Genomic DNA, 70,162 nt, shown 5'->3' on the forward strand with positions numbered 1-70,162 from the left:
ATATTTCTCTGGTGTGTTTTTGTTTTATGTCAAATTCTTGCCTCACCAGGAATTGGTGAGCCTCTTCCTGGGAGGATGTAATAGTGTGTGGTAGCGGTATCAGCTGAAACTCTCCTCTTCAGCTCAAACGGTAGAGACAGAGGGGGAGCTGCCATCACTTTCCATGAGGTGGTTTCTCCCTGTAAATTCTTCTAAATCTCTAGTGTGTACAGGAGCCAGTAGCCTTGCTGCATGTGCTGGAGGGGAAGGCTATGGAGGAGAGGCAGACTCCAAGCCAGTCTTTTGGTCATTTCAGCATCACCGACCAGCCAAGATGTGTTTCCATAGAAAGAAAGAACTCTGCAATTAAGTAGCTTAGCTTCTCATGTTTTTCTTGAAACAAATTTGTAGAACCACCGCTCCAGGAACCATTTTAATCGGGTTTTAGTTCTCAGACTCTAATCACAGCAGAAGAGGCAGCTAGACATCTTTTATTTACTATTCATAAATATGAATTGGTGTTCTTTTGCTGTAATACCCCGTTTTCACCTATATGTAGGGTAACTAGTTTATTACAGGCTGATTGTAAACTGCTTTTTAATTAGGTATGCAGTTTTGGAAATCGTTACAGTGTTTGGTTTTGACTTGTAAAAATACATTTTGCATATAACTCCAAAACGTTTCTCTTTACAGATACCTGCCACTACAATCATGGTAGTTTTCTATTGCTAGAAAGGTTTATTTTAAATAAAATAAGAGTGAATCAAGGTAAAGGAAGTAGTGCATAATAACACAAGTGGTTTGCAGATGCACCCAAACTAGAGACAGTGGTACCCAAACCACCAGAGTTTGGGAAACTGGTCTCCCCGGAACGGAGGGGTGGGTGCGAGGAGACTATGGAAGCCGGGAAGGCCACGGAGAAGGTGTAAACGGAGACCTGGTGGGAACGACGGCCCCGCCTCCCTGCCAGCGCGCCCAGTGCGCAGGCGCAGCGGGCTCGGCCTCAGGGCGCAGGCGCAGCGGGCTGGGCCGCAGTGCGCAGGCGCAGCGGGCTCGGCCTCAGTGCGCAGGCGCGGGGCGAGCGCCGGCCGGGACCCGGCGTCCGCGGGAGCCGAGCTCACGCCGCGGGGATGAGCGCCGTGGAGGCCGACCACTGGGCGTGGCTGCTGGTCCTGTGCTTCGTGTTTGGGTGCAACGTCCTCAGGATCCTCCTCCCGTCCTTCTCCTCCTTCGTAAGTGGCCGCCGCCTTCCGGGGCCGGGGGGCCGGCCTCAGTCCCGCCGAACCGGGCGCAGACACGGGGCTCTCCCACCGGCCGCGCGATGGCCGCATTCGGCCCCCGGAAGCGTCTCCGGTGGACCCTTCCGTGTTTTAAGAAATACTCACACACACACACACACACACTCACACACACACACACACACACACACACACACATACGTAAGAGGAACCCCTGGCGACACTGGGCCAGTTTTCAGTTTTCAGGTGGCAGCAATGTTCGGGTTGGCGTTCCTAGTGCTCCCCCCTCCCCCATTTCCGTTATTTCCTCGCTCGGGAGGCTCCGGCGGCCCCGGCTGCCAGGGGCACAGTGCCCGGAGCAGCGCGGCGCCCAGGGGTTGCCCGAGCCTCGGTCTTCCTCGCAGGCCCCGGAGAGATGGGTCTAAGGGTGCAGGAGCCCCATTCTGGGGGTGGGGTGGTTGGCAGTGTGGACCGAGAACCGCACGATGGTGCGATGCCACCTTTCTTCAGGGCAGCGCCGGGCGCCGTCTCAGCGGGCACCTTGCCAAGGGGAGTGCCTTACCGCGTGTCCAGCTGTCATGGCTGCGGTGAGAGGTGCCTGTCCTCCCCAACTCCTTGACCTCCCAGAGGGGTCTGACTCACATAGGCGTCCAGTTAGGGACCGTTGGGTCGGAAGTTTGATTCTTTTTTAAAAATATAGTTCTTTATTGACTTCAGAGAGGAAGGAGAGGAGGAGAGAGAGAAACATCAATGATGGGAGAGAATCATTGATCGGCTGCCTCCTGCACACCCCCTACTGGGGATCGAGCTGCAAACCAGGCCTGTGCCCTTGATCGGAATTGAACCTGGGACCCTTCAGTCCGCAGGTCGACACTCTGTCCTTTGAGCCAAACCAGCTAGGGCCGAAGTTTGATTGTTTTGTGGTCTCTTACTCCTGCTCCTACCGGGGCAGCTTTGGGGATGTGTGGGAGAAACCTGAGCTGTTCCCTGGGGAAGGGCGCCCTCTATTGGCCCACCGTGGTAGTGAGGGGCTGTCTGACCCGGACTGAGACCTTGGACAGTGGGTGCAGGGCCTGCAGCATTATTCTGGAAACTCAGTTCTCCCTGCTTTGCTCTCCTGATACAAACTGCTGCTGGCGATGGGTATTTAAGACTGGGCAGGATTTCTACTGTTTTTGTGTTTTGTCCTATCAGTATTCACTGAGAGCTTGTTTTGTGTAACGCCCGAGGCCCTATGTTCTGAGGCACAGAGACCTCTCTTAGCGTCCATGCAGAATCTCTCCTGATGCTGCCTGGTCTTTAAGATCATGTCCCAAGTTCTTATAATTGCATGAACGACTCTTGAAGAGCTGTGCCCTGGCCGTTTTTCTTCTTTTAAGAAAATTATGCCTTAACTGTTTTTGGCTCAGTGGATAGAGCATCAGCCTGCGGATGTTCGTTCTATCAGCACTACTCACAATAACCTGCCCTTGGCCGGAATCGAAGCTGGGACCCCTGAGTCCGCAGGCCGACGGGCTATCCACTGAGCCAAACCGGTTTCGGCTAGCGGCTGTTAATCATTTAGATGAAAGAGGATTCGGTTTGACCTTGGACCTGGTCACATCAGTGCTGCTGCTTACAGGCTCTAGAACCTTTCTATTCAATAAACGCCAACCAGTTAGCTTTCTTAAATCTCGCTCCCCTTGGTTATGGCACTATTTGTTGGGATTGTTAGCTAGGTTCAGGTTTTCTTGGTGTCCCACCCTGTTCCACCTGGTTCCTGGGTTGGTGCTGAGGGTCAGTGAACAGCTGGAAGGAACGTACTGGCCCCTGTACGTAAAGTGCTGCACCGTCATAGGCCCTGGGTTTTTTTTTTTTTTTTTTCACTTTTAAAATATATATATATTTTATTGATTTTGTACAGAGAGGAAGGAAGAGAGATACAGAGTTAGAAACATCGATGAGAGAGAGTCATCGACCAGCTAGCTGCCTCTTGCACACCCCCTACTGGGGATGTGCCCGCAACCAAGGTACATGCCCTTGACTAGAATCGAACCCGGGACCCTTCAGTCCCCAAGGCGATGCTCTTTCCATTGAGCCAAACCGGTTTCGGCCCACTTTTTTTTTTTAAATTAAATTATTATCTGTGTACATATTTTAGCCTTCCCCCTCCCATACATGGCCCTGGTTTTAGGACCACGTGGGAAAGGCTCCCGGGAGGAAGAGTTTGATGGGGAATGGGCCACACCCCTGGACCTCAGATCATAACCTTGCAGTGTTTCTGATCGTGTCCGTCCAGCCAGAAGCAAGGGAGGGGTGCGCCATCCCGCTGGCTGGCCCCGGGCCCGAGCCCCTGAGGAAGACTAACGTCGGGAATCCTCTGCCCAGCACAGCCTTGCCAGGTCCTGAGGGGGATCTCAGCGAATATTGGGATGGGATGCGGGCCTGGGTAAGGACACCCTAGACCCTGGTGTTGACTTGGACTTTCCTGAGCGCTCTTGCTTTTTCCCCTTCCAGCTGGTCACAGGACACATGGGTGAGGGACCAGGTTCATTTGCAGGGCTTGCTTTTAGTCACAGGCGGCCGGAGGGGACTCTTGAGCACCCAGTCTGCATGGGGCACAGGAGGTGCACTGCGCAGGCGCCCTGGACTCACAGTGGAGGGCGGTGTGAGGGACCCAGCGAGTCACATGTTCTGCGCAGGCGCCCTGGACTGACGGTGCAAAACCCGGCTCCCCTTGTCCTAATATGTTCGTTGGAGGAATCCTTTGTCACTGCTCTCCCTCCGCCGCCCCCTGTGGAGAACGGATGCTGCTGGGCTCTGCTAGTGTTTGGCTGGGGGTCTTGTCCTCCTCTGACTCCCACCTCGGGTAGCTTTCCGGAGACGCCCATGTCACTGTGCTTGGCTCGGCCCGGCCCCTTCTCGCCAGGGTCCCCTCGGCAGGAAGGCCCTCACTGTGCCGGGGCGGAGCCCTCCTCTGGCGCCCTGCACCCGCATCCCGCTGCCTCCCTGACTTAGGACCGGGTTCTTCAGGGGGGAAGGAGATGCTGGTCCGTGCACCTGAATGCAGCTCCGGGAACGGAAACAGGTTTTATTGTGTAACTCCGATTTTATAGTTATAGTGAAAGATACACATATCTACCATAGCAATCCATTGGCATGTCTTCCAAAGGAAAAATATAATGTATAGCGATTCAAATCAGAGGGAGGCTTTTTATTTTTTTTAAATATATTTTTATTGATTTCAGAGAGGAAGGGAGAGGGAGATAGAAACATCAATGATGAGCTGACACCGTTTTGGCTCAGTGGATAGAGCGTCGGCCTGCGGACTGAAGGGTCCTGGGTTCGATTCCGGTCAAGGGCAGGTACCTTGGTTGCGGGCACATCCCCGGTGGGGGGCGTGCAGGAGGCAGCTGATCGATGATTCTCTCATCGATGTTTCTAACTCTCTCTCCCTTCCTCTCTGTAAAAAATCAATAAAAACATATTAAAAAAAAGAAACATCAGTGATGAGAGAATCATTGATTGGCTGCCTCCTGCCTGCCCCACAACCCAGACATGTGCCCTGACCAGAATAGAACCCTGACTCTCAAACACTGAGCCATGCAGGTTGGGCAGACGGGAGGTCTTTTGTTTGTGGTTGTAGAGAGCAGGACCAGGGCCAGGCAGCAGGGGCTGGCTATGTAGGCAAAGGGCAGCCTGCCCAGGCGAGAGAGCCGCAGGGAGGATGGTGGAGGTGAGGAAGGATTGTACCCCACGTGGAAAAGCACTGACCCCTGCTGTCCCTCCGCCAGATGTCCAGGGTGCTGCAGAAGGATGCAGAGCAGGAGTCTCAGATGAGAGCGGAGATCCAGGACATGAAGCAGGAACTTGCCACTGTCAACATGATGGACGAGTTCGCCAGATATGCCAGGCTGGAAAGAAAGATCAACAAGATGACAGATAAGCTCAAAACTCATGGTGCAGTTTTTTTGTTTTGTTTTGAATTTTTATAAGAGTTTATTTGAGCCAAACTGATGACATTGCCGGGAAGCAAGACCTCAAATGCTCCCCTCATGGTACTGTTCTCATTTGTAGTTTTTGGAAAGTTTCATAAGAGCTGATTCATAGAGAAATCTTTTCTGTAAGGATTCGTAGAATACATTGCACTGACTCTTGGATGTTCTAAATGTTGGTATAAACTTTGAAGTTGTCTAGAAGAAACCCAATCATAGTAATTACTTTACTTTCTCTTTATTTTGCTGGTGAACCTTCGCTTTTTAACAGAAACATTCAGGATACTCTTAGGGTTTCTTCAGAGCCAACTTCATAGGTTGTCATTTTCAAATTCAACACTTTTCTGAGAGAAGCCTAGAAAAGAATCTTACAGTGGATACTCAGGAGCTTTCTTTAAAAAAATTTTTTTTTAAATTAATTTCAGAGAGGAAGGGAGAAGGAGACAGAGGTAGAAACATCAGTGATGAGAGGGAATCATCGATTGGCTGCCTCCTGCACGCCCCCTAGTGGGAATCGAGCTTGCAACCTGGGCATGTGCTCTTAACTGGAATTGAACCCGGGACCCTTTAGTCTGCAGGCCAATGCTCTGTCCACTGAGTCAAACCGGCTAGGGTGCCAGGGGCTTTCTTATTCTGTTCTCTAAAAAGTGCTATCCGAGCCGAAACCGGTTTGGCTCAGTGGATAGAGCGTCGGCCTGCGGACTGAAAGGTCCCGGGTTCAATTCCGGTCAAGGGCATGTACCTTGGTTGCGGGCACATCCCCAGTAGGGGGTGTGCAAGAGGCAGCTGGTCGATGATTCTCTCTCATCGATGTTTCTAACTCTCTGTCCCTCTCTCTTCCTCTCTGTAAGAAATCAATAAAATATATATATTAAAAAAAGTAAAAAATAAATAAATAAAAAGTGATATCCGAGTGTAGACTCAGGCTGGGGCTCAGGTCTTCCTCATTTTGATGTGTGCCACTGTCCCTAACAGTCTGCTGTTCCCAGGGCAGCCTGTGTGCTGAGAGCATGCACTGTGAGAGCCGTCTGCATGCCTAGTGAACAGACAGAGGTGCCTGCCCAGCACCCAGGCAGTTCGCCTCCTTTCTGGACTAGTGTACAGTGTAAACCGGGGAATCGGGAGAACCCTTAGTCCTATTGATTGGTAGGTGCATTGTGAAAAGAATCCTGATTTAGATGAATAGCTGTTTCTAAAAAATATATTGATTTCAGAGAGCAAGGGAGAGGAAGAGAGAGAGAAATATCAGAGATGAGAGAGCATCATTGATTGGCTGCCTCCTGCTTGCCTCAGACTGGGGATTAAGCCAGCACCCTGGGCATGTGCTCTGACCTGGCACTGAACTGTGACCTCCTGGTTCATAGGTTGATGCTCAACTATTGAGCCACACCAGTGAGGCTAGATGAATAGCTTTAAGGTTTTTTGTTTTTTAAAAAAATACATATTTTATTGATTTTTTACAGAGAAGAAGGGAGAGGGATAGAGAGTTAGAAACATTGGTCAGCTGCCTCCTGCATACCCCCTACTGTGGATGTGCCCGAAATCAAGGTACATTGACTGGAATCGAACCCGGGACCCTTCAGTCTGCAGGCCGATGCTCTATCCAGTGAGCCAAACTGGTTAGGGTGCTTTAAGGTTTTTTTAAATTAAGGCTGCACATTTCCAAATCTGTGTGTGATTCTATTTTATTTTTAATGTTTGAAAAATAATTTTACTGATTTCAGAGGGAAAAGAGAGGGAGAGGGAGAGGAACATCAATGATGAGAGGTAATCATTGGTCAGCTGCCTCCTGCACATCCCACACCGGGTCAAGCTTGCAGTTCGGGCCTGTGTCCTAACTGGGAATTGAACTGTGACCTCCTGGTTCATAGGTTGATGCTCAACCCCTGAGGCACTTTGGCTGAGCTCTATTTTAAATAATAGCATAGTGGGTGATGTAAGACATTCTATTTTATATTTACATGCATAATTAGACCATATTTTGTGAGACAAAATAGCACTTCTGTGCAGTTGAATATTTTCTTCCCTTTTCAGGGCTGATATAATCATTTCATCCTGTTTTTCCTTCAGTGAAAGCCCGGACAGCTCAGTTGGCCAAGATAAAGTGGGTCATGAGTGTTGCTTTCTACATATTGCAGGTGAGTGTCCTGTGTGTCACTGCTCGTTACAGCGGGAATGGCCTCTGTCCCACGCCAGCCCCTGGAATCCAGGTTTTTCCACCTTCCGCTGCTGAGCTGAGTGCCCTGCAGGCGTGTCACTCCGAAACTCTGAATTTATAGTCGGACGGAAAGGCTTTTTCTGGGTTAGTGTTAACTCTTGGGATTTTTAAGCAAACGAACGCCTAAGCCGCTCCCCTGGAGTTTATGTGGCCTTGGCTCCAGCGCAGGCTTGGAGGCTGGGGGTGAAGTGAGAGAAGGTATTTGGAAATTGTGTTTTCTGAGATGGTCAGTGATTTTGGCTGTTGCTCCCTACACCGTGTACAGATGGGAAGGTGACTGTGGACTCTCCGGGTAGGGACCGTTATCGTCACTAAAGCCCAGGGCCTCTGCCTCACAGCTTTCTGATGGGGGACTTTTACTCGCTTCACCTGAGGCGGAGCTGCTGTGGCTGCTCTGAATGACCTCTGAGGGTCAGTGTAGCATGACGTGGACGGGGGTAAAGGACGCAGGCTATTTGGTTACAGAAAGCACATCGATCCTGAGGCGCTGTCACTGATGGGAGATAGGTTTCTCCAGGGACTGAAGTTAAGCCAGAGGCTCTCTTTTAATTTAAAAAGAAAATAATAATTTAAATTTATTGATTTTAGAGAGAGACAGAGAGAGAGACAGACAGAGTCAGAGACATCAACTTGTTGTTCCACTTATTTAGGCATTCATTGGTTGCTTCTTGTATGTGCCCTGGCTGGGGATCGAACCCATAATCTTGGCATATTGCAGGTGTGGGGACCTTTTCCTGCCAAGGGCCATTGGGATATTTGTAACATCTTTAGAGGGCCATACAAAATTATCGACTTAGCCAAACCAGTTTGGCTCAGTGGATAGAGCGTCGGCCTGTGGACTGAAAGGTCCCAGGTTCAGTTCTGGTCAAGGGCATGTACCTTGGTTGCGGGCACATCCCCAGTAGGGGGTGTGCAAGAGGCAGCTGATCGATGATTCTCTCTCATTGATGTTTCTGGCTCTCTGTCCCTCTCTCTTCCTCTCTGTAAAAATTCAATAAAATATATTTTAAAAAATTATTGACTTAAAAATGAGCCTGCTGTGTGTGGTCAGACATTTAATTAACTCACTCCTGATGCCTTAATAGGGCCAGCCCCAATGGTTTTGCTCGTCTTATATGGCCCGAGGGCTGGACGGTCCCGCCCTTGGATGCTGGGACAATGTCTAACAGACTGAGCTACCGCCCGGTGCCTGGTGCCAGAGGCCCTCTTTCAGGGCAGTTGGAGTGAATATTCAGGCCAGAGGGGACCACGAGGGAAAGCTGCTGGGGAGAGGAGGGAGAGAGCTGCTCTTCCCCCCGCCATCTAAGTGGCAGCGGAAGGCCACTTCTGCACGAGGCGGCCAGCGCTGGAGTGGGGCTGGAGCAGTAACTACTTTTTCAAGGATCTAGAGGCGTAAGGTTGCTTTTGTCCCTCGTACTGTGCATTTACAGAGTCTATTTAAAAGAGGTATTCACTGGGAAAAGAACACTTGTGTTATGGGGAATCTTCGTTATTATCGGCTAATTTAATAGTGTATTTAGTTGGTGTTCAAACAACATGGGTTTGAACTTATATGTGGATTTTTTTTTTTCTCAATATGTTGGAAATTTGTTTTTTAGATTTGTTGAAAAAAAATTTTTTTTATTGATTTTTTTACAGAGAGGAAGGGAGAGAGATAGCCAGAAACGTCGAAGAGAGAGAAACATCGACCAGCCGCCTCCTGCACATCCCCCACCGGGGATGTGCCCGCAGCCAACGTACATGCCCTTGACCGGAATCGAACCTGGGACCTTTCAGTCCGCAGACCGACGCTCTACCACTGAGCCAAACCGGTTTCGGCAGATTTGTTGAAAATTTGACAAAACGCACATATGAACCACTGAATAGCCTAGGAATATTGAAGATATTAATAAAAATGTATCATGAATATATAAAAGATATATTTGTATTTTCTCTTCCTTATAATTTCCTTAACATTTCTTTTCTCTAGCTTAATAGTAAGAACACAGTATATGAAATATATAACATAAAATATATGCTAGTCAGCTGTTTCTCAGCACTAGGCTATTAGTTATGTTTTTGGGGAGTCAGAGGTTACACTGGGAGTTTTGAGTGTGTGAGGTCAGTGCCGCTCACCAGATTGTGCAAGGTCAGCGGTGTATGGCACCGGCGGCTGGGGGCTGCAGGGGCTGGGCTGCTAGGGCTAAGGCCGTCACTGCGGAGCGTCCTCACTGCCTCCGGCTGGCACTCAGCACCGTGTCTCCGCAGGCCGCCCTGATGGTCTCCCTCATCTGGAAGTATTACTCCGTGCCCGTGGCTGTGGTGCCCACTAAGTGGATCACTCCGCTCGACCGGCTGGTGGCCTTTCCCACCAGAGTGGCAGGTAAGGGCTTCCTGGGACACAGCGGGAGAGAGACGCTCAGGAGGGGGTGTGTGGAGGTTAAGTCACCTCCACCTCTTCGTCCATTTCACCGAGGGCGAGGGGGTGGGGGGAGGGCCGTGTGCCTCAGCCTTGAGGGCTGGCCATGAGGAAATGCAGGTCCAGAGAGACGTTCTTGACCTTGTCCGCGGCCACCGAAATGTTAACTAGCAGAGCTAGAGCTCAGGCCAGTCTGCTTCTGGACTCGACCAGTGAGCCATCCCTGCAGCTGGTAGCCTGCTATCCAAACACGACTTCTAGTTCCCAGGTTCTGCGGCCTCTTTTCAGTTCTAGGCACAGCGAGGGCATTTGTGGCTCTCGGCCACTTTTTTATACGTGGAAGGTAATTTCTTGTGCATGTTAAAAGTAGTACACGTCACTGCAGGATGAATAAAGATAAAAGAAAAATGAAAGAAAACTCATTAGCTATGGATTACCCCTCTTAGATTGTGCTATATTTTTCTATTTTTATACAGGGGTGGGCAAAAGTAGGTTTACAATTATGACTACATGAAATAGTTTATTCTTGTATTATTATTTATTCTTGTATTATATATTCCATTGGAACAACTGCAGACCTACTTTTGCCCACCCTTGTATAGTTAAGGTTGTCTAGTTTTTTGTCCCTTTTTACTTTTTTTATAAGCCTTCCATATCAATAAACGTTTCTTTATTAAGGAATTTTGAATAGCTGTTCTTCATTTGGATGTGCCATAATTTACTAATTTTCCTGTTAAAAATTAGGTCCTAAATTTTTCTACCAAGAATAATGCACACGTCCTTTTCAGTGAGTTTTTGGTTGTGATTTGTGGCAATACTGGAGGTGAATTACTAAATAAAAGGAACAGCTTTTAATTTAACCGCTTCCCCCCCCCTCCCCCTCGGTGGGACTCAGCCTTGAGAGCAGTACGGCTGCGAGAGGCCACTCCTCCCGCCACCAGCAGGCCACTGGCCACTCTGACAGCCTGTCTGCCCGTCTCACTGACCAGCGGGACAAGACCCGTGTGGGTACACATTGCTTCATTCATGACGCTCTTTGAGAAGGGAAAACCAAATAATGTCACAGAGTGGTCTGGTAATATCGTAAATAATAAAGCGTATTTCTTGGCAGAGAAGAGGAATTCAGACCAGAGCTCATTGTTCTGTATAAGTTCTGTTTAGTAAGGAAGGCAGCCTGTGAATTAATCAAAGTCTGATGCATTGGAACCCACGAAATACAAACTCTGTCTTAGCCCAGCACTGCTCCGAAAGAACAGAACTACTCTGACTTCCTCTAAGACAGTGGTTCCCAAGCTTTTTTTGCCCATGTCCCACCTGAGCATCTCTGAAGTCCTGATCCCCCGCCCCGTGACATGGAGTTCTTATCATTCAAACGGTGAGCTCCTGCTCGCGCGGAGGAAGCCTGAAGGCCATGAGCTTGTCTAAACACGCTTCCAGTGAACATGGCGGCCATAGACAGAAAAATAAAAGAACAGAAGAACAGCTGAAATATTGAGGAAGAAATCAGTAAGAAATTTAAAAAAAAAAAAAAAAAAAAGAAAGAAAAGAAAAGAAAAGAAAAAAAAAGTGATATGAAAAAATAGCAAAGGTTCAAAACATAAAATAGAGAACTGGCATAAATATGTCACAATACATATTTATATACTGTATAGGAGGCCCCTAGAACCATAAGAAATGCAAAAAATGCACTGTTGGTGACTCCTTCTCCAATGCCCCTGTGGGCGTGGGCGCACGCCGGGAACCAGGCTCAGGAAGGTGGCAGAGGCAGGGGATGTGGGCTAGCTCTGATGCTGAATTTCTTTGTTTTTAGGTGGCGTTGGAATTACCTGCTGGATTTTAGTCTGTAACAAAGTTGTGGCTATTATGCTTCATCCTTTTAGCTGAAAAAGAAGATGAATACAGCTCTGATACTTTTAAAAATGAATTTTCACTTAGGTTAAAAACCTGACTTACACTGTTTTATTGCCTTTTGTTTATTTGTTTAAGGAACAAAAGAGCACGGGCTAGTTCTTTGGATGAATTCGCCTGTTCTTGGACTTGATGTGAGATTCTTATAGGAATTAGATATGTGCACTTGTCATTGAGGCAGCAGGTTTGTGATGAGAAATGTGACATTACAGGCATCTACGCATTGTTACTGGTGATTTGCACACGTGACGTATTTAATTTTTTTTTTTTTTTTACTGATTTCAGAGAGAGGAAGGGAGAGGGAGAGAGAGATAGAAACATCAATGATGAGAGGAAAGGTTCTCATGCATGAACCTTATTGGAGATCAAGCCTGAAACCTGGGCATGTGCCCTGACCTGAAATCAACTGTGACCTGGTTCATGGGTCGCCGCTCAGCCACTGAGCCAGACTGGCTGGGCATTCTCTTGGCATATGTTAAAGGTCACACTGCCAATTGTACTTTAAAGACTTCACACTACTTGTAATCCAGATTAAAAGCAATTTAATATCACTACTAGAATTTGAAGATTGGTGTTTTAATCTCATGCAGTATCACCAAAAGAAAAACACTAACTGACATTGCCTGTGCTTACCTTTGGTTTAAAATGTCACCTGTTGAGCAAGCCTTTGTGGAGTATTTTCACCTTATTTGGAGCCGTTATTTTTTCATTCCCGCGTTTTATAAATGTATTCGTGAGATCATTATATATTGTTTTGTGTTTGAATTATGTGTTTTGTACTTAAAGCATTTCCAATAAAGTGTATTTATAAGCATTTAATATTTGTCCTCCACAGAACAAAGTTAAAAAACAAATAGAAAGCCTGATTAAATGAATTTAAATGGATACATGTTTGGCCCATAAAGTATAATTCTGCTAAATATTTTTAAACACTTCTTTATTCATTAAAAGCTTTGCAAGTGCTTGTATGACTTCCTTCCTTCCAGCCACTCATTTGCTATGATCAGTTTGTATTTCAATAGAAGGCAGAGGGCTTTAACCAGTAACTAAGTCTGTGCAGCACCGTAAAGCTAGATTCCATCACTAGTTTTGAAAAGACCATCTTCTTGTGTTCCTTAATGACCCAGTAGGGAGCTCACTGTGATTTCTGCCAGTTGTGTCATGAAATGACAAAGTGCAGTGTTACTTTATCTATCGTGACCGGAGTGGTCTCGGTCATTCAGACATTCCTGCAGCGGGTGGACGTGGCTTTGAGGAAGGATGCGGAGCCAGGAGCACAGCTGTGCTTCTACAGACACCATCGTGAGGACCCGACTCCAGCTCCCACTGCCAGTCACCACAGGGCACCCGGGGCCACCAGGGTGAGATGCCAACCTGAGGGGGAGATGGCAGCCGCACAGGGAAGTTGGCAGGGTCCAGGGTCCGCAGAGGCCACAGTCTGATGCCCACTTGTAGTGAGCGGCAGGCAGCTGGACGGGTTGTGTAGTCACGATCAAGCGGCCAGATGCATGTCCAGGACGTCCTTGGGACACTAATCCTCTTAAAGCCCCCCTGACAAGACCCTTATTTATCTCCTAAGGATAGATCCTCTCAGTACTGCATTTTGACAGACTTCGCTGAGGCTAGAGGGAAAGATTTACATTTCACAGCTGTGAACGCTTTCCACACATTTTAATAGTTATTAATGAAGATTCAATAGGACAAGTTTAAATGTTCGTCATGTTTCACATAATTGTTTTTAAATAGATAATAAACTTGGCATTGCCCTGGCCAGTGCTCAATGGTTCAATTCCTGGTCAAGGGCATGTATCTGGGTTGTAGGTTCGTTCTCTGGGCCCAGTTGGGGTGGGTGCTGGGGGCAACCATTTGATGTGTCCCTCTCACCTTGATGTTTCTACCTCTACCTCTACCTCTCTCCCTCCCCTCTCCCTTCCACCCTCTCTCTCAAAAAAAAGGGAAAATATCCTCAGATGAGGAAAACACACCTGGTGCTGAATTTAGAACACAGAAAGGGATAAATGTAAAAGTTCACTGGAGGCTGGTGTGGTGTGGAGAGGGTCAGTGGGGAGAGAGGGGGACATCTCTAATAATTTCAACAATAAAAAACCACAAAACAAAAAATCTGATCCTTTTACTGTTGTGTCACCCAATTTTCCACTGTTACCAGTTTATCATGATTCTTCCGATGATCCCATACATTTATGGATATTGATATGTGTGGTTTTATTTTAAAAATATATTTATTGGATTTCAGAGAGGAAGGAAGAGGGGGAGAGATATAGAAACATCAATGATGATAGGGAATCACTGATCAACTGCTTCCTGCATGCTCCTACTGTGCTCTATCCACTGAGCCAAACTGGTTTCGGCCTTGTTAGCTTTTTTATAGCAGGAGCACAGCGTGCCGGAAATGAATTTCTTCTTAATGTTTTTAAAATATGTCTTCATTCTCAGTGAACAGACTAAAAGGAATCTGAAATCTTAACAACTTCTATTAGTGAAATTTTTCCCATTTAAAATATACTGGAATTAAAATGTTTTGTGGACCAATTCAGTCAGTCTCTTTTCTTCGGTCAGTGGTGCTAAGTGTTGAAAACGGAAGATTTAATCAGATTCTTGCTCTCAGTAGCAGTAAAGTAAAATGGTACTTTATTCTTCAGCACTTTCTACATCCAAGTGTTTAAAATATTTCATTTAAAGTGGTTATTATTTCCATAAGCCAAATGCTGGATATATGTTAACACATGAGGGGTGGGGGGGTATGCTGTTTTCTAACAATCAAATATTAACATTTATGCTTTGGTGCTTGACTTAATTAAAATATTTATTATACAAATATGTTTTTATTGATTCAGAGAAAGAGAGGAAAGGAGAGGGAGAGTGAGAAACATCATCAATTAGTTGCCTCCCGCACACCCCCTGCTGGGGAGAGAGTCTGCGACCCAGGCCTGTGTCCTGACTGGGAATCGAACCAGCGACCTCCTGGTGCATGGGTCAATACTCAGCCGCTGAGCCACACTGGCCAGGCTGGGTCTCTTTTTATTTAAAACTTGTTCCTTCCTATTATACAGCTATATTCAGTATAGAAAGCATAGAAAATACACTGGAAATAAATACACTGAAAATAAATTAAAAATGGACCACAGTCTCCTTCTTTATTATCTTATGCATATATCTTTAAAATAATCTCAATTAGATGACTAGAAAATAAGTTTAGATTATATTTTATTAGTGCCTTACAGAAGCACTTCTAGGTAGTTCTGATTTAATGTTGTGATTGTGCTTTTGTGGGTAGGTTTAACAAAAGGTCCCCTGAAAACTCCATCTGCTATCGGGAGTAGACATTGTAATATTGTACTATTACACCATTTCTAAGTATTTTAGTAAATTTCTCCAGAATTTAGGGCTAGGCAATTATTTCATGTGCATTTTCGTAGTCCCCTGTGTAAGCCAATGAGAATTATAAGTGTTCTCTCTTTCCCCTCCTCTGTCTCTCCTTCCCTCTTTTTTCCCCACTGTAGTTTTCATAAAGGTCAAAGCTTATGCCATTTGTATTCTTTAAAAAATATATATATATCTTATTGATTTTTTTTTTTTTTTTTACAGTGTAAAATTTTTATATTTAGAATTAGGCAGCTGGACTCAGTTTAGAGATTCCAATTTTGTTGGCAACATCCAAAGCATCATAGTCAGGAGCCAGTGGAACGTATGCCTTCTTCTCGCCATCAGGCCTGATCAGGGTGTTGACCTTGGCCACATCAATGTCATAGAGCTTCTTCACAGCCTGTTTGATTGGTGCTTGTTGGCCTTGACATCCACAGTGAACACAGTGTATTATTGTCTTCTATCTTCTTCGTGGCTGACTCGGTGGCCAGGGGAACGTGATGATGGCATAGTGGTCAAGCTTGTTTCTCCCGGGTGCGCTCTTCCGAGGATACTTGGGCTGCCCCGGAGCCTTAGTGTCTTTGGCCGTCGGAAGGGGGGGACGTGCGGTTCTCCTCCTCCTCCTCCTCCTCCTCCTCCTCCTCCTCCTCCTCCTCCTTCTTCTCCTTCTCCTCCTCCTCCTCCTCCTCCCCCTCCTCCTCCTCCTCTTCCTCCTCCTCCTCCTCCTCCTCCTCCTCCTCCTCCTCCTCCTTGTGGCTGTGGACGCCTTTCAACAATGCTTCCTTTGCCTTCAAAGCCTTTGCTTTGGCTTCGGCTTTGGGAGGGGCAGGGGCTTCCTTCTTCGCTTTCGGCGCCATCTTCGTGAAAAGGATTTATGAGCCGATTTTTTTTTTTTTTTATAGAGAGGAAAAGAATGGGTGTTTCAGTTATAGGAAAAAAAAGATGTCATTTTGTATTTGAAATGTTGTCATTGTCTAATATAAAATGGAATTTTAAGCCGAGACCGGTTTGGCTCAATGGATAGAGCGTCGGCTTGGGGACTGAAAGGTCCCGGGTTCGATTCCGGTCAAGGGCATGTACCTTGGTTGCGGGCGCGTCCCCGGTGGGGGGTGTGCAGGAGGCAGCTGGTCGATGACTCTCTCTCATCGATGTTTCTGGCTCTCTATCTCTCTCCCTTCCTCTCTGTACAAAATCAATAAAAAATATATATTAAAAAAAAAAATAAAAAAAAAAATAAAATGGAATTTTAAAATTAGATTAGCATCCTAACCGGTTTGGCTCAGTGGATAGAGCATCAGCCTGCGGACTGAAAGGTCCCAGGTTCGATTCCAGTCATGTATCTTGGTTGCAGGCACATCCCCAGAGGGAGGTGTGCAGGAGGCAGCTGGTCAATGTTCCTCTCTCATCAATGTTTCTAGCTCTCTATCCCTCTCCGTTTCTCTCTGTAAAAAAGAAAATCAATAAAATATATTAAAAAAAATAAAATTAGATTAGCAATAAAACAAAACCTTAATTATACAAATTCAATTTATGTACTGAAAACACACACACACACACACACAGTACAAAATTCAAGGCACAAAACCAGAATAGACCAGAATGTATTAGAATATCGATTTTATTTAAATAATTATCTTTACTTTTCCTTCTGTCGGTGACGATGGCTGAACAGAATTCACCACAGTTACTTTAGAATCGCCAAAAGCATTGCGGGCAGAGGCCTGACTCGGGGGTGGCTGCTGCTGCTTACTTTCCCAGGTCTCCTCGGACCCTTCGTTAGCAGTGCTCTCCTGGTCGTTTTTAAAGACACAGCCTGATCCAAAGAGCTCCTCCATCAGATGGCTCTTCTTTTCTCTGAAGGTTGCGTCTCTCGCCTTTGCTCTGGGGGGATTCCCGAAGGAGGGCTCGTACCCGCACCCAGCGGGCCTGGGCTTCAGCTCTTTGGCGCCGCGCCGTCTGCCTGTGCTGTGGCTGCACCTCCAGACGCCTGGCCTGGCCGGCCCACCCGAGGCAGGAAGCCCGTGATGCAGATTTTCCGTGGCTTCCGTGAACAGATAATGCTTTCTCTGCCGGAGGTGTGCCTTGGCGTTCTGGGCGTTCTTACTCGGTGCCTCGTCCCGGGCGCCTTTCGGGGCGCCTTTTTTCAGCTCCTCTTTTGCATCGTTTTCCTGCTGGCTTCCCCGCTCAGGGTGAGAGACCTGGATTCTTTTGGACGGCAGTTCTTGTTCTTTTTCTAACGTGGTTCTCTTCTCCTGATCGGCTTGTCTCTCCCTCTGTCTTCCAGGGTTCTCCAGAGCTGCTGGTACGCTCGGGTGTTCCTCTTCCTTTGATAAATCTGTAGCAGAAAAAGAGTCAATTTGGCGATCTTTAAACTAATGGCTTTTATTTCAAGATGGCATGCGTGTTAGCCACACTTACACCTCCTGACAGGACATTAAAAACGACAAAAAAGGCAAGGCGATGAGAGCATTAAGGGCTGGTGTCACCAAGACCCCTGCTCCTCTGTCCCTCTGGCAGCCATGCCAGGTCCTGTCCCTGTGCTGCCCCGGGGCGGCCGAGGCCTCCCACCTCCCCCACAGCCTGCTCTGCTCTGGCCTCCAGGTGCAGGGAGCTCTGGCTCTCAGACCGGGAGACTAATGGAGCGGCCTGTCCCACCCGGGCCTCTCCAGCCCGCGGAGCAGCCCTCGGAGGCCGTGTGCCGGGCGCTCTGTGCCCAGGCGGGGCAGCACCTCGGCCTGACGGGCCCTTGTACATCCGGGGCCAGGAGCCAGAGTCTGCCCCGCTGACCCTCCCTGGAAGTCTTCGGGTGGTCTCATTTCTCAGCTGGTTTGTCTGCCACTCGGCTTGTCAGGAGTGAACACAATGCTTAAGGACACACAGACAGGACAGGGGATAGGGAGGCAAAGCAAGGAATGAGTGCGGTGTCAGAGGGCAGGCTGTGTTTCTGGCGGGCGGGAAGGGCCCCAGTGTGTTCTGGGACCAACGTTCCATCTGTTAGGGCCAGTGGCTACACAGGGTTAAATTCTATAATCATTCCTTGAACAGTATATCTGTCTTATGTATATTTTATACCCGGACATACAGAATTCACAGCTTACACATACAAAAAGAATAAATATGACTTAAAAGTTGCTAAATCACCTTCATATTTTCTCTTGGACTCCTCTTGGCTTGCTAGTTTACTGCCACTGTGAGGGATCACATGGACTAGGCCAGTGGCTTTTTCTTTATGACCCGTGTTTCCTGTTGTCTTTTTACCCTAGAATTCAGAAAAGCGGCAAAGGCTCATCTTTTGGGTCCAGATAATTCAAGGAATACAAACACTTTTTTGTATAGGCCAAAGGACTGTAGCCTATTTCGCAAAGAAATGTTTAACTAGATGTTGCAAGATTTCAGATCGGCTGTACCTTAGTCGTCAAAGACGGCACATCTTCCGATTTCTGGGTGCCCTGTTGTCTTGTCCTGGTAAATGGAACACTTTTCCTGTCTGTCTGCACGGATTTTGTTGAAGAAACTGCAGAACAAGTACATGGCATAGGAGAAACATGTCTCATATTTGGAAGCAAGACTGACTGCAAGTACAAAGTGACACTGCAGCATAATGAAGCAAAGGACCCCAGATGCTTTCCAAAACCTCTCCATCTGTGTGTGACATTTGCCACCGTCATCTTCCTCCCACCATTTCACTTTTGTCTTATTATGGGTGTCCCAGCGGCCGCGTCCAAAGCAAGCTGGCATGAGGATGGGTTTGCCTGGCTGTTTGAGGACAAGCCTGTCCCTGCCTGCAGCCCAGACTCAGACTTGGACATGCAGCCGTGAGAGCAAGCACTGCCCCCGAGCCCCCATGCCGGAGCCCCTGCCTCTGACCGAGGGTTAGGCCGCCCGGCGAAGGGGCTGACCACTCTCTCTCCCATTTAAAGGCCCCGTGGGTGGTTTTGTCATTTTCTCTGCTGGCTGTTATTCTGGATTGAAAACCAGAGGCAAACAAAGGAACGCAAGGAAACGTGAGGTGGTGGCCTTTAAAAGAGCTGGCTGTTGTGGCTCAGTGGTTGAGCGTCAATCTATGAGCCAGGAGGTCACAGTTCGATTCCCAGGTAGGACACAGGCCTAGGTTGTGGGCTTGATCCCCAGTGTGTGGTGTGCAGGAGGCAGCCGATCAATGATTCTCTCTCATCATTGATGTTTCTCTCTCTTCCTTCCTCTCTCTGAAGTCAATAAAAACACATTAAAAACAGGTGAGTGCGAAGTTACTTCTACTGAAACAGGCTGAGGGACCCTAGTGTTAGGCTGGGGGCTCTTTGGGGTGGGAAGCAGCGCATCTTGTCTTGAGGAGAAAGTGCTGCTCAGGAGTAGAAGGGACAATGACAGCAGCAGCAACACGGATGGATCTCAGAAACATGATGCTGGACAGAGCAGCCGGACAAGAGAGCAGCCGCTGAGGATCCCAGTCACTGGAGCTCTGGAACAGGCACACCCCCTGCTGGGACAGAAGGGATCCAGCGGACGCCTCGGGACAGGGATGGAGGACTACTGGGCGCAAAGTGGGCACCGGGGAACTTCCCCAGGAGAGGGAAAAGCTCCATGCTTTGACGGTGGTGGTAGTTACACGGGGTTAAACATGCATTTGTCAAAACCTATTGAACTGCACTCCTAAAATGGGGGCATTTTAGTGAGGTAAGCTGTAATTCAATAAAGTTGATTTTTATTTATTTTTAAAAATTTATTCTTTAACTGATTTTCAATTGATTTTTAGAGAGAGAAAGGAAGAGGGAAAGAAGAGAGAAACGTCAATGTGATAGCAGAACTTCTATCAGCTGCCTCCTGCACACCTGTACCAGGGATTGAGCCTGGGACCCCGGCCTGTGTCCTGATCGGGAATCGAACCAGTTCTGGACGATGCCCAACCAACTGAGCCGCACTGGCCAGGGCTAAAGTTGATTCTTATTTATTTTATTTTTTTATTTTATTATTATTTTTTTTAATAAGTTTTTATTGTTCATATTATTACAAATGTTCCTTTTTCCCCCCACCCCCACCATTGCTCTCCTCCACCAGGTTCCCACCCCACCCTCTGCCCTTTCCCCTCTCCCCATTGTCCTCATCCATAGGTGCACAGTTTATGTTCAGTCTCTTCCCACGCCCCCCTCTCCCCTTTTCCCCAAGAATCGTCAGTTCACTCCCCTTCCATACCTCTGATTCTATTATATTCAACAGTTAATATTGTTCATCAGATTTTTTTTTAATTTCCTTGGTTTTTAGATTCACTTGTTGATAGTTACGTATTTGTTGTTCATAATTTTTATCTTTGTTTACCTTCTCTTCTGAAAGAACCCCCTTCAGCAATTCATATAATTCTGGTTTGGCAGTGATGAACTCCATTAGCTTTTTTTTATTAGTGAAGCTCTTTATCTGACCTTCGATTCTGAGTGATAGCTTTGCTGGGTAGATTATTTTTGGCTGTAGGTTCTCGCTATTCATCACCTTGAATATTTCTTGCCATTCCCTTCTGGCCTGCATGGTTTCTGTTGAGAAGTCAGCTGACAATCGTATAGGTGCTCCTTTATAGGTTACTACCTTCTTTGCTCTTGCTTCTTTTAATATTCTCTCTTTGTCTTTTGCTCTTGGAATTTTAATAATGATGTGTCTCGGTGTGGTCCTCTTTGGATTCCTTTTGTTTGGAGTTCTGTGTGCTTCCTGGACTTGTAAGTCTAATTCTTTCACCAGATGGGGGAAGTTTTCTATCACTATTTCTTTCAGTATGTTTTCGATATCTTGCTCTCTCTCATCTTCTGGGACCCCCATAATTCTGATGTTGGTTCGCTTGAAGTTGTCCCAGAGGTTTCTTACATTATCTTCAATTTTCTGGATTCTCTTGCCTTCTAGCTTCTGTGGAGGAGTGTCTTCTGGCTCTTTATGTTCCAAATCTTTGACTTGATTCTTGCGATCTTCCCTTCTGTTTTTAGGACTCTGTAAAATATTTTTTATTTCAGACAATGTATTCTTTATTTCTTGTTGATCCCTTATCATTTCTTGTTGACTCCTTATTAATTCTAGTTGATCTCTTTTCATATCCTCATAGGCCTTATCCATCTTTTCTAGGAAATTCTTGAAAAACCTTGTAAGCGTAGATTTGAACTCTATATCCAGACGCTTTTTGTCTTCCATTTCTTTCGTTTGTGATCTATTTTGTTGTCGCATTTCGCAGTTACAGATGGGGCGGGATTTCAGGGTGGAGCCTACAGCCTTGGCTTCTGTCAGCCCCGCCCTATGCGGGTCCTTCAGTGCTCGCTGCCGGCGCCTCTGAGAGAAAGGTGCCCTCGATTTTCGCCTGCTGCCAAACAGTCTATGCTCTCCCACAATGAGCCCGGTATTGGGGTTCAGTTCAGTTGGAAGTGGAGTTGGAGGTGGCGTTCAGAGCAGTCTGGAGCCCCAGTCTCCTTCCCGTCAGGGCAATCCCGCGGCACAGCCGACCGACCGTCCCTTCTCTGCGCGCAGTGTGCGCGCCGCCGCCGGGACCTCCTTTCACTGCTCCCCGGGGTTCTGCCTTACAGCCCGGCTCCCTATGGCTGAGCCTGAGTCCCCGGGGTCTGGCTTAAAACTGGGGATCAGAGCAGTCGGGGGCCCAGCACAGTCGGAGTTTTATCTCCTTTCCGCTAGGGAACGCCTGCCAGGCACTCGGCCTCCCTCCTCTCCGGCTCTGTCCTCTCTGCGCGCCGCGTCTCCGCGTCTTCGTACCTTGGCTTTTCCAGCTCCTCCGCGCCTCCTTCTGGTTTTCTCCTTGCTTCTCGCTGTAGAATTTCCAGTCAGTCAACCTTCCTGTAGTTCTGGGCAATATCCGTTTTATATTTTAGTTGTATTTTATTGAAATTGTTGTGTGCGGCTGCGGCTAGGTGTTCACCTGGGCGCAGCCATCTTGGATCCCCGATTCTTATTTATTTTAAAAAATATTTTTATTGATTTCAGAGAGGAAGGAAGAAGGAGAGAGAGAGAGAGGGAGAGAAACATCAATGATGAGAGAGAATCATTGATTGGCTGCCTCCTGCATGACCCACACTGGGGATTGAGCCTGCAACCCTGGCAAGTGCCCTGACTGGGAATCGAACTGTGGTTCATAGGCTGATGCTCAGCCACTGAGCATACCCGCCAGGCTAACGCCGAGTTTTACATCCACACTCTGGCTAGTAGATATTCTTAGCAAGTTTAACATCTGGCAGCCACTTTGCTTCAAGATGAGAAGTCCTCCTTTCACTGGACCTGAAGTAACAAGCAGGACTGAGCAGAGGGCTGGGAGACGGGAACGGATTTCTGTTCTTCTCTAGTTGTTGCAGCCATAGCACAGTTTTATTGTTCTCCTAGTCACAAGATGTGCTTCAATGCCTAATAAAATGATTTTTTAAACATCCATTATTTTGGTGGTATAAGGTAGGAAAATCTGACTAGATACTTAAGAATAGATTTTGAGCCAAAACCGCTTTGGCTCAGTGGATGGAGCGTCGGTCTGCAGACTGAAGGGTCCCAGGTTCGACTGCGGTCAAGGGCATGTACATTGGTTGCGGGCACATCCCTGGTAGGGGGTGTGCAGGAGGCAGCTGATCGATGTTTCTCTTTCATCGATGTTTCTAGCTCTCTATCCCTCTCCCTTCCTCTCTGTAAAAAATCAATAAAATATATATATATTTTTAAAAAAGAATAGATTTAGAGGAAAAATAGATAAAACATACCTATTGGATACTCTTCTTTGTCATGTAAATTTTTCATTATCCGATTAGTATAGATGTTTTTTATGTCAAGCTCTCGATCTTTCTCCTAAAAAGAACCACAAAACCAATTTTTCTATAAGTATTTTTATCAACTTTGATTTCTTCTAAAAAACCATTTGAGTTCAATATTTTATTTCTTTTAGAGCATATCTTTTTTTACTTTTTATTATATTTATTTTTATTGATTTTAGAGAGGAAAGGAGAGAGAGAAACATCAATGTAAGAGAGAGACATCAATCTGTTGCCTCCATAGGTGCCCCAAAAGGGATCAAACCTCAACTGAGGTATGTGCCCTGACTGGGAATTGAACCAGTGACCTACTGGTGCGTGGGACAGTGCTCCAACCAACTGAGCCACACTGGCCAGGGCAAGTTCAGAATTCTTTGAATGAAGTCTGTATTTCTAGCAGAAAGAGAAATAAGCCATAACATTACATATCATTCCTGACATAAAAAAAAAAAAAAAACACCTCTTTGTAACAGTGACATATTATTGTGATGGACAATGTTTTTGAAAAATTTCTGAGCTAGCTTCTTTCACTTTTTTCCATTTTCCATGTTTCTTATTCTTTTGCATGGGGCAATATAGTGGCCCCCAGCCATGTCCTGACTTAAACTAATTAAAAAACATAAAAAAGAATGAAATCTTACCATTTGTGTCACATGGATGGACCTAGAGGGTATTATGCTAAGTGAATAAGTCAGTCAGAGGCAAATACCATATGATTTCACTTATATGTGAAATTGAAAGAAAATAAACAAACAAAATAGAAACAGACTCAAATAACACAGAGGGGAGGGGGATAGGAGGACGGGGTGAAAGGACTGAGAAATACAGTTCAGTAGTTACAAAACAGTCATGGGGGCTTACGGTACAACAGAAAATATAGTCAGTAACTATGTATTGTGGGTATTAGAAATATTGGGGACGGGGAGACGACACTTTGTAACGTATGCAGGGGGCTAACCACTATGTTGCACACCTGAATCCAATACAAAATAATATTGAAAGTAAACTGTAAGTGAAAAATAAAAATAAGGCAATTAAACGAAACTAAAATAAAAAATTCAGTCCTCAGGCACACTAGCCACATTGAGCACACGGGGCTGCTGACCACGGTCCTGGGCAATGCAGACAGAACATTCCGTCATCTGAGAGCGTGCTGCTACCCAGAACGTGCAGCAGGGGGAAGGCTGGAACAGGGACATCACTGATTAGCTTTATCCCAATATTCTTTTAAAAGTCTCAACAAAATAAAAGGTTTGAAATACTGGCTTGTAGAGGGGAAAAAATATTCACTTGAATACTGAACTCTGCTTCGTACACCAAGAGGCACGCCCGTCAGCATCAGGACCACTGCGGTGGGCTGTGAATTAAGGATGTCTCCCACGTCTGAGCAGGGAGGAAAGCCCAGAAGGAAAGGGCCCAGGGATGGGGAGTGAAGAGGGACAAAAAAGGTCTTGATGTTTAGAGGGGCAAGTGTTGATGATCTGGAAAATTCAGTTACATCTCTTTAGTTGAGGGTCAGCATGCATGTCAGCAGCAGAGGGCAGGAAGAGGCAGGCCAAGAGCTGCTGGCTGACAGGTGCAGGATGGCTGGGTCAAAGGAAGGAACACGAGGACAGTCCCCTTCACGCTGGGGACGAAGGTTTCAGTCGGTCCCCACCCCAGAGCGGGCCCAGAATGGAAGACGACAGGCCAGAACCCAACCCAGGACACCGGGTGGGTGTGTCAATGGGTTAATCAAGGGAAACCATAAGAAAGAAAGTCAAATCCGTATCTCGGAACGCCCATGGAATGCCTGTGGACTATCCAGAGGAAAGAGGACCCTGACAGCCTGGGAAGCAGAGCCTGCCTTCGGCTGTAAAAGAAGTACCTTCAGTTTCTGCTGGAGGAGCTTGACTTCCGCCTGCAGCGTCTCCTTGGCGGTCTGGGCGGCCAGCGTCTTCTGGTTCTCGATGGCCAGCTGCCGGCTGAAGGCCTTGTTGTTCAGGCGCAGCTGCTTCTCCAAGTTCTGGGAACAGGGCAGTTTCAATGCTTGTAACCAGGGCGGTTTTAGCAAAGCGTCGACTTTTTTTTTTTTTTTTTAAATAATATATTTTATTAATGTTTTACAGAGAGGAAGGGAGAGGGAGAGAGAGCCAGAAACATCAATGAGAGAGAAACATCCATTAGATGCCTCCTGCACACACCCCCACCGGGGATGTGCCCGCAACCAAGATACATGCCTTTGACTGGAATCGAACCCGGGACCCTTCAGTCTTCAGGCCGATGCTCCATCCCCTAAGCCAAACCGGTTTTGGCAAAACCTCGGCTTTAGTGGCACTCATTACGCTTATGAGAAGTGCAAATCTTAAATTCAATGTTAGTGATGGCCCTTACAGGGACATTTACTAGAATGAAGTAGAACCACATGACACAATCCCTGAGCACGACTCTGGAGAATAAACATCATGTTTGAGCTGAATGTTTTTTATATGCTGGAATTTGATAAACATTTTTTTTGAACAGATTCTGAAAATCCATAGATACACCATACCCGCCCCCCAACCCCACTCCACCTCACCCCACCCCACTCCACACACCATCTTTTCAGCACGTAAACAAGAGAACCATCCTTTTCAGAGGGGGAGCCTCTGCTCGCTGTGACAGAGCCACGCGCAGGCCTGGGCTGTGTCTGCCTCCCTGTGAGCCCCCTCCCCGGGCCCTGCCCCCGGGACACACCAGCAGGAAGGCTGCAGAGGGAGCACGCCCCGCACCCTTGGGTGTCCCTGCTGGACCCGAACCCACCCACGGACCTGGATCTGCTTGTCGTTGGCCTCCATCTTGGCGGTGAGCACGGCCAGCCGCTCGGTGAGCTCCTCCCGCTGGGCCAGGCTGCGGTCCTCCGAGAGGCTCTGCAGTGCCTGCAGCGCGTCCTTGGTCTTCAGCAGCTTGCTGTCCGTCTCCTTCAGCTTCCGGGACACGGCCCTCTCCTTCTCCTTGGACTTCTTCAGGAGCTGCCGTAAGCTTTTCACTTCATTCTGGTGCTTGGCCATGATCTGGGGGACATTATTCTGGGAAGTCTCATATCTGCCTATAGCTTTCAGGTGCCTAATCTCAAGCTGCTTCAGTAGCTGGTTCTCCAGGGCCGTGGCCTCCATCCTCCGATGAATGTCACTCAATTCGTTTTTCAACTCTTTGATCTTACGGAGCCGGGCCGAGAGCACGCGCTGAGTTATGGCATCTCTCCTCTGGGTAATCATGGTGATTTTGGAATTTAAAAGGGATGCATTCCACTTCTGCTTTTTTTCAACCGAGATTTCCTTCTGGCCTGTTAAGCAGATCATCCCGTTAGTTACTAGTTATGTATACAGATAGATAGGCAGGTATGCAAATATATATACCCCCCTCTCTTGCACATATGTACATATTCATGGGAGCTAGAAGGGGAAAGAACAAACATTGGATGAATATCCATGCTTCGGCTAGGCACTTTATATATAGCTATCCCATTTAATGCAGTTCTTCAAGGTCAGTAATAGTCTCTTTCACAGCTACACATTTTTAGTTGTTTGTCTGAGGTTACATAACCAAGAAGTGACACAGTGGATTGAAAGCCAGGTCATCTTTGACTCTGAAACCTGTACTTTATATCTTTTATAAAGCTAAACTAAAGCTCATGATCATAGGTAACATTTATTATGTGCTATCATATATCAGATATTGAACTAAATGTTTTATATAGATTATCGGAGGTAATCCTTCTAACAATATCTTATGGGGCAATTCGAATGTAACATTAAAGCCCAATGTAATATATGAGCATCTCATATATTTTAAAAAAACATTTAAAAACCATTATACTGCTTAGAGAATATATACAGATATTCAATTTTTCAATACATCCAACAAAGACCCTTTTTCTTCCATTACTTTGGCTGGGCACTAAATAAAGTAGTCAGGGGGCTTGTGTTCAGGAGTTTGTTTAAAATAAAATGTTTCTAAACAATGTTACAGCAAACTTATAAGCACCAAGCTTACATAATTGAATTCGAGAATATCAAACGTATGTGCAACATCACTTATTGTCATCCTATTTTATTTTTTAAAATAAATTTTTATTGTTCATATTATTACAAATGTTCCTCCCCCCCCCCTCCATTGCTCTCCTCCACCAGGTTCCCAGCCCACCCTCTGCCCTTTCCCCACCCCGCATTGTCCTCATCCATAGGTGCACAGTTTATGTTCAGTCTCTTCCCACATCCCCCCTCTCCCCTTTCCTCCAAGAATCGTCAGTTCACTCCCCTTCCATACCTCTAATTTTATTATATTCAACAATTAATATTGTTCATCAGATTTTTTTTTAAAATTTCCTTGGTTTTTAGATTCACTTGTTGATAGTTACGTGTTTGTTGTTCATAATTTTTATCTTTATTTACTTTCTCTTCTGAAAGAACCGCTTTCAGCAATTCATATAATTCTGGTTTGGTGGTGATGAACTCCTTCAGCTTTTTTTAATTAGTGAAGCTCTTTATCTGACCTTGGATTCTGAGTGATAGCTTTGCTGGGTAGAGTATTTTTGGCTGTAGGTTCTTACTATTCATCACCTTGAATATTTCTTGCCATTCCCGTCTGGCCTGCATGATTTCTGTTGAGAAATCAGCTGACAATCGTATAGGTGCTCGTTTATAGGTAACTACCTTCTTTGCTCTTGCTGCTTTTAATATTCTCTCTTTGTCTTTTGCTCTTGGAATTTTAATTATGATGTGTCTTGGTGTGGTCCTCTTTGGATTCCTTTTGTTTGGAGTTCTGTGTGCTTCCTGGACTTGTAAGTCTAATTCTTTCCCCAGGTGGGGGAAGTTTTCTGTCACTATTTCTTTAAGTATGTTTTCGGTATCTTGCTCTCTCATCTTCTGGGACCCCCATAATTCTGATGTTGGTTCGCTTGAACTTGTCCCAGAGGTTTCTTACATTATCTTCAATTTTCTGGATTCTCTTGCCTTCTAGCTTCTGTGGAGGAGTGTCTTCTGGCTCTGTATGTTCCAAATCTTTGACTTGATTATTGCGATTTTCCATTCTGTTTTTAGGACTCTGTATAATATTTTTTATTTCAGACAATATATTCTTTATTTCTTGTTGTTCCCTTATCATTTCTTGTTGATCCCTTATCATTTCTTGTTGATTCCTTATTAATTCTAGTTGATCTCTTTTCATATCTTCATAGGTCTTATTGATCTTTTCTAGGAAATTTTCGAAAAACCTTATAAGCATAAATTTGAACTCTATATCCAGTCGCTTTTTGTTCTCCATTTCTTTCATTTGTGATCTATTTCGTTGTCGCATTTCACAGCTACAGATGGGGCGGGGTTTCAGGGTGGAGCCTGCAGCTTTGGCTTCCGTCAGCCCTGCCCTATGTGGCTCTTGGGTCTCAGGGTCCTTCAGTACTGGCTGCAAGCGCCTCTGAGAGAAAGGTGCCCTCGATTTTCGCCTGCTGCCAAACAGTCTAGGCTCTCCCCCAATGAGCCTGGTATTGGGGTTCTGTTCAGTTGGAAGTGGAGTTGGAGGTTGCGTTCAGAGCAGTCTGGAGCCCCAGTCTCCTTCCCACCAGGGCAGTCCCACGGCACAGCCGGCCGTCCCTTCTCTGTGCGCAATTTGTGAGCCGCCGCCGGGACCTCCTTTCACCGCTCCCCCGGGTTCCACCTTACAGCCCGGCTCCCTCTGGATGAGCCTGGGTCCCTGGGGTCTGGCCTAGAACTTGGGTTCAGAGCAGTCGGAACTGGGGCCCAGCACAGTCGGAGTTTTATCTCCTTCCCGCTTGGGAACGCCCACCAGGCACGCAGCCGCCCTCCTCTCTGGCTCCGTCCTCTCTGCGCGCGCTGCCAGTCTCCGTACCTTTGGCTTTTACAGCTCCTCCGCGCTTCCTTCTGGTTTTCTCCTTGCTTCTCGTGGTAGAATTTCCAGTCAGTCGACTTTCCTGTAGTTCTGGGTAATGTCCATTTTATATTTTAGTTGTATTTTATTGAAACTGTTGTGCGTGGCTGCGGCTCGGTGTTTACCTGGGCAGCCATCTTCTATTGTCATCCTATTTTAAAGATGAACAAACTGATGCTGAGCCATGTCACTTGTCAATGGGCACAAGTAAGTGGTGAGACAGAATCCAGGTTTGTGTGCCTACACCACTGCCTCATATCTATATTCTTTTGTAATATATATATATGTGTGTGTGTGTATGTGTGCATATATGCATGTAAACAAATGTGTGTGCATGTGAACATATTAGTATATCTATATTGAGAGAGACTGAGTCTGGATTCAAGAATGTAAAATATCTGGTCCTCATCCTGGAGAGAGAGGGAATGTCATGGCCAAGGTCACTGGTGTCCTAACCTTAGACCTCCGGCCAAGTGTGGACACATCCTCTGAGACATGGCTTCGCATGTTTGGTATGGGAAAGGTGACTCTGTCTGCAATGGAAACAATGAGCCAAGAGAAACAGCCGGTGCTTTCTGGGGACACAACGTTGGAATGTTGGCTGTGAAAGACCACGTGGATTTGACCACCATTAGTGCCTGTACACATCAATAACTTGTGAACTGTCTTTACGACTGTGCCTCCAATGGCATTCATTTTCCCACTGGCGGCAGTTGAGTAGGGCTGTGGCTGAATATTGAGTATTTTGGAATCAGCTTTTAAGAACATTAAAAACGGGAAAGCACAGCAGATCAGACTCTGACACCTATGGGAAGGGCAGTGAGCAGGTGCTTGTGGTTGTGTTGAGGGCACTTGAATAGCCTGGCCACTGGCCAGGGGAACCCTAAACGCAGGCCATGTGATCAGGCTGGACTAAAACAGCAGGGGAGGTGGCGGTGTCACGTTCTTTGCCATGCCCACCATGACTGAACTTGACCTCCACCTTGTACATACTGTCTTCCAGCTCTTGGGTGACATGACCCTGACCAGGAGAGGGAGTCTCCAGAGACTAGAAGGGTGAGGGGTGGTGGGTCACATGGGCAGTGAGGCTTGTGTCCCTGTCTCACATGTATTCAAGTGGCTGGAGGGTGGGTAGTCAGAATGATTGGGCGCCTGGGGATTAGCACCACAGCTCTGGCCAAGGCCAGAGGTGGGGATGTATACAGAGGGCATGGGTGCTGTGAAAAGAGGAGGTGTCAGCCTTTAAGATCACATGGGCCTGACTGATGTGACTCAGTGGTTGAGTGTCGACCTATGAACCAGGAGGTCTTGGATTGGTTCCTGGTCAGGGCACATTCCTGGGGTTGGGGAGTTGATTCCCAGAAGGGGGTGTGCAGGAGGCAGCCAATCAATAATCCTCTCTCATCATTGATGTTTCTATCTTTCCCTCTCCCTTCCTCTCTGAAATCAAGAAAAAAAAAATCACATGGGCTTGGACAAGAACACATAAGTGATAAAAACAAAGGATCAGAGGCTCTTCTGGAAATCTTCTTGTCTGTGAAAGATCGTCCATATGCCCTTCACTCCACAAACACACCTGAGATTACATTTCTCACCTACCCTACTGGGCAGGTCCCAGAGAATAAGCCAGTTTGCTTCAGAAAGGTAAATACAGTATATGTCTTGCCATTTGAATGGTAGAAAACAAATCCATAGTCTACACAACATGCATACTTATCAATATATATAAAAGCCTACATGACCATTATGACTGGTTGACCGATGGCTATGATGCACCCTGACCACCATTGGCAGATGCTCAATGCAGGAGCTGCCCCCTGGTGGTCAGTGCACTCCCACAGTCAACCTCCCATAGGCAGCCAACCTCCTGAGGCCCCTCCCTCCAGCTGGCTGGCTCCGATGGCCCCAATTGCTGGTCAGACCAAGGGACCCCACCTGTGCACAAATTTGTACACCTGGCTGCTAGTATAACTATAAAGCCTGTAGAAAATTTAAATAGGGTTTAATCCTTAATGCTTTTGTACCTCATTATCCTAACCCACACTAATAAGGGTAAAACTCACAATTTCTATCCCACTTCACACAATTAAGGAAGATTTAGCTTAATGATTAAATTATTCTTGGGACACTTAATTTTTAAACCACTGGGCTAAAACACTCAAATTAAGTTAGTTCATAAAAAGCATGCACATTGAAGTCCATAGTTAACCAAAAAGACGCTCATCACATAAGGCAGTGTGCTCTTCTGAACACTTCAAGAACGTGCCCGCACTCACGCTTCTCTGCGCCAGACTCTTCCTTCCACGTCAGCCCACCCTCCTGTCTAGGAGCCATTGTCCTCCCTGCCCCCTTCCGTCCCCTCGGCCTCTTCTGGTCTCTTCCTCTTCGTTTCAGTGTCTTGTTCTATCGTCAAGGCCTTCCATGCCCTCAGTCTGGTTCTGCTCCTTATCCTGAGCCATGTTCCCATCACTCCTCAGGTGGGAACATGGCTGCCCTCCACCGGGTTCTCTCTCTCTTCCAGGTAACACTGTATTTACCCACTTCCGCCAAGGACCAGGGTAAGAGGAGGGTCAAAGGAAGGGCCCTTTCCCCTTCTGTTCTCCACAGTTCCCGCTGTCAGTCTGCTGGCGAGGGTCTCCAGCACTACCTCCATCTCCCACCTGCACCTGACTACAGACCACAGGGCCAAAGGTCTGCTGGCGATCGCATACGTGAAATAACTTCCTTTTAGGCATACCCATTTTTTGGATGACTACCACATATTTTGGCACTGTATCAGCAAAACACATCCAAGAAGAATATACGGGTGGGGCAAAAGTAGGTTTATAGTCATGAGTGCATGAAACACAGTTTATTCTTGTGTTATTATTTATTAATTATTGTATTACTTTACATATGAACAATGATAAACCTACTTTGGCCCTACCCTGTATAATTGAAAGAGTGCTGAAAGTACATTTTTGACAAAAGATACAATTTTAAAAAATTAAATTGTTGATATATATTGCTTGCTATTATTATTATTTATTATTATTATTTTTTTAATATATTTTATTGATTTTTTACAGAGAGGAAGGGAGAAGGATAGAGAGCTAGAAACATCAATGAGAGAGAAACCTCGACCAGCTGCCTCTTGCACTCTCCCCCACTGGGGATGTGCCCGCAACCAATGTACATGCCCTTGACCGGAATCGAACCTGGGACCTTTCAGTCTGCAGACCAATGCTCTATCCACTGAGCCAAACCGGTTTCGGCTGCTTGCTATTATTTACATTGGTTTCTGTAAACCTCTTAAAACTTGATCAAAGCAAAAATCCTATCAAATGGAAGTCCTCATTTCATCCTTAAAATTTTTCTCTATGAAATATCTTTCTGCCATAAGCCTTGCTTTTCTGAGCTGGGACTTGATCATGATCTTTGATGTTAATAAAAAATTTATTAATTGATTTTGAGGGAGGGAGGGAGGGAGGGAGGGAGGGAGGGAGGAGAGAGAGAGAGAGAGAGAGAGAGAGAGAGAGAGAGAGAGAGAGAGAGAGAGAGAGACATTGATTTTGTTTTTCCACTATTTATATATTCATTGACTCTTGTATGTGCCATGACCGAGGACCAAACCTGCAACTGTGGCATATCAGGAGGATGCTCTAACCAACTGAGCTACCTGGCCACGATCCAAATCAGGTTTTTGTTGCTAGAGTAGTTGTGGTGCCAAACATGGGGAAAATGTGGGGTTATCAGAGCTTCCTAAGTTTCCAGGGCAGTTTAGGGTTGTGTAACCATGGAAGCTGAGTGCGATGGATGATAACCACTTCCAAAGGCCAGAGTCCCGCTGGGAGAGAGGTGCTGGCTTTCCGCCTTCTGCCTCAGCCTTCCCCCGGGGTCTGGGACTCCCGCCTTCTAGAAAAGGGGCTTCTAATCTTCTGAGAATCTGCTGCAAGCTGTGGTCTCTTCTCCCTAGAAGAGGTCACAAATGGAACTCTGCATGGAGGTTCCTGGGGTTCGCAGGCAAGGGTCTGAGGTCAGGAGCCCCTGCTCTCCAGATAGGAAGAGGGGGAGCTGGAGATTCTAGACGATGCAGACATGGCTCAGTGTCCTAGTCAGGCTGGGGGACAGCTACTGGGTAAATGTGACAGATGTGCCCACACGTTACTTCCCACCTGTTGACTCACGGCAGTTCCCATGGTCACGGTGGGGAAGTCCCGGCTCTTTCTCACACACACAGTATTTATCAGCCCAAGATTGCCTGAAGTGGGAGGGAGTGATTACAGTCTGGGCAGGAGGCAGGGAGTGAGGCAGTCAGGCCATCACCAGGCTAATTCCAGTTTGGACAGGTAGTGGTTGAAGGTGTTGGCACTTCTAAAATCCACAAGGAAATGACATAACTAACAGCCTTTTGCCATCTCTGTTTCACAAGGTTATCGCTGCCAATATGCCTCACCAGAGTTGGAGAACATCTTCTCGGGCTGTTGAGACAGGAATTGGTATTTCATTGGTGACTCAAACCATAGTTCTCCCGCTGAGATGCAAGGCAGGAGGCCACTGAAATCCAAGCACTGAGGTGCTCTGTGACAAGGCCACCTGTTGGCTAGAAAGGGAACCAGCCTCACTGTGGGCGCCAGCGGGTCAGCGGGCAGGGGGCTGGCGAGACACTTCCAACCAGCTCTTTGTTATCCCGTAATTACTCTTTTTTTTTTTTTTTCCTTTTGTCATCAAACATCTATTGAGGGCATGAACATTTTTGGCTAGTTTCTTTTTCTGAACACAAAAAGCAGATTTAAAAATACTAAGCCGTCTGTGAAAGTAGACTAAATTCCAAGTCTTCAAGTTCTGCATCAAGCGCAGCCCATCCTGCTCGTGGGAAAGGTAACCAGCAAAGCACAGCCCTTTGTAATTATTCTTAATTTCTCTACTTCCAAACTCCTTCCGTAAAACTTCGCTTGTAATACACGTTGACAATATGGAAAGGTAATAAAACGGAATGTGGCCATTTCAAATGTTAGTGCGTTAAATAATGATGTCACTGTAAGCAGGCAGCGGGTCTCGGTTGGGACATTTTGCTTACCTTTAGGTTGGAAGAGTTCAGAAACGTAGTCTTTCTTCTCCTTTTTTTCCTTTATCACAGGCTTCTCTAAATAGTGGCTGTTTTCATTAGTGGGTGTTTCTGAACAGTCAGAGAGAAAGTCTTCTGAGTAATCATAATAAGAAATTAGGCTGCAGGAGCACTGAGATCTGCTGTAGTCGATGCTCTTATCGGAGGCGTTGCCATCCCTGGGCAGGTCGGCCAGGCTGGGGCTGCCCCCGGGCTCCTTGGACAGCAGGCTGCCTCCCAGGGCCAGGGCGGGGAAGTGCTCATCGCCATGGGTGCCTGCTGCGCCAGCCAAAGACATAGCACACCTGATGGAAGAGAGGGGCTTTTAGATACATAGCCGTTGACATTAAAATGGACATGCGCATTATTACACTGAACTATCTCTCTATATAAAAGCCCAGCAACCAGAATGGCAGAACGACCAACGACTGGTGGCTATGATGTGCACTGCAGCAGCCAACCAGCCTGATCCAGGCCCCAATTGGTTTCCAACACCCCAATAGGGGGCGGGGCTGGCTGCTAACCACCCACGGCCCCTCCCCCCTGCCGGCCCAGCCTGATGGACCCCCATTGGAGTGGGCCAGCAGAACGTGGCCAGATTCATGCACAAATTCATGCACTGGGCCTCTAGTAATGGATAAGTAAGAATTCTGAAGTATCGCCGGGACCGGTTTGGCTCAATGGATAGAGCGTCGGCTTGGGGACTGAAGGGTCCCGGGTTCGATTCCGGTCAAGGGCATGTACCTTGGTTGCGGGCATATCCCCAGTAGGGGGTGTGCAAGAGGCAGCTGATCGATGACTCTCTCTCATCGATGTTTCTAACTCTCTATCTCTCTCCCTTCCTCTCTGTACAAAATCAATAAAATATATTTAAAAAAAAAAAGAATTCTGAAGTATCTTCTGGAATCATTTCAGTTTGGTTTTTATAGTTTTCTACATAAACTATAAGAACTCTGAGACCAGACTTTGGTGAAATCCTATTCACAGGAATGATAAGATAAAGTTCCTACCAGATAGAAGCAATGACAACAATTTACCAATCAGTGAAATGTATTCTTGTTCTCTAAGCCTGACTGCTTGTTGGGAATTTTTTTTTTTTGCTCAGAACTGAGGAAAGTGATCACATTTGCTCCATCTGGAAGGCTCATATGAAATGCAATGCTTATGAAACCCAGACATATTTATCTGGATGTGTACACTTTTCTTTACTAATGATCAATCACATACTTTTGAGATTAAAGATACAGATCAGAATTATTCTACTTGATTCATAATTATAAAGTTTTTATATATATATATATATATTTTTTTTTTAAAATAAATCTTTATTGTTCATATCATTACAAATGTTCCTCATTTCCCCCCCTCCATTATTCTCCTCCACCAGGTTCCCACCCCACCCTCTGCCCTTTCCCCACCTCCCATTGTCCTCATCCATAGGTGCACAGTTTATGTTCAGTCTCTTCCCACACCCCCACTTCCCTTTTCCCTGAGAATCGTCAGTTCACTCCTCTTCCATACCTCTGATTCTATTATATTCATCAGTTAAAATTGTTCATCAGATTTTTTAATTCCCTTGGTTTTTACATTCACTTGTTGATAGTTACACATTTGTTGTTCATAATTTTTATCTTTATTTTCTTCCTCTTCCTAAAGAACCCCCTTTAGCAATTCATATAATTCTGGTTTGGTGGTGATGAACTCCTTTAGCTTTTTTTTAAAAATTTTTTATTAGTAAAGCTCTTTATCTGGCCTTCGATTCTGAGTGGGTAGAGTATTTTTGGCTGTAGGTTCTTGCTATTCATCACCTTGAATATTTCTTGCCATTCCCGTCTGGCCTGCATGGTTTCTGTTGAGAAATCAGCTGACAATCATATGGGTGCTCCTTTATAGGTAACTACTTGCTTTGCTCTTGCTGCTTTTAATATTCTCTCTTTGTCTTTTGCTCTTGGAATTTTAATTATGATGTGTCTTGGTGTGGTCCTCTTTGGATTCCTTCTGTTTGGGGTTCTGTGCGCTTCCTGGACTTGTAAGTCTAATTCTTTCACTAGGTGGGGGAAATTTTCTGTCACTATTTCTTTCAGTATGTTTTCAGTATCTTGCTCTCTCTCTTCTTCTGGGATCCCCATAATTCTGTTGGTTTGCTTGAAGTTGTTCCAGAGGTTTCTTATATTATCTTCAATTTTCTGGGTTCTCTTGTCTTCTTGCTTCTGCAGAGGAATGTCTTCTGGCTCTTTATGTTCCAAATCTTTGTCTTGATTCTTGCGATCTTCCAGTCTGTTTTTAGGACTCTGTATAATGTTTTTTATTTCAGACAATGTATTCTTTATTTCTAGTTGATCCCTTTTCATATCCTCATAGGTCTCATTTATTTTATCGGCCTTATCTAGGAAATTCTTGAAAAACCTCATAATCATAGTTTTGAACTCTATATCCAGTCACTTTTTGTCCTCCATTTCTTTTGTTTGTGATCTGTTTCCTTTTCTCGGCATTTTTGCAGCTTCCCTGAGTTGGTAGCCTTTAAAGTCTCTATGTTCAGCTTGGTTGGGGCGGAGTTTCAGGGTGGAGCCTATAGCCTTAGCTTCCGTCAGCCCAGTCCTATGAGGCTCCTGAGACTCAATGTTCCTCAGTGTCCTTCAGTACTCACTGCAAGCACCTCTGAGAGAAAGGTGCTCTTGAGTTTCGCCTGCTACCAAACAGTCTAGGCCCAGACTGGGATTCAGTTCAGTTGGAAGTGGGTTTGGAAGTGGGGTTCAGAGCAGTCTGTAGTTTTTGTCTCCTTCCTGCTAGGGCAATCTGGTGGTACAGTCAACCGTCCGTCCTCTGCACACAATGTGCGCGCCTCCGGGACTGCCTTTCGCTGTACCCCTGGGTTTCTGCCTTACAGCCCAGGCTCCCTCCGTATGAGCCTGGGTTCCCGGGTCTGGCCTAGAACTGGGGTTCAGTGCAGTTGGAACTGGGGCTCAGCACAGTCCGGAGCTTTTGTCTCCTTCCCACTAGGGAATGCCAGCCAGGCACTCACCCTCCCTCTCCTCTCCGGCTCCGTCCTCTCCGGGCACACACAGTGTCTCAGTACCTTAGGCTTTTACAGCTCCTCTGATTTTCTTTCTGGTTTTCTCTTTCCTTCTCGTTGTAGAGTTTCCAGTCAGTCGATTTTCCTGTAGTTCTGGGTAATGTCCATTTTGTATTTTATTGAAATTGTTGTGTGAGGCTGCAGTTAGGAGTTTACCTATGCTGCTATCTTGGTTTCTCCCCAAGGTTTTTTATATTTTAATTCAGGAAATTTGCATTCCTTTTTATGTTTTACTTAGACAACTATAACACGAACATCATTTCCCTGATTATATTCTACATGATGATAGATGAAGCAATTAAAAAAAATGCTAATTTGTATATGAAAATCATCAGGGATCAGAATCCTTTTGAAGAAAATGCACTGAGTGGATAATTTATATTTGTTTAGCAAATAACTAACCATATTTTCAGCTGTACGAAACCTAAACTTTTATAAAGAATGGATTTGGGTAAGATATGTAAACATATAATACCTTAATAAAAAATGGGAAAAAAAAGAATGGATTTGGAGAAATATCAAACTAAGTTTGTCTAGTTATTATACAGTTAACTCTTCAATATGGAAAATAAAAATATTATTTGGGAACTAAACAATAGTACAGTAGACTTCAGATAAATATATTTAAAAAATAAAATAATAATAATGAGTCCTGGTTGGTGTGGCTCAGTTGATTGGGGCATTGTCCTGTGCACCAAGGGGCTGTGGGTTCAATTCCCGGTTAGGGCACATACTCAGGTTTCAGGTTTGAGCCTCAGTTGGGGCACATACGGCAGGCAACCAATCAATGTTTCTCTCTCTCTCTCTCTCTCTTGCTCTCTCTCCCTTTTTCTTCCTCCACTGAATATAAATTTATGTTGCTATGAAAAGAGCTCCTAAATTTATTTAATTTCGAGTCTCACCTATGGTTGTCTTGGCAGGGCCAGACCAAATGTATTTGCAGGTCTTATATGGCTCACGAGCTGGTCGCTCCTAACCCCTGCCTTAGAGTTTTGCCTGTCCCTGTCCCTCCCCACCTCTCCTTACTCATGACCTTGGTCCCCAATTTCCTCCTCATGCATCTTGACAAATCCAGACTGCCTGAATATGGTTGCTAACCCACAAGAATAATTTGGCTCTTGACCAGTCGCTCCTGCCACAAGCTAGACTTTGGCTGACCTCTCCTCCTCACCCCCAGCACAGAACACACCTTTGAAAAATCGCCTCCTGGGCATGTGGGACAAAGGCCTCAGTCGAGGGTGCTTTTCATGTTACAGTCACAGACCGGGTTGTGTGACAGAGCAGGTGACACACAATTTGCAGGCTGACCAACGTGGGTTTGAATCTGGGTCAGTCACGTAGCTAAGTGATCTTGGCCATTTGTTACTGTAAGAGCACCAATGTTACAGGGGGACAGGAGTCTGTAAGAAACCTATGCCAGTACTTGTCACACAGTCAGCATTCAACACACAGAAGGCCCCCTTCCTGGAAGAGAAATTCTGGGACAAGTCCAGGACTGTCAAGGATGCCGCTGGTGTCTGCACGTGGCGGATAAGAGTCGGTCGGTTTCCCATGACCTATTTCACCTGGAACAACTCCCTGGGTAATCTCATTGGACTGAAATGCCCTGAAGACAGACTTTGTCTTTTTATTTTATTTTTTTTGTTTTTATTGATTTCCGAGAGGAAGGGAGAGAGGGAGAGAGAGAGATAGAAGCATATCTTAGCCAGAATCAAACCTGGGACCCTTCAGTCCACAGGCCGACGTTCTATCTATCCACTAAGCCAAACTAGTTAGGGCATTGGTCAGCAAACTCATTAATCAACAGAGCCAAATATCAACAGTACAATAATTGAAATTTCTTTTGAGAGCCAAATTTTTTAAACTTAAACTTCTTCTAACGCCACTTCTTCAAAATAGACTCTCCCAGGCCATGGTATTTTGTGGAAGAGCCACACTCAAGGGACCAAAAAGCCGCATGTGGCTTGTGAGCCACAGTTTGCCCACCACAGAGTTAGGGCAACAGACTCTGACTTGTTCTGGTTGTAGTTTCAGGCCTGGCGTGGTGCTGCCACCCAAACACTATTGTAAATACCTGAATGGTCATCACACCACCTTCTACTGTGTGCCAAGTACGAAGGTAAGTGCTTACATATATTAGCTCACTTAATTACGATGATAGTGCCGAGAAAGAGGCACCATTAACCCCATTTTACAGATGAGCAATTTAAGGCTCAGAATGGTTAAGTAACTTGTCCAAGGTCACTAAGCTCGTGAATGGAAGCACTGAGTTTTGAATCCAGGTCTGTCTGCCTTTAAAGTTCTTTTCACTGTGCCACACTGCTTGACCCAAAATGGACATAATCGGACACGACTCATTTATTACTACAATCTTAAGATGTCAGAGTCTGTGAAAACCTGCAGTAAGCTTATGGCCATGGTCAGCAAACCACGGCTCTCGAGCCACATGTGGCTCTTTGGCCCCTTGAGTGTGGCTCTTCCACAAAATACCACGGCCTGGACGAGTCTATTTTGAAGAAGTGGTGTTAGAAGAAGTTTAAGTTTAAAAAATTTGGCTCTCAAAAGAAATTTCAATTATTGTACTGTTGATATTTGGCTCTGTTGACTAATGAGTTTGCCGACCACTGGTTATAGTAGTTTCTTTACTGTTTTGACTCAGAAATACAACTCACAATTAAAAAGCAGGTAGGGAGGGTAGTAAAGGGAAAAGAACGCCAAATACATGGTGACAGAAGATGCTGTGACTGGGGGTGTTGGCACACATGCAATATACAGATCGTGTATCACAGAAATGCACACTTGGAATCTATATGATCCTATAACCAGTGATCCTATCACCACTGTAATAAAAACAACAATAATGCCCTAGCCGGTTTGGCTCAGTGGTTAGAGGATTGGCCTGTGGACTGAAACCTGGGTTTGATTCTGGTTAAGGGCACATGCCTGGGTTGTAGGCTCTAGCCCCAGTAGGGGGTGTGCAGGAGGCAGCCAATCAATGATTCTCATTCATGATTGATGTTTCTATCTCTCTCTCCCTCTCCCTTCCTCTCTGAAATCAATAAAACTATATTTAAAAAAAATTAAAAAAATTCTAAAACAAAACAAAACAACAAAAACACTGTTCTAAATAAAAAAAAAAATGTGATCCAGTTGATCATGCTTTACTGGAGCGCCCATGGTGAAGGAGTAACCACTTGTGACAGTAATAAATTTGTTTGGCATGTTCATTTAATTACAGAATAAGAAATAAGAATGATCAAGGTCAAGAAATACATCTGGGTCACTCTGGAACACTACATTCTGTTGTCTTCAGGCCTGCTTTTGCAACAAGGCAGACAAAGAACGAACACACGCTAGAAAGTTTCAAACGAATGCATGCGTACCTGCTGCTCTCTATCCACCCTGCCTGAGACAGGAAGATCAGCGGTGTGCTCGGAGCGGCGGTTCCTCACACTGCAGTATTTACGGGGTTTCCGAGGTAGTATTTTCGGACATGCTTTGGCTTCTTTTTAAACAAAGAATATATGTTTCAAAAAAACCTAGAAGGATATTACAGAAAGAAAGTGTTAAGGTCTCACCAATAAATATGGAAACCAGGTGAAAGATCAAGGTGAAGACAGTGGACATTTAATAAAGGGTGGGCAGAGACAGGCCAGGAACCGGTCTGGAACTCAGAACAGAAGTGAATCCTTATTTCATTCCTCACAGTAAAGCAAATATAAGAGAATTAAAAATGTAAATGTCGCTCTTTCCCAGCCGCCGGTAGATGCTCGGGTCTTCCGAGGCAGCTAAGGTCGTGTTGGGTGAGGCCCTCACTTCATCTGGCGGCTAGCACCGCTCAGGGCGGCGCTGGCCAGCACTCACCGTCGCCATGGCCTCAGTCTCGGAGCTCGCCAGCATCTACTTATCCTGACGACAATGAAGTGAGGTGACGGAGGACAGGATCAACGCCCTTGTTAAAGCAGCTGGTGTAAATGCTGACCCTCTCTGGCCAGGCTTGTTTGCACAGGCTCTGGCCCATGTCAACCCTGAGAGTGTCATCTGCAGTGTAGGGGCTGGTGGACCTGCCCCTGCAGCTAGTGCTGCCCCTGCAGGAGGACCTGCCCCCTCCACCCTGCTGCCCCAGCTGAGGAGAAAGTGGAAGCAAAGAAAGAAGAATCTGAGGAGTCTGATGATGACAGGGGCTTTGGTCTTTTTAAAAAAATATATATTTTATTGATTTTTTACAGAGAGGAAGGGAGAGAGATAGAGAGTTAGAAACATCGATGAGAGAGAAACATCAATCAGCTGCCTCTTGCACACACCCTACTGGGGATGTGCCCGCAACCAAGGTACATGCCCTTGACTGGAATCAAACCTGGGACCTTTCAGTCCACAGGCCAACGCTCTATCCACTGAGACAAACCGGTTTCGGCGGGATTTTGATCTTTTTGACTAAACCGGCTCTTTTGTATCACATTCAATAAAAGCTGACCTCTGTTACAGTTGGGCTTACAAAAAAAAAAAAAAAAAAAAAAAAAAAGGTAAATGTTAAAAACAAATCTTAAAAGAAGACATGGAATGCGGTAAGAAAGCCCAGAAATCACAAAGGAAACAATTAGTAAAAATGGCTGCATAAAAATTTAAAGTTTCTGTGTAACAACAAAAAAATCTAGTTAAAAGGCACATCAGAAACTGGGTAAGCTATTTTCAATATATAAAAAAGAGCTAATTTCCTTAATTTACAAAATACCCATATATACAGTACCAGCTCTGCCAGGACAAGTAGTGTTTGTCCTCAGTTGTTTAGTGTATGGTATTACCTGAATGGACTTCTAAAGTCCCTTCCAGCATGAAAATCCGTAAATTAAACCTGCCTATATAAAGCAGAAATCTTAAGCTTTATCTGATTACATGGGAATGTACTATGTTCAAAGTTTGGATGGTTAGAGACAAGTTATGTAGGTTTAGATAATTTAACAATCTCTTCCCCCCCCCCTCTGAGATTGATCAGTCTGTTCCACGTTTCCATGCCTGTGGTTTCCACTCCTGCATTGAGCGTCTGCCCCATAACAGTCTCTGCTCGTCATAGCTACTGGTCATCTGGTCCCTTAGGCTTTTATATATATATGCATACTAGAGGCCCAGTGCACAGATTTGTACACTAGTGGGGTCCCTTGGCTGGCCTGTGGGTATTGGGCCAAAACCTGCTCTCTGACATCCCCTGAGGGGTCCCGGGTGTGAGAGGGTGCAGGCCAGGCTGAGGGACCTCACTGGTGCATGAATTTGTGCACCAGGCTTCTAGTTTTACTTATATTTGACAAAAAGCTTGAATTCCTTGCCAGAATGAGCATCCCAAAGAAGCGTCTTCAGAATGAGAAACTGTGCCTCTACTGCCACCAAGTGGTGGCAAATGCAACGGACAGTGCAGGCACTGAAGGAAAACAAGTGTGAGCTCCAGGACTACATTTATAGACAGGTGTATCTTAGCTCCCCCTCCTGGCCACCGCGATATTTCTCGTTCATTTTCAATGTTGACCTGAAATTAGTAATTATTTTTACTAGAATTTTCATTCTATTTTAATATAACTGCACTGAAATACCACACATTTGATACATCTTACACATTAGATGCTCATTTCATTCCTTTTCAACACATATTTGGGTGCTTACCATGTGCCAGGGTCTGTGAGATGTAGGGGATATAACGAGCACAAACAGAAGTGTTTTTGTGGATCTTATACGTCAGTAATAATCACAGCAGTGACTGTTCTCAGTGTTTTCAAGGGAAGAGAGACAACTCTGTGAGGACATATGACAAAGGCATCTGACTTAGCCAGCTTCTGTCCTCTGACAGAAGCACCACCTGACTGAGAAATGGAGGATCAATGGGAACTAAGTAAGCAAAGAGGACTGGAGGGGAGGGTGGGAGAACACCGCAGACACAGAGAGAAAATAGCCTACACCAGTGGTTGGCAAACTCATTAGTCAGCAGAGCCAAATATCAACAATACAATGATTGAAATTTCTTTTGAGAGCCAAAATTTTTAAATTTAAACTTCTTCTAACGCCACTTCTTCAAAATAGACTCGCCTAGGTCCTGATATTTTGTGGCAGAGCCACACTCAAGGGGCCAAAGAGCGTCATGTGGCTTGTGAGCCACAGTTTGCCGACCACGGGCCTAAGCCTGTTGGGTGGAGAAGACAGAGAGAGCCAAGGCCTGTGGGTGCAGGAGGCCTATGTGGCTGGGGCCAGTGAGAAGAACTGGTGGTTTAGGATGTACAGAGGTAGGTGGGTGTGAGCAGCTGCAGGGTCAAGGGAGGGCACGTGTAGATTTGAATCATTAATCCAAGAGAAAGGAGAAGCCAGCAGTAAGCAAAACGGGGAGACTGGGAAAGGGATGACGTAGTCAGCAATACCTTCTGAAGAGGCGACTGGGGCTGTGTGTAGAGCGTCACATGGAAAAATCCAGAGCAGAGATTGCAGAAGCCTGGAGGAAGCGAGGCCTGGACTAAGGCACCAGTGATGATGCAGAGATGTGAAAGAGGCACAGAAGACGAGGTCACCAGGGCTTGGTGATCCACTGGATGCTGGGTGAAGGGAAGGGAGAGGAGGAATCCCAGTTTCCCATGATAGAGGTCCCAGAGGGTGGCCTGGTAGGAGATTGTTCGGGCCTGTGGGTGTTGAGTTGGGGTGTCTGAGAGGTCTTAAGAGGCAATACCATTCAGCTAGCTAGACATAGAGGTCTAGCTCAGAAAGGCAGGCCATGCTAGAAGGACAAAGTTGGGATTCAAGATGGCGGGCATGGATTTGTGCCCAATGTCAGAATATAGGGCACAAGGGGGAACAACACAATGAGAAGATGAGGAACTGTACTATTAATGACCTCAGGAGAGGAGAGTGAGCCCGAGGGGTGGCAGGGGGAGCAGAAGGCTGGGGGTCAGGGAGGGTGCAGCAGCCAAGGGAAGACAGTCTCAAACGAGAGATGGGAGCAGCATCAAATTTCAGCTGCAGAGAACCAGCGAGCAAGATGCGGTTTTTGTTTTAGTGGAGAGATAAAGGCAGAAGGCAGACTCCAGTGGGTTGAGGAAAGAGACAGGCATGGATGCACTGAACAGGGCAGCTCTTTAAAAAAGTTGGCCCTTCAAAGGGGATGGGAGGTTGGGAAATAACTTGAAAATGAAGAGGAACGTGGGTCAAGGGAGATTCACCCCCTCTTTCTTTTGTGATGGGAGACTTGAGCCTGGGAAAGAGCCAGTTGAGTACAGGTGACTGCACAGGTGAGAGAATGAAAAGCTGACAGTAACAGGGTAGGGTTTTGGACAAGTGGGAGGAGGTGACATCCAAGTCACAGGGTAGCCTAGGACAGGAAGAAGGAAGATAAGATGGGTACAAGTAGGTAAGGCTTTCAGTTCTGGTAGCAGAATAGGGAGATTCCCACCAGGTAGTGTTAAGTTCCTCTATGAAGTGATAGCATGAACCCACAACCCCAGGCATGTGCCCTGACCGGAATCCAACCATGACCTCCTGGTTCATAGGTCAACACCCAACCTTATTGAACCACACCAACCCATTTAAATGGGCTTTGAGTCTGAGATCAAGTTTGCATGAAGTAGCCCAACCGGTGTGGCTCAATGGTCGGATGCCAACCTATGAACCAGGAGGTCACTGTTCGATTCCCGGTCAGGGTACATGCCCTGGTTGAGGGCTCGATCCCATTGTGGGGTGTGCAGGAGGCAGCCAACCAATGATTCTCTCTCATCATTGATGTTTCTATTTCTCTCTTCCACTCCCTCCCTCTCTGAAATCAATAAAATAATATATTGAAGTATATGTTAAAAAAAGTTTGCTAAAAAAAAAAACCCCACACAAGTGGAAGGTTGATAATCTGCTATATCCCATTTGCAGGTTGCAGCAATCCTACCATGTTATTTGGTCAATCACGGTTTCATTCGATGGAAACAGAGAGAAAATGGGGGTTTGATATTGGCAAGGCTACAGATATGTTGGGGACCATTAGTTCCCGGAGGGCAGGGACCTGTCATAGCCATCACTGCATCACTCTGTGACTGACGGATCAGAGTATCAGAGCCCAGGTACTATCAAAATGATCAGCACAAGGGTGAGTATGTCTCCATTTCAGTTTGCCTCATGGTGCTTCCGTAAAAAACAACATCCAAAAACCCACTAAGGGTAGGGAACAAACAGCCTAATTTCCTACATGCCTTCTCCTCACTGAGAAGAGGCCCGTGGATTATTTTATCCCCCAGTCAACCAGCTTTAAGGCTCTTGCCATAGTTCTATCCAGGGACACTATCTTACACCTTGGAAAGCTAAGGGACATCTTTCAACTTTTAGCTTCATAGTTAGGTGCTTATGTACCTGGTTTAAAAATTGCAATGCTCAAAAACACATGCTTAAAACACTGTATTTGTATCCACAGAACTCATCTCCATTTTTTTTCTAAAGTTATTTACTTAAAGTGACAGAGAAAGGGAAATAGCATAAGACTGTCAATACTGAAGTCTGGGGGATGGCACAAACAGGGAGACCATAGAAGGCGGATGAGGTACTCAGGCACCTGATGGTGGTGGCCTGGACCAGGCGGTGACAGTGGTGTGTGTGTGTGTGTGTGTGTGTGTGTGTAAATGGTAGGACTGTGCATCTGTTCTGGATACGTGCTGAAGGATGTATTGACACTGAGTGTGGGGAGGAAGAAAAACAATGGTCAAGGAGGACAAGGCCTGGACCACAGGGAGAATGGTTTCCAGTAACAGGTGCGGCAGGAGCAGGTTTGGGGGAATGCCAAGGAGCTGTTTTGGATCTGCTGTGCCAGGGACTCCTTGGCTTCTAAGGAAAAGTGTGGGCAGACATGTAAGTGTGGGGTCACGGCTGGAGACATTACTGGTGAGGCTCCCTGGCATTTAAATGGGCTTTGAGTCTGAGACTGGATGAATTCACCCGGCGAGCGCACAGGAAACATGTCCCAGGTCATGCTCAGCAGGGAACACTGGTCTGAAGAACTGTGGTGATGAAATGTTAAAGCACTAAGGGGAAACTGAGGGTGAAGAGTCCAAGGCTGAGCGGGTGAGGGGCAAACACGTTTCTAAGGGCTCAGAGTTCCACGGCTGGGGGGCTGGGCCAATGTAAGTGCTAAGGTTAGAGAGAAAAAACAAAAACAAAAGAAGCGAAACCATGCCGGTTGGTGTGGTTCAATAAGGTTGGGTGTTGACCTATGAACCAGGAGGTCATGGTTGGATTCCGGTCAGGGCACATGCCCGGGGTTGTGGGTTCAATCCCCAGTAGGCGGCGTGCAGGAGGCGGGGATCAATGACTTTCTCTGATGTTTCTCTTCCTCTCTTAATTCATAAAAATATATTTAAAAAAAAGCAAAAGTGCGTAGATGCAAAACTGAAGTTAGATTCAGATATGACAGAAAAGCATCGGGGAAAGCGGTGAGTCAGGGGGCGGAGGTGGTGAACTGCCCTGTGCCCGGGCGCCCGGAGGCTGCCCAGGGCCAGGGCCTTGTACCTGGCCAGCTCGGGGCAGCCCTGCCCGAATGCCCCAGCGGCCAGGCCTCGCGCCGGCGGGTCCAGGGCGTGTGGCGTGGGTGCGGCCCGCGGAGCGGGGGGCACGCCGGGCCCTGCGGGAGGAGAGGGCCGCCGCCCGGCCCCGGTGCCCACTAGCGTGCGAGGCCGCGGCGAGGGGGCCGGTGAGGGGCCGGCGGCACGGGAAGGCCGGAGAGCCTGGCCGGAGGCTACGGCGGGCGCTGGGCCGGGCCTGGGGCTGCAGGGGCGTCGCTGGCGGTGACGGCGGCTGCGCGGCCGTTACCTGCTCCGCAGGGCTCCCGCGGCCTCAGATGCGTCGCCTGGAAACCCGCCCGCGGGGCCTGCTGGGAAGGGAGGGCTAGGGGGCGGGGCCGAGCCTGTGGGCGGGGCCTGCTGGGAAAGGAGAGCCAGAGGGCGGGGACATCCAGGGGGCGGGGACATCCAGGGGGCGGGACCGCGAGGTCCGCGCGCCTGCGCACTTCGGGCCACGTTGGGCTGGGCGCTGGGCGCTGGGCGCTGGGCGCTGGGCGCTGGGCGCTGGGCGCTGGGCGCTGGGCGCTGGGCGCTGGGCGCTGGGCGCTGGGCGCTGGGCGCTGGGCGGTGTCCAGGGTCCAGACCCTGCATCTCCGGAGGACGCCGGGAGAGGACCTGATGGGCGTCCTAACGGGGCCCCGGCTGCCCGTCCTCCTCGCCCGGGCGGAGGGGGCGGACGAGGGGGCGGACGAGCCGGGCCGCGGCGTTCCCGGGGCGCGAAGATCCCGCTGCCCGGTCCGCACTGGGTGCTGTCGCCCACGCATCGCATCGGGTGGTTTGAATCCGAGTCCCGGAGGGAGTCTGCTGGCCGGGAGGGGCGCACCGAGGGCAGAGCGCCCCCTGTAGGCTGCGCGGCACGCACTGTGGACGCCTGGTTCCCAGGGAAGGGGGTGGGCCGCGGCGGGCAGTGTGGACGCCTCGTCTCTGCCTATTAACCTCTCCCTGTACAGTTGAGTTTCTTTGGAGAAAGAACAGCTGGTCACAAAGCAATTCGCGGTTGGTGTGGAGAATTTAGAATGAGCAGGAAATTGTCAAGAAAAAAAAATCTGCCCTAACCCGGGTGGCTCAGTGGATAGAGCGCCGGCCTGCGGACTCAGGGGTCCCAGGTTCGATTCCGGTCAAGGGCATTCTAACTCTCTATCCCTCTCCTTCCTCCCTCTCTGAAAAAAAAAAAATCAATAAAAAAATAAAAATTACCCAGATGATGGAATGTGTAATTGGCAAACGTATTTTTGCTTCTCTTCTACCTCTTCCCCTTCCCCTTCCCCATTGTATCAACTGGCTTGTACCCTTGTAGGTGAATCTTGAGGTCACCCCTGTTTCCTCAGGATAAAATTCCTACATGAGAAGTTGAAGGATCAAAGGATATGCCCAGTTTGAGGCTTTCTGCAGATGGATGAAAGTTTGCCTTCCAGGCAAATGTTTCCAATCCTCACCCCACATTGGGGATAACCTTATTTCTTTTTAAAACTCCTGTTGTATTGTCAGAAATGGGCATCTTTGATTTGCTCCACTAGGAAGGATAGGCATTTTTCCATATTGCTAGTGACCTTTAGAAATTAATCTGTGATTTGCCTTTCCTGGCCTTTTGCCCATTTTTTTTTCACTTGGTATTTGTTCATCTTTATAAAAAATGATTTCTTTTTTAAAAAAAAATATATTTTATTGATTTTGTACAGAGAGGAAGGGAGAGAGATAGAGAGTTAGAAACATTGATGAGAGAGAGTCATCGATCAGCTGCCTCTTGCACACCCCCTACTGGGGATATGCCCTCAACCAAGGTATTGTACATGCCCTTGACCGGAATCGAACCCAGGACCCTTCAGTCCCCAAGCCAATGCTCTATCCATTGAGCCAAACCGGTCTTGGCAAAAAATGATTTCTTAAAAGAGTTTTTGATGCTCCATGAAACTCGGGCCTGTGATATATGTTGCAAGTATTTCCTCCAGCCAATTACAGTTTAAATATCTTAGAGTTTTGTCAATTATCTATACATATACAAGCCTAAGTGACCAGTCGACCAGTTGCTATGATGCGCACTGACCACCAGGGGTTAGACGCTCAATGCAGGAGCTCCCCCTGGTGGTCAGTGCGCTCCCACAGCGGGAGCGCTGCCCAGCTGACTGATGGGCGCCAGAGGCCAGGCTCAGGACTGGTGAGTGCAGCTGTGGCAGTGAGCCTACTGAGTGGTGGCGGAGGAATGAGTGGCGTGGTACCCACCTAGGTTCTGGCTCCTCCTCGGCCGCCTGCCACTTTGCGCACTACTACATCCCTCGGTGATGTTGGATTGCTGATTTTGACCAATCCCTGCAGGCCACTCCGAGGGACCCCACTGGTGCACGAATCTGTGCACCGGGCCTCTAGTACCTCAATAAGGTTGGAAAAAAGAGGAAATTCTGTTAAAAAAAATTGGGTCAAACCTGAGAGTATTGTTCTCTGACTTGAACATCAAGGACTAGGGACGTGAAAGGGTTCGCCTCCTGTGTCCGCACCGGATCAGGCAGCTTATTTCTGAAGTGCATGTGCTGCCCGAGAGGCACTGAGCTTTATTTCAGGGCTCCTGTGGAATGTGTGGTATTCCTGTCAGTTATCCTCAAGCGCATTGGCGTCCCCGTGATAAATGAAAAGACCTTTCGGCTAGAGCTCTCAAATTTCTAATTTGTACATTTTCATGGCATTCTTAAAAGGATACACTTCTAAAAGTAATTCCTAGTGAAAAAAGGGAGCCCTGGGAATTTGGGGAGGCGGTCAGGAATTGTTGTGGTGCGGTGTGGAGATGAATGTGTGAGTTCAGGCATTGGGTACAGCGTTCACCGTGCCCATCAGCTGCAGTGCCGAGTCCTCATCCGGAGGGGAGACAATCGACGAGCCAGTTTTAGGGTGTTTGTGTGGGTGAAGGGAGTGGTTTATGCAAGTTTGGAACAGGCAAACACCTATACATTGTTAGCTATTATTTCAAGTTGGAAATTTATTTCTCCTGAGGGCACGCGGATAAGAGAGTTTTATTACTGAAGGCAGTTTTGCCTTATGTGACCAGGGGCTGCGTATTCTCTAGGGCAGCGGTGGGCAAACTCATTGGTCCACAGAGCCAAATACCAACAGCACAACGATTGACATTTCTTTTGAGAGCTACATTTTTAAAACTTAAACTTCTTCTAACGCCACTTCTTCAAAATAGCCTCGCCCAGGCCGTGGTATTTTGTGGAAGAGCCACACTCCAGGGGCCAAAGAGCCGCATTTTGCCAACCACTGCTCTAGGGCACATGAGATCCAGCTATAGTTCATGTTACCAGCTTACAAAGTGAAGAAGTATTCATAGCTTGTTACTTTCTTAAATAATATCTGGAGAAAAAGAACACGCCTATGTGACAAATTTTATGACCAAGGTGTTAAAAATATATATATTTTTATGTTCTTAATGGTTTTTAGAGAGAGAGAGAGAGGAAGGGATTTTAGATTCTAGAATAGAGATAGAAACATCATCGATTGGCTGCCTCCTGCATGATCCCCCTTTTCGGAGACAGAGCCCACAGCCCAAGCTTGTGCCCTGACCCGAACCGCCATCTCTTGATTCCTGGGTTCATGCTCCACCACTGAGCCACACTAGCTGGGCAAAAAAAGGAAAAAAAGAAAAAGATATTTATTTATTTTTAAAAATATATTTTATTGATTTTTTACCGAGAGGAGGAGAGAGGGATAGAGAGCTAGAAACGTCGATGAGAGAGAAACATCGACCAGCCTCCTCTTGCACCCCCCCCCCCCCCCCTACCGGGGACGTGCCCGCAACCAATGCACATGCCCCTGACCGGAATCAAACCTGGGACCTTTCAGTCCGCAGGCCGACGCTCTATCCACTGAACCAAACTGGTTTCGGCAGCAAAAGATATTTTAGCTGACAAACATTGTACATAGTCATTGTAGAAATTTTGAAAATAAAAGAAGAAAAGCAACGATGACCTATGACAAAGTAAAATTTACACAGCTACCGTCGTAAACGTGGGGCCCCACTGATCATCTCCACCAGGGCCTGCCGTGGGGAGTGGCTAACCTGGCATGTTGAGGCTCTGATTACATGTGGTGGAGTCAGCTCGCCCCTTCGTCCTCATGTAAATGAACCTGAGCTACATGCCAGGGACAGGGAATCCGTTCACATCCAAGGTGTCCACCTGGGCTGGAGGCGAGCAGGCCCCCTGGCCTCCCGGGCTCCGGCCGCGCTAAGCCTGACCTCCCTCCCTGTTCCAGAAGCCTGCGCCCCCTCCTTTCGGAGGGGCAGGGACTCCAAGCCCCAGAGCCGGGTCCTCTAAGAGGACTGGACACCCCCGGGGGGCGTTGGCCTCCAGGGCCCTGGACCTGGCCGCTGAGGCCCATCAGAAGAGGTGGCGGCCAGCATCCGGGCTTTCCTGGAGTTTAAATTCCTCCCTCTTGTCGAAACCGGTGTGGCTCAGTGGTAGAGCGTTGGTCTGCGGACTGAAAAGTCCCGGGTTCGATTCCGGTCAAGGGCATGTGCCTTGGTTGCGGGCACATCCCCGGTGGGGGGTGTGCAGGAGGCAGCAGATCCATGTCTCTTCCATGTCTCTCTCTCTCTCATCGATGTTTCTGACTTTCTATCCCTCTCCCTTCCTCTCTGTAAAAGACCCCCACAAAAACCCCTCCTGTGTGCGAGGTCGGTGTGTCTGCTGGTGGAAGTGCTTGCACTGAGCGCCCGGCGGCCTCTCCCTGCCTCTCCCTGCCGGGCTGGTGTCGGTGAAACCTTACCCGCCCGCGCCTGTCAGCTCCGTTCTTTAGGAGAAGCAGGTGGTCCAGGGCAGAGCGGCCCGGCCACCCAATGCCACCCTAATGCCATCCACTGTAGGACAGCTCACCGGCTTCCCTTCCAATCCGCCAGGGAGCTGTCCTTCCCCTGTGCGAAGGCCCTGGGGCTACTCTGACCTCCGGGTGTGTGTCTGCCGCCCGCGCACAGCCTTTCCCGAACCCCGAACCGGAGCTGAGCCCAGCGCCCAAGGGCGCCCCCGCCCGCGCCCTCCCGGCCCTGCGCCCGGGGCGGGGATTGGTGCGCCCGCAGCCTCGCCTTTTAGGGACTCGGCGGCCGGACGGGATGAGGGACAGGGTCCAGGGCTGCTTTTACCAGCCAATCAGCTGCTGCCCGGACAGGCCCCGATGCCCCGGCCAATGGCCGCTCCGGGGAGGCCGCGCCTAAGTGGCCGGCGGGCCGGGCGGGGCGCGGGGCGCGGAGGGAGCGCAGGGAGCGAGGGCAGCGCCCGCCCGGCGCCGCTGCGGTGCGGCTGGCTGAGCCTCTCCGTTTGTCTAGCGCCCCGCTCCGTCCTGGCTTGTGCTGGGGGGAGTCCCCTTTCCGGCTGTCAAAATGGTCATCAAAGTGTTTGTGGCCACATCGTCTGGGTCCATAGCGGTAGGTGTGGGAGGGGATTCCCCGGGGAAGGCGCGGGCTCTGAGTTGCGGGGTGCGGGGTGGTGAGCCCGGCTTGGGGAGGGGGGGCGGGGACCCCACCACGTGCCCTGCTTCCCGCCCTCGTGTTGCAGAAGTGTGCGAAGTGTGGGAGCTGGGTGTGAGCAGAGACAGGAGGAAGGGGGCGTGCTCGGTTCCAGGATGTTTAACAGGCGATCTGTGTCCCGCATACATTACGGAATATTTCAGAACCAAAGGTTTCTACGTGCTTGTTTTTGTTTTGGTGTGGAGTGTTTTTGCCGCTCGGCCTGCGAGATCGGTACAAGTTGCCCAAAAGAAAAAAGACACGTTGTGTAACGGTATTTGGAGCTGGGAGAACCAGATTCCTAAAGGACTCTGGATGCACCTACGTGTGGGCACAGAGACCATGGGGAAAGTGTACCGTTAGCTGTGTAATGCTCTTATTTGAGGAAGATGATGTCACAGTGACAAGAGCAGACGTCGCTGAGGCCCCAGTTTTAACCGCTCTGGGGATCCACGCAGACCCAAAACAGGCCCTCTGAGCTGGCCTCCTTACATTGCTTTGTCTGATCGCCTCCGGACCGCGGTCTGTCCCATTCCCACCTTCCTTCTGGGCAGGAGAGACCTGCCTTCAGAAAGGGGGGAGTGGATGGTGACTCTGGCTTCGACACTGCCATTTCCACCAGGTTTTAGCAGAAGTCTGGGAGGCTCTGGAGAGAAAGGGGTTGGGTTGATCCTGAGAGCTGGAGACCAGCGGGAGGGTGTTTCCTTGTAGAACTGGGTCCTGGACATCTGGGTGGCGGCTAGGGTTTCAGGCTCACACAGCCAGGGACATACCCCCGGTGAGCCGCTGGCAGATGCCACCACCCCTCGTTCACCGTGCCCAGAGAAGGCGAGCCGAGAACAAGAGGAAGGGTATCTGCTCTGAGCCCGACTGGTCAGCAAGTGGCTAGTGAGTTCTAGAACATCTTTAACAGAAAAAAAGAGGAGACATTCCAGATGTAAAAACTGCAAAACCTCCCGGGGCTGTGGATGACCTCAGAAACTCTTTGCTGACCTGCCGTGAGCACGTGTTGTTGGGTTATTTGGGTAGAACGGGTTTTGGAGGAGAAGGGTCTTCGTGGGCTTTGAGCGTGCTCCGGATATTCACTGCTGGACCCGTTATCCCTGACCTGTCAGCCTTCTCATAGCGTGTAGACCAGGCCATCTTTCCAGAGACAGCGAATACATTTGTGGGGTTTTTCGGGTTATTTGATAGCCTATATGCCTGAAGTTTGAGCTTGATTTAGTTAGCCGCGGAGGGCCTGGAGGGGTATTGTTCTTTCCAGGATCTTGGAAAAGCCAGGTTAATTAATTAATTAATTAATTAAATTTTTATTGATTATGGTATCACATAATTGTCCTCATCCACCCATTCCCACCCCAAACCCCTCCCCAACTATGCCCCCATCCCCTTGTTGTCTATGACCACTGGTTAGGCTTATATGCATGCATATAAGTCTTTGGTTGATCTCTCTCCCTTTTCCCCACCCTCCCCTACTTTCCCTCTGAGGTTTGAGAGTCTGATCGATGCTTCCATATTTCCGGGTCTGTTTTTGTTCATCAGTTTATGTTGTTCATTATTTCCCCCAGATGCGTGAGATCATGTAATACAAGAAATACACTTGTAAGAACCGAAAATGAGACCAGCTGTAATGATTATGCTGAGAGGCAAATGAATCAGTCTGTAGTGAGTTTCTTTCTGGGCCAACAGTTCTTTTGAGTCCTTATTTCAATGTCAAACAGTTCCTTATGTGTAGATGGCAGCAACGATATTTCAGTTCTGGGTGGTGGACAAACGGTGGTGTTGCAGGTCCAATCATCTCTGGTTTGGTCCTGGGCATCCTCCAGCGACGCACAGCTGCTGTCTGCCAGTATGGCAAGGCACTGTCAGCGTCTTCATGTCTGGACTGTTTCTCTTCAGTCTTCATGGCTGGAGCAGTCCTGTCAATTCCTCTGTTGCAGGAATCCATATAGTCCTAGAGTTGTTTTCTGAAAATATATAAACATATCCCCAACCAAAAGTTAATAAAGGAATATTTTCTATAAATTTGACCTGGGATCCTTTTTTATATTTTGCCCAAATGATTTTCCTCTGGTTTGTTTTGACACCACGTGTGTTTTTCATGGGTGTCTTGCTGTTAGCATTACAAATGAAAGTTAATTTTCTAAAGTACAAATATTCTAGATGTAATTTACTTACAGGATATTTTTCCTTACATGATATTCTTTTATTATCACCGCCCCCTTTTTTTACTTAAATATTAGGAGGCTTTTGGAAATTTTATAATGTAGTCTTGATAGCTTTTACATTTTAATTTTTTTGCGCTAAAATATGACTGCTTTAGGTTCATTACATGTTACACAATTTTATCATAAGATGAACTGCCAATAAATATTTTTGTTAATACTTTAGGAACAGCTTTTTGTACATTACAATACATTTTTCTATAATATTCACTTATTTCAATTAGCCAATTTAAATTACGCTAAAAACTTGACTACTATTCTACTGTCAAAATCAGCACTCTAACAACCATCTTATTTTACCCTGTGTATATTAGTGGAAAGGATTATTTGCCTTCTTGAGTAGGCCCTGAGCTTTTCTGGTACTAGACTGGATTTGGATATCAAAAGCCCGCTTCCCCTCACCATGGGTACAAGACATCTCAAACAAGTCTTGTTGCAGTGAGAGGACAGCTACGGTTGGCCCATTCTCTGTCTGTTACCTGGGTCCCGATTAGAGCTGTGCATGGGAGCGAAGCAGCCATGGGAGCAGGAGACCTCCCTCAGAAGGGTGAAGTTTCAGGCCCCTGCAAAGTTGGGGTGGGGGATAAGGGTCTGTAAGCCAGATTAATTCTTGTTCCCTGAGCAAATGTTTTGGTGCCACTTGGAACCGCGTGACCTTGGGAAGGGGACTTCACCTTGCAAAGCCTTGGTTTCCTTACCTGTAACACGAGGACCCACCGAGCACTCACCCGCCGGGTGGCGAGGATTTAGAAATAACCTGCCTGGTGCCTGGCGTGGTGTTGGTGCTTAATAAGTATTATAATCGTTAGTTACTGTCATAATTCTTAGTTCTGGCTAGTTAGTGCTAGAACAGTTATATTATCTTGTAGTTATTGCAATTGCTAATATGAACAGTATAGTAGTTGTTCTAATTATTAGTTAACACAAGCAGATCTGCGTTTATGATGATTATTTTCAGAAGACTGAAAAGCCATATACATTTTTAAGCCACATAAAGGAAGAATTTCTGTCTGATCCTGGGGCAGGAGACGTGATTATTGCTGTGGGTCAGTGCTATTGATTTTTCTGGTGGGGCGTTTCACTAGAAGCTTCTTTCAGGAGAGCCGCAGGGCTTGGGCAGTGCATGGGGCTGGCCTGTCACCCTTTCTTCCTTCTGCGTTAGCCCGTGTGCTTCCAAAGCGAACCCTTGCCTGGGACCTCGTCAACAGGGCAGCAAAGCTTCTGTTACATGAATGACAGAAATGAAAAACGAAAAAACAAAACTTCTTTCTGAGGGATCACACGTGTACCCTGGGCATTATCACTCTTGGCTATTTGGTTGTTTTGTTTATCCTCACCGGAGCTTATTTTTTCCATTGCTTTTTAAAAATTTTTTAAAAAAATATATATTTTATTGATTTTTTACAGAGAAGAAGGGAGAGGGATAGAGAGTTAGAAATATCGATGAGAGAGAAGCATCGATGAGCTGCCTTCTGCACACCCCCTATTGAGGATGTGCTTACAACCAATGTACATGCCCTTGACTGGAATCGAACCTGGGACCCTTGAGTCTGCAGGCCGACGCTCTATCCACTGAGCAAAACAGGTTAGAGCTCCATTGCTTTTTCTGAGTAAGTGGAGGGGGAGAGAGAGAAACATCAATGTGAGAGAGAAACCTTGGCTGCCTCCTGCACATGCCCCTGACCCTCAACTGCGGTACGTGCCCTTGCCTGGCTCGAACCTGGGCCAAACCAGCCAGGGCTGAGGCTGTTTTAGTAGCTGACATGGAAGTGAGGTTGCAGGTTTTTACGGCGAGCTTGGGGCCAAAGACCCTGGGGGCGGGAGAGGCCTATCCGCCTGGGAGACTCTCCTCTCTCCCTGAAAGCCGCCGCCACCGCGGGCAGGGGGGACAGAGGGACAGAGGACGGTCCTCCTGATTGCCGTGTCACAGCCCTGCACCCACAGTCTTGGGACAGACTCCTGGGTTCCTCAGGCCTTCCTCCGGCCCTGAGTAAGTGTGAGATCCGTGGGAAACATGGCTCGGGAATTATAATACTGTACATGGCTCTGGGTGGAAGCCTTGGAAACTTCTTTAATTCGCTGCCGCCTCAGCTTTGTCATTTTAAGATGGCCATCAGTCCGGCTGGTGTGGCTCAGTGGTTGAACATTGACCTATGAACCAGGAGGTCACGGTTTGATTCCTGGTCAGGGCACATGCCTGGCTTTCAGGCTCCATTCCCCAGTGGGGGGCGTGCAGGAGGCAGCCGATCCATGATTCTCTCTCATCATTGGTGTTTCTCTCTTTCTCTCCCCCGGCCCCCTTCCTCTCTGAAATCAATAAAAATATATGAAAAAACAAAATGAAAAGGTGATCAGAGGGGTTACCTGGCTGGTGATGGAGACAGGTAACCGGTACGCGTGCTGCTGGGTGTGGCGGAGCAGCCTCGCAGCGGGTGGCACAAATGCTTTGCCACGATCCTCCTGGCTCTCACCAGCACCCTGAGGAGGGCGCTCCGCTTGCTCAGACAGCACCCCTGGGCCAGGATGGCACACTCAGTGCGCTGTGCCGGCTGCTGAGCAGGCCCTCAGGCCCTCGTTGGAAGGGCTCCTGACTGTACAAGACAGAGCGGGCGGTGACCCGAGAGCCCTCCCGCGTCAGTGTGCCCGGCGGCCGGGTGACTCCAGGGCAGAGAGCACACTTCTGTCTGAGCACATGTGACAGGGCCAGCGCTGAGGTCCCTGAGGCTCCAATGGCACAGGCCCCAGGCCCCCTGATCCTCAGGAGGGGCCCACCTCCATGGGGCCGCCATTGGCCTGGCACCCTGGGGGGGCGAGGGAGGGTTGTGTGTCTGGGGAGTGCTGCTGGGTGCTGTGGGGGCCCCTCCCCCTGCAGCCAGGAAGGGAGGAACCATGGAATGGAGGCCTCGTCCCCTGGAGGTCAGCTCAGGAGACCCCGTGGAGAGGAGCTTCACTCTGACGGAGGGTCCAGGGGCTTCTTTCTTTCTTTCTTTTTTTGGTAAATTTCATTTTATTTTTAAATATATATATATATATATATATATATATATATATATATATATATATTTTTTTTTTTTTTTTTACAGAGAGGAAGGGAAAGGGATAGAGAGCTAGAAACATCGATGAGAGAGAAACATCCATCAGCTGCCTCCTGCACGCCCCCTACTGGGGATGTGCCCGCAACCAAGGTACATGCCCTTGACCGGAATCGAACCTGGGACCCTCCAGTCTGCAGGCCGATGCTCTATCCACTGAGCCACACCGGTTAGGACCAGGGGGCCTTCTTGAACAGAGACCCATCAAGGGGAGGGCTGCAGGGGAGTCCCCAAGCTCAGGGTGGGCATCAGGGTGGGCATTGGGTGTGGGCGAAGGCCACCGCACCAGCCAGGTGAGCGAGCTCACGTGCTCCCTACCGCCCTCTCCCCTCTTCCCGCCTCTTCCTAAGGCCGTCTCCAGCCCTGGCCGAACTCAAGGTCAAGGGCTCCCACGACAGATGCTGTGCTTTTGGCCCAGAGTAAGTTTCTGGTGCTAGGGAAGGGCAGAGGGGCACAGTTAGTTTCTCCTCTTTCTTTGAGTGGGGGACAGAGAAACAGCATGGAACTCAGTGCTATGCACCCAGCAGTCAGTTCACTCCCCAGAGATGCAATTGCGTGTCTTGCAAGAAATAACAGCAAACAGACCTTCCCTCGCGTTTCCTCCACCTCTGACTTCCTCGCAGAAGAAACATGTCGGGACTTCAGGAAATGTTTCCCATCTATTAGTCATGTAATCAAGTGAGATCTCTTTTTCATGCAGCTGCAAGTCCTGAGGGATCATTAACAGATGGCAATATGTCCTAACCGGTTTGGCTCCGTGGGTAGAGCATCGGCCTGCGGACTGAAAGGTCCCAGGTTCAATTCTGGTCAAGGGCATGTACCTTGGTTATAGGCACATCCCCAGTAGGGGGTGTACTAGGGGCAGCTGATATATGATTCTCTCTCATCGATGTTTCTAACTCTCTATCCCTCTCCCTTCCTCTTTGTAAAAAATCAATAAAATATATTTAAAAACAAACAAACAAACAAACAAATAACAGATGGCAATGATATGGGAGCCTTGGCCAGGCTGATTGGACTCCTGGCAGGTGTCTGAGAAGGAAGCAGGATGGGTTTGGACAGAATAAAGGAGGCTGTCTTCTGAACATTAATAAATAAAGGTAAATCTGCCTAAATGAAGACACCTCCCCTCTTCAAACAGCAGGTTATCTGTGACAATACCTACGGGAATAAGCCGTTTCTACAGCGGCAGGAGTAATCATGATCAGGTTGGAAAGCATGCGGAGAAAACACAATCCATTAAGGCAGTAATTTAGTCCAACAGCCTGTCATTAGGTCGGAAGGGATTTTGTAATATTCAGAAACCCGGCCGGCGGCTGTGGACTCGGGATTTCCTGGGGGAGGACAGAGGGCAGGCTCCCCCAGCGCAGCCCCGGGGGAAGAGGGAGGGGGAAGCAACGAAGGTCCCCCTAAGGAAGGTGCTGGAGTGGGTAGGCCAGAAGCTCCCGGAAAGTTCCATCACTCCACAGCTTCCTGTGTGACTTTTATTTTTATCTTTTGCCCACGCTTGTCCCAAACTGAAATAGATATCGTGGCACAAATCTTACTCATTCAGTGTTATATGCTGGTTAATAGCTGCCTGTAATTAATTAATTGATTTAAAAAATATATTATTGTAACAATATGAACAATAAAGATTGATTTAAAAAAAATAAAAAAAATAAAAAATATATTATTGATTTTTTACAGAGAGCAAGGGAGAGGGAGAGAGAGTTAGAAACATCAATGAGAGAGAAACATCGATCAGCTGTTTCCTGCACACCCTCCACTAGGGATGTGCCTGCAACAGAGGTACATGCCCTTGACCAGAATCGAACCTGGGACCCTTCAGTCCACAAGCCGACGCTCTATTCACTGAGCCAAACTGGTTTCAGTCACCTTTAATTTACTGATTTAGTGCTTTTATTCGTAATATCTTTGTTAGGTTGATGGTACAAACATTAATTAAAAAGCAAATGTGTGATTACCATTTATATATGTGTATATGTAATTTATATATAATTTTCTTCATGTTAAAATTTTAAATTATTTAATATTAATTTTATATTTATAATTAATATAACATGTACAATCAAATCACCACCAAAACCAAATTGTACAGAGTTTGTTTTTTGGTGATGATTTGATTCCGGGGTTTAAGCATTCCTACGTGCCTTACTTTCCTCTAACTAAGAGGTACTAATACTCTGGCTCTGGCTGGGTGGCTCTGTGGGTTGGAGTGAGTTTGATTTTCCATCAAGGCACATACCGAGGTTGTGGGTTCGATCCCAGGTCAGGGTGGGTGTGGGAGGCAACTGATCAATGTTTCTCTCTCACATCAATGTTTCTCTCTCTCTCTCTCTCTCTCTCTCTCTCTCTCTCTAACGATAAATAAGAACATATCTTGGGTGAGGGTTTAAAAAAAGAAAGAAATAGCACTCTACTAGAATACTCATGTCCTTGATAGAATCATACACTTTTGCCAAAATGAATAAAATCATTTTTTTGCATACTAATCTCTATGAAAGGAATTGGATTTGCCAAAAGAGGGTTTGACAAGGGCATGTGCTTTCACAGCTCTTGTTTGGAATTCTCAAAGTCTACTCTGCTGATCAATAAGTTCTAGGAACACAACCAGGGACCTCATGCCCTATAGACCGTTTTAATGACTGGATTTCATCACTAAGCAATATTCAGAGGGCTTAAAAATTGTTCTTTTTAAAAATTAAGATATTGGATATTTTTGTGTAAAAAATACTTATTTAAAATTTTAATCTTAGTTTTAAAAATTGGGCATATTTTGCCTCTATTTTCTTTAGCTTGTTCTGAATCTAGTTTGTGCAAATGAGTTCTTTACATTTTTTTTTTTACCTTAAATAAACAGCGTATGAATCTACTTACAATATTTTTATTGATTTCAGAGAGGAAGGGAGAGGGGGAGAGAGAAACATCAATGATGAGAGAGAATCATTGATCGGCTACCTCCTGCATGCCCCACACTGGGGATCGAGCCGAAACGCGGGTGTGTGCCCTGACCAGGAATTGAACCATGATCTCCTGGTCCATAGGTCAGTGCTCAACTGAGCTATCCCACCTGGGCCAGTGAACTAGAATTTCATCTGAGTCTGTGCAGATGGAGAGCTGGGCACAGTCTTGCGCAGAGGAGAGAGTCACTGAGTAAGTGTGACTGAGGTTGTTCAAGTCTGTGGGCCAGAGTCTGCTGTAACTCATTCACCAGGGATTATTCGAGAGGGCATCCCACATTTCTGGGCGTGAGTTCTTTGGCTGAAGAGAGAAAACTGTAACTGTTTCTGGAAAGGAGTTCTAAGCTTTAAGGATGGTCACCTCCATCGGAAGTGATTGGCGTGAACCAGGGGCTGAGGAAGGCGCTGTGGCCTTCTCTCCCAGGTGTGGCTGTCAGAGGCGGAGCGAGCAGGAAGGGAGAAATCCCTGGGAGAACAGGATGTTGCACTGTGTTCCTCCTGAACCCCAGCAAAACCACCCACCAGCTTTTCCCCTTTCCCCTGTCCTTCCCCCACATCTCCCCGTGGGCTCTCCGTGTCCTGTACTGGGAGAGCTACTTTTGTGAATAAGAACGTGACTCGTGTTCCTATTTCATAACTGTGACTAAGTGCGTCTTAGTGTGGGCAAACTTGGTTTTTGAGTTTCATAGTGAACTCACTTTTTTCTCTTCTCTCAATCATCATGTTTCTTCATAACCCATTCTTATTTATTTTTTGGCATTAAAGCTTAACAAAGAAGATTTCACACAGAAGCCATGATCAAAGCATGTCTGTTCTTATTGGGTTGGCTATACCATGATTTAAACATTGGTGAGATTAGCCCTAACTGGTTTGGCTCAGTGGATAGAGCCTCGGCCTGCGGACTGAAAGGTCCCAGGTTCGATTCCGGTCAAGGGCATGTACATTGGTTGCAGGCACATTCCCAATAGGAGATATGCAGGAGGCAGCTGATAGATGTTTACCTTTCACAGTTGTTTCTAACTCTCTATCTCTCTCTATTCCTCTCTGTAAAAAAATCAATAAAAATATTTTAAACATTGGTGAGATTAACATTTCAGAATTTATGTAATCACTCCGTTTACCCTTTATAATGAAGAGGCGTGGTTCTATTATTTGTTGTTGTTGTTGTTTAAATACTTTGTGAAATTATTTGTGTTGTATGGTGTAGTTGGAGAAAGGATTTAATTTATGTAAATATAAACAAAGCATTTAAAAAAACGAGTCTAATCGTTACCTGTCTCTCCTTTGATCAGATTAGGAAAAAACAGCAAGAAGTGGTGGGCTTTCTGGAAGCGAATAAAATCGACTTTAAGGAATTAGATATAGCTGGAGATGAAGACAACCGGAAGTGGATGAGAGAGAACGTCCCCGGAGAGAAAAAACCTCAGAATGGGATCCCTTTGCCCCCCCAGATCTTCAACGAAGAGCAGTATTGTGGGGTGAGTGAGGGGTTTCTTGGAAAATTCTTCCGTATCTGTGTTTCTCAGAAACTGTTTAAAGCAGATTACTTTTGAGGCAGCATTTGGAGATGTTCACAACTTTCAGGTTATGACCTATTTCTTTCTTCTTTTTAAAAAAAATATATTTTATTGATTTTTTTTACAGAGAGGAAGAGAGAGGGATAGAGAGTTAGAAACATCGATGAGAAAGAATCATCGGTCAGCTGCCTCTTGCACATCCCCCACTGGGGATGTGCCTGCAATCAAGGTACATGCCCTTAACCAGAATCGAACCTGAGACCTTCCAGTCCGCAGGCCGACACTCTATCCACTGAGCCAAACCGGTTTCGGCTCATGACCTATTTCTACCATCCAATGCCTGGATGGTAGAGCCATGGTGACTAAGCAGCATTTAAGATTTACAAGATGATGGAAACAACAGAAGGATGATTCAGAAGTTCTTGGGATTATTTTAGGTCCCTTATTTCATTTTGAAGAATTGAGGTCAGTTGTTCAAACAAAATGAGCCTTCAGTTGGCGAGGAGTTCTCGTTCCCCTGGCAGTGGACACGTATATGCACCCACAAAAACACTGGGTAAGTTTTCACTTGCATAAGGAGTGATTTGCAGAAGCCAGGTCTTCCTATGGATGCAAAAAAAAAATCAAAAAAAAAATCGTGTAAATGTGTCTAAGTAGTTTAAAAACTGTACTGGACATTCTGATAACAACAGCATTTTTTTTTCTATATTTAATGGTTCATTTTGCTATAAAATCACTTTTTCTTTGGAATTTACAGATTCTATTTAGTAAATCGAATTGTTGAAAAGACAAATTTAAAAACTCAGAGGACTTCTGAAACCGGTTTGGCTCAGCGGTAGAGCGTCGGTCTGCGGACTGAAAGGTCCCGGGTTCGATTCCGGTCAAGGGCATGTACGTTGGTTGTGGGCACATCCCCGGTAGGGGGCGTGCAAGAGGCAGCTGGTCGATGTTTCTCTCTCATCGACGTTTCTAGCTCTCTATCTATCTCTCTTCCTCTCTGTAAAAAAATCAATAAAATATATTTAAAAAAAATTAAAAAAAAAACAAAAAACACAAAAAAACCCTCAAAGGACTTTAGGATCTGAGAATTGGAAGTTATTTTAGGGGTCATCTAAGGTCATTGTTCTTTTATTTTTTTACTAGAGGCCCGGTGCACAAAATTTGTGCACTGAGGAGGGTGTCCCTCAGCCTGACCTGTGCCCTTTCACAGTCCAGGAGCCCTTGGGAGCTCCCACCACGGCTGCTGCACTCACCAACTCTGGCTGAGCAGCACTCCTCCTTTGGGAGAGCACTGACCACCAATGGGCAGCTCCTGTGTTGAGTGTCTGCCCCCTGGTGGTCAGTGCACATTATAGCGACCAGTCATTCCACCATTTGGTCGATTTGCATATTAGCCTTTTATTATATAGGATTTTATTTTTAAAATACTAAACATTTTATTTTTAATATTATTCTTTCTTTTTTTTCTTTTTTTTTACAGAGAGGAAGGGAGGGGGATAGAGAGTTAGAAACATCAATGAGAGAGAAATATCGATCAGCTGCCTCCTGCACACCCCCTACTGGGGATGTGCCTGCAACCAAGGTACATGCTCTTGACCGGAATCGAACCTGGGACCTTTTAGTCTGTAGGCTGATGCTCTATCCACTGAGCCAAACCAGTTAGGGCAGTCACTGTTCTTTCTAAAAAATATAGGAAACGAGGGGGTCGGGGAGGAGATATCAAATGGTACAACTACAATACATATGTGCCCGGACCAGGAATCAAACCTGCCACCTTTCAGTGTACAGGATGACACTCACCCAACCGAGCCACACGGGTCAGGGCCTGCTGGGCACTGGTCAGATGCAGCGATCAGGGCTCTGGGAACCAAGGAACTGATCAGTGTGCGCTGCTCCTCGGCTGGAACGGGGTGAGGGAACCTTAGCTCACGTGTTCTCTTTCTCCTGCACAGAACGGCTGGTGCTTTAGGCCAGCTTCTCTGTTATTTATTTCTCATCTAAAGGATGTAGCTGGAGGGCCAAGGCCTGCAGCTAACACTTCAGTCCGGTGTTACTGGGACACGTCCGCACCGACCCGTTTACCTGTTGCCCATGGTGGACTGCTTGCCAAGGCAGGGTGGAGTAAAAGTTCTGAGGATTTTCTGCTATAAATAAAACCTTAAAGGCCTGTCTCATCCTGTTTTGTTGTGATCTAGCACTAATAATTTTTTTTTTTTTTAGTTGTGGAGGAGAAAGAAAGGGTGTTTCAAATAAGAAAAAACAAAACAAAACACCCTTATATTTTACAAATGTATTTTCCTCTTACAAATATGGGTCTAATCAGATGAGCATTCAAATTATTCTGTGTTTTAAAATAATTTTTTTTTTCAGCACGTTCTGCCTTCACAGAAAAATTAGCAGCTTATCTTACTAGTGTTTTTGCTAAATTGGTTTTCCTGCAGCCTGTGGGTAGCCGATCAATGATTCTCTCTCATCATTGATGTTTCGCTCTCTCTCTCCCTCTTCCTTTCCCTCTGAAACCTATACAGGTACATTCCTGAGGCAGCGGGCTTTGTGTCCAGAGTAGGTAAAAATGATAATGTAGCCCTAACCGGTTTGGCTCAGTGGATAGAGCGTTGGCCTGTGGACTCAAGGGTCCCATGTTTGATTCCGGGCAAGAGCATGTACCTTGGTTGCAGGCACATTCCCAGTAGGGGGTGTGCAGGAGGCAGCTGATCCATGTTTCTCTCTCATCGATGTTTCTGTCTATCCCTCTCCCTTCCTCTCTGTAAAAAATATATAAAATATACTAAAAAAAGCCCCACCCTATTTTCATAAAAAAAATTCTTTATTTATTTTATTTTTTTTTAATTTTTTTAAAATAAGTTTTTATTGTTCATATTATTACAAATGTTCCTTTTTCCCCCCCACCATTGCTCTCCTCCACCAGGTTCCCACCCCACCCTCTGCCCTTTCCCCACTCCCCATTGTCCTCATCCATAGGTGCACAGTTTATGTTCAGTCTATTCCCATGCCCCCCCTCTCCCTTTTTCCCCAAGAATCGTCAATTCACTCCCCTTCCATACCTCTGATTCTATTATATTCAACAGTTACTATTGTTCATTAGATTTTTTTTAATTTCCTTGGTTTTTAATTCACTTGTTGATAGTTACGTATTTGTTGTTCATAATTTTTATCTTTGTTTACTTTCTCTTCTGAAAGAACCCCCTTCAGCAATTCATATAATTCTGGTTTGGTGGTGATGAGCTCCTTTAGCTTTTTTTAATTAGTGAAGCTCTTTATCTGACCTTCGATTCTGAGTGATAGCTTTGCTGGATAGATTATCTTTGGCTGTAGGTTCTTACTATTCATCACCTTGAATATTTCTTGCCATTCTGTCTGGCCTGCATGGTTTCTGTTGAGAAGTCAGCTGACAATCGTATGGGTGCTCCTTTATAGGTAACTACCTTCTTTGCTCTTGCTTCTTTTAATATTCTCTCTTTGTCTTTTGCTCTTGGAATTTTAATAATGATGTGTCTTGGTGTGGTCTTTTTTGGATTCCTTTTGTTTGGAGTTCTGTGCGCTTCCTGGACTTGTAAGTCTAATTCTTTCCCCAGGTGGGGGAAGTTTTCTGTCACTATTTCTTTCAGTATGTTTTCCACATCTTGCTCTCTCTCATCTTCTGGGACCCCCATAATTCTGATGTTGGTTCACTTGAAGTTGTCCCAGAGGTTTCTTACATTATCTTCAATTTTCTGGATTCTCTTGCCTTCTAGCTTCTGTGGAGGAGTGTCTTCTGGCTCCTAATGTTCCAAATCTTTGACTTGATTCTTGCGATTTTCCATTCTGTTTTTAGGACTCTGTATAATATTTTTCACTTCAGTCAATGTATTCTTTATTTCTTGTTGATCCCTTATCATTTCGTGTTGATCCTTTATCATTTCTTGATGACTCCTTATTAATTCTAGTTGATCTCTTTTCATATCCTCATAAGTCTTATCCATCTTTTCTAGGAAATTCTTGAAAAACCTTATAAGCGTAGATTTGAACTCTATATCCAGACGCTTTTTGTCCTCCATTTCTTTCGTTTGTGATCTATTTCGTTGTCGCATTTCGCAGTTACAGATGGGGCGGGGTTTCAGGGTGGAGCCTGCAGCTTTGGCTTCGGTCAGCCCCGCCCTATGCGGGTCCTTCAGTGCTCACTGCCGGCGCCTCTGAGAGAAAGGTGCCCTCGATTTTCGCCTGCTGCCAAACAGTCTATCCTCTCCCCCAATGAGCCCGGTATTGGGGTTCAGTTCAGTTGGAAGTGGAGTAGGAGGTGGCGTTCACAGCAGTCTGGAGCCCCAGTCTCCTTCCAGTCAGGGAGATCCCGCGGCTCAGCCGACTGTCCCTTCTCTGCGCGCAATGTGCGCACCGTCGGGACCTCCTTTCGCCACTTCCCCGGGGTTCCGCCTTACAGCCCGGCTCCCTATGGCAGAGCCTGAGTCCCCGGGGTCTGGCCCAGAACCGGGTTCAGAGCAGTTGGGGGCCCAGCACAGTAGGAGCTTTTCTCTCCTTTCCGCTAGGGAACACCCGCCAGGCACTCGGCCTCCCTCCTCTCCGGCTCCGTCCTCTCCGCGCCGCGTCTCCGTACCTTGGCTTTTCCAGCTCCTCCGCGCCTCCTTCTGGTTTTCTCCTTGCTTCTCGCTGTAGAATTTCCAGTCAGTCAACCTTCCTGTAGTTCTGGGCAATGTCCGTTTTATATTTTAGTTGTTTTTTATTGAAATTGTTGTGTGTGGCTGCGGCTAGGTGTTCACCTGAGCGCAGCCATCTTGGATCCTCAAAAAAAATTCTTAAGAAAATGATAATGTGTACTGTAGGTTTAGATTTTCAGAAGAAAACTCAAAGGACCCGAAGGACATGCCTGTTTTAAAATGGCACAAATCTGGGTGGTTCGTCACTGAATCTTTCTGCTCTCGAAATGTGCACTGTGAGACAAATTCTATTATTTAATGTGAAGCCTGGTCTCTGCGGGTCTCCGATGGCCACTGAGGGGCCAGACCTGGTGCGGCCGCAGGTGGAGGGGGCTCAGGGCCGGTCTCTGTGCCGGGCTGTGGGAGGGCTGCATGGCAGGGCAGTGCCCGGGCCTGGGAGGTGCCCACGGTCTGACCCGCTGCTCGGGCAGCATGGATGGAGATGTTATCCCGGGCCTGGCAGGCAGCTGTCAGCTGGGAAAGGAGACACCCGCTGGGGAGCCAGGCCCAGAGGAGGCCAGAGGAAGCCGCTGACGTGTCTGTCGCTGCCAAATGGGAGCCTGTGCGTCTTCGCCCCGGTGAGGGCAGGGTGCCTGTCCGGATCCCAGCACACCCAGGGGGCACCTTGGCCATTCAGCAGAGGGGCCGTGTCCTCAGGGCTGCCAGGGAGGGCAGGACGAAGCCCAGTTAGGTGGGGGGAGGACTTTTCAACACGTGGATGCCATTACATTTTATGTCATTAAAAATGATTATGAGCCTGGCTGGCGTGGCTTAGTGATTGGGCACTGACCTATGAACCCAGAGATCGTGGTTTGATTCCTGGTCGGGGCATATGCCCGGGTTGTGGCCTCCATCCCCAGTGTGGGGTGTGCAGGAAGCAGCCAATCAATGATTCTCTCTCATCATTGATGTTTCTGTCTCCCTCTCCCTCTCAACTTCTTCTCTAAAATCAATAAAAAATATATATATTTTAAAATTATTATGAAATATGACATATGACAATAACATGTGTAAAGGTAAGTAATCAGATGAATAACCACATGCGCACCACCCAGTGTTAGAGGTTGATGTGCACAGACATGTAGACGCCCCATGTGCTTCTCCCCGTCATGCGCTCCTCCCTCTGCACCGGGGGCAGCATGCAGTGAACTGCGTGTTTATAATTTCCTTTCTTTATCTGAAGTGTGTGTGTGCCTAAGGAATACATTGTTTTGTTTTGCCTATTTTTTTAAACATATATATATATATATATATATATATATATATATATATGTATATGTATATATTTAATATATTTTATTGATTTTGTACAGTGAGGAAGGGAGAGAGAGAGTTAGAAACATCGATGAGAGAGAATCATCAGCTGCCTCTTGCACACTCCCTACTGGGGATATGCCCGAAACCAAGGTACATGCCCTTGACCGGAATCGAACCCGGGACCTTTCAGTCCCAAGCCAACACTCTATCCATTGAGCCAAACTGGTTTCGGCTGTTTTGCCTATTTTTTATTTTATTTTTTTTGTTAATCTTCACCTGAGAATATTTTCCCATTGATTTTTTAAGGAGGGTGGAAGAGAGAGGGCAAGACAGAGAGAAACATCGATGTGAGAGAAACACATAGATTGGCTGCCTCCTGCACGAACCCGGATGAGGGCCCTGGCTGGGAAGGAGCCTGCAACCAAGGCATATGCCCTTCACTGGAATCGAACCCAGGACCCTCCGCAGGTTGACACTCTATCCACTGAGCCAAACCTGCCAGGGCGGTTTTGCCGATTTTTGAGCTTTATATAAATGGACTCATATTGCGTGTATTCTTCTTTGACTTGCTTCTTTTTTTGTTGTTGTTAATCCTCACCTGAGGATATTTCCCCATCGATTTTTAGAGAGAGTGGAAGAAGGGGGAGAGAAAAACATTGATGTGAGAGAGACACATCGATTGGTTGCTGCATACGCCCTGACCAGGGCCAGGATCAAGCCTGCAACTGAGGTTTGTGCCCTAACTTCCCACAACTGCCCTCCCCTGTAGCCATCTTGTGGTGGCCATCTTGAGTCCACATGGGAGCAGGATCTTTGACCACATGGGGGCGGCCATCTTGTGTCTTGGTGTGATGGTCAATTTGCATATTACTCTTTTATTAGATAGGATTTGTTTATATTAATTTCAGAGAGGAAGGGAGAGGGAGAGGACCATCAGTGATGAGAGAGAATCATTGATTGGCTGCTTCTTGCACACCCCCCTCCCACTGGGGTTCAAGCCCTCAACCTGGGCATGTGCCCTGACCAGGAATCGAACCATGACCTCCGGGTTCACAGGCCGACACTCAACCACTGAGCCATGCCAGCTCGGCGACTATATGGTTTTAGAGCACAGTTGTCCCCATTTTGCCAAAACAATCTTTGCATTAAGCCCTCCATCATCCTGTGGCTCCTGCTGTCAGAAAGTGTGAGAGGAATCTGGGCCCTTAGAAGCTATTCTGATATCAGCAGAGAAATCCTGTGCTGTTTCAGTCTCCGCTGGCCAGCTCCCATCCATGGGGCCACGTGGTGAGGAAATCAGCCAACGATGTGAAAGTCCTGGAGAAGCTTTTACTGTGTATAGCTGAGTCTTAGCAGTTCCTGAGCATGAAGAGTGCTTGTGTGTGTGTGTGTGTGTGTGTGTGTGTGTGTGAGTTCTCACTACACTGTAACAGGCACAAAGTGTGTAAAAACAAATGTCAAGTTCACAGTTAAAGTTCTTAACTTTTGATTAGTCATCTTTGGCCAAGCAAATGGGCATAACATTTTGTGTTGGCTCCTAACTTAATGGGAAATAAAAAAAGAGATCAACTTAAGTAAAAATCCTGGCTCATAGGTGTGCAATGGTTAAGCATTCTTTTTCTTTGTTTCAAGGATTTTGACTCTTTCTTCTCTGCAAAAGAAGAGAATATTATCTATTCATTCCTTGGTTTGGCTCCCCCTCCAGGCTCGAAGGTAAGCTGGAACACCCTATGGGGTCCCAGGACAGGTCCTAATGAATGAAACTAGAGATCAGCACCTAAGGTTGTTTAATAAATGAGGATATTTAAATCAACAGGATTTTAATACACTCCTTATTCTGATGAAGTCTTATGCATAAAGATAATGCAAGCTTTTTACTAACCCATGTTCCAAAACTGTGCTTTTCTTGTTTTTGCTTCATTATATTTTATTATATGATAAAAATAAATAATAAGTGAAAATTTACAATGCTTAAAAAAAGAAATATCATTGCATTCAATAGTCTTAAGTGTTCTAATTAAATATGCAAAAATATGAGTTCCCAGGTTGTGTTTATGAAATTTTGTTATGGATTGACTTCTTATATAACTTCTTATATTAGTTAATTCTCTAATGATACATCCACTATTTTAATTTTTCTTTATTTAACACGTTAAGTGCCCAGTCACTGGTGACTGACACTATACTTTCTGTCTGGAAGACAAAACAGGCTGGACGCTTAACGTGTTAAATAAAGTAAACTCTGCTCTTTTAATCTAATAAAGAGGGGGAAAATAAGATCTGGATTCAAGATCAAGATAAATTTTATTAGTTTTCTCCCCGCTGGTGCTGTTTCATCTTTGATGAGGTGTAATCATGTCTATTAAATAAAGAATTATGCTAATAAAGTTAATATCATGAATTCCTCTATGATGTTT

At 46.7% G+C, this 70,162-nt stretch overlaps 3 protein-coding genes and 1 pseudogene across 7 annotated transcripts in view; 3 read left to right on the forward strand and 1 right to left on the reverse strand.

Annotated features, from left to right (window-relative positions):
• Positions 1-1,034: 1,034 nt before the first annotated feature.
• On the forward strand, positions 1,035-12,679 carry GET1 (guided entry of tail-anchored proteins factor 1). Its single transcript, XM_036445735.2, has 5 exons — positions 1,035-1,211; positions 4,991-5,156; positions 7,262-7,329; positions 9,657-9,771; positions 11,618-12,679. Exons 1-5 carry the CDS (start codon positions 1,110-1,112, stop codon positions 11,689-11,691), a joined length of 525 nt encoding a protein of 174 aa, XP_036301628.1. The 5' UTR covers positions 1,035-1,109; the 3' UTR covers positions 11,692-12,679.
• A 4,020-nt stretch (positions 12,680-16,699) lies between these two features.
• LCA5L (lebercilin LCA5 like) lies at positions 16,700-40,542 on the reverse strand. Of its 5 annotated transcripts, XM_036445732.2 has the most exons (9): positions 40,315-40,537; positions 33,832-34,163; positions 33,208-33,354; positions 25,658-26,172; positions 24,736-24,873; positions 22,821-22,905; positions 18,507-18,613; positions 18,241-18,358; positions 16,700-17,434 (listed from the first exon to the last, which is right to left on the reverse strand). In XM_036445732.2, exons 2-9 carry the CDS (start codon positions 34,154-34,156, stop codon positions 16,722-16,724), a joined length of 2,148 nt encoding a protein of 715 aa, XP_036301625.1. In that variant the 5' UTR covers positions 34,157-34,163; positions 40,315-40,537; the 3' UTR covers positions 16,700-16,721. The 5 variants fall into 5 exon arrangements, with proteins under 5 accessions (XP_036301625.1, XP_036301626.1, XP_045441206.1 ...); XM_036445733.2 differs by lacking the exon at positions 33,208-33,354 and having other exon boundaries at positions 40,315-40,531; XM_045585250.1 differs by lacking the exons at positions 18,241-18,358; positions 33,208-33,354 and having other exon boundaries at positions 17,311-17,434; positions 40,315-40,542.
• Positions 40,543-40,622: 80 nt separating this feature from the next.
• Positions 40,623-42,364, forward strand: LOC118724864 (annotated as a pseudogene).
• A 9,336-nt stretch (positions 42,365-51,700) lies between these two features.
• The window catches only part of SH3BGR (SH3 domain binding glutamate rich protein), a 27,910-nt gene continuing 9,448 nt past the window's right edge, over positions 51,701-70,162 (forward strand). The window contains exons 1-3 of the mRNA XM_045585253.1: positions 51,701-51,898; positions 61,552-61,737; positions 69,378-69,458. Coding sequence (XP_045441209.1) covers positions 51,854-51,898; positions 61,552-61,737; positions 69,378-69,458 — 312 coding nt within the window. The 5' untranslated portion in view covers positions 51,701-51,853. The remainder of the gene's footprint in view (positions 51,899-61,551; positions 61,738-69,377; positions 69,459-70,162) is intronic.

Source organism: Pipistrellus kuhlii, unplaced genomic scaffold, assembly GCF_014108245.1.
Source record: "Pipistrellus kuhlii isolate mPipKuh1 unplaced genomic scaffold, mPipKuh1.p scaffold_m20_p_2, whole genome shotgun sequence".
NCBI lineage: Eukaryota > Metazoa > Chordata > Mammalia > Chiroptera > Vespertilionidae > Pipistrellus > Pipistrellus kuhlii.

Bases quoted from the DNA above. Each gene is read 5' to 3' on its own strand.
- GET1 (XM_036445735.2), top strand. From the start codon at position 1,110: ATGAGCGCCGTGGAGGCCGACCACTGGGCGTGGCTGCTGGTCCTGTGC. The intron at 1,212-4,990 runs GTAAGTGGCCGC...TCCCTCCGCCAG, and splicing joins TCCCGTCCTTCTCCTCCTTC to ATGTCCAGGGTGCTGCAGAA. The intron at 7,330-9,656 runs GTGAGTGTCCTG...GTGTCTCCGCAG, and splicing joins TTGCTTTCTACATATTGCAG to GCCGCCCTGATGGTCTCCCT.
- LCA5L (XM_036445732.2), bottom strand. From the start codon at position 34,156: ATGTCTTTGGCTGGCGCAGCAGGCACCCATGGCGATGAGCACTTCCCC. The intron at 18,614-22,820 runs GTATGTTTTATC...CTTGTTCTGCAG, and splicing joins CAAAGAAGAGTATCCAATAG to TTTCTTCAACAAAATCCGTG. The intron at 18,359-18,506 runs GTACAGCCGATC...TCTGAATTCTAG, and splicing joins TGCCGTCTTTGACGACTAAG to GGTAAAAAGACAACAGGAAA.